At 37.2% G+C, this 72,089-nt stretch overlaps 1 long non-coding RNA gene across 1 annotated transcript; it reads right to left on the reverse strand.

The window, feature by feature from the left end:
* Positions 1-17,804: 17,804 nt before the first annotated feature.
* Positions 17,805-26,844, reverse strand: LOC142034029 (uncharacterized). The gene is made up of 3 exons (XR_012651434.1): positions 26,775-26,844; positions 22,623-22,661; positions 17,805-17,890 (listed from the first exon to the last, which is right to left on the reverse strand). It is a non-coding gene; the product is annotated as an uncharacterized LOC142034029 (long non-coding RNA).
* Between the last annotated feature and the right edge of the window lie 45,245 nt (positions 26,845-72,089).

A 72,089-nucleotide genomic window follows, 5' to 3' on the forward strand; every position in this document is an offset into this window, starting at 1 on the left:
CAGGACAAGGAGCAGGCAGGAGTAGCTTACCTACATTCAGAGGGCTTTGTAGGGATGGAGGGGTTGGGATGTGGCAACATGCATAAAAGGACAAACTTTTATCTCTATGTCCATGTAAATCAAATATGCAAGCGCGAGGGAAGACATGAAGATGTATGACTTTTCAGTTCTTATACCTACATTCTTTGAAGATATTGTCCAGGAGCTCTTTGGCTTAAATATCAAACATACAGATGACAATAGCTCCCCTTTAAAATATTTTGGAGAAGAGCTCAAGAGGAATAAGAAGTTAAAATAAATTCTCAAATGTCACAAAGCCGAATCTCCTGACAAAGAATGAAATTACTCAAGTTTATAAGCCAATCCGTTTCTTAACATCAGATAATTTGGAGACTGAGAGCACACTGCTACGTTACAGAAAAGTAGCAAGATAAGGCAAACACGTTCTTACTGACATCCAGCAGCATGCACCCAAATCATTACTGCATGCCCTTTGCACTGCCTGCAGACAGTATAAAACAGAAGAACAATGCAAAGCCATCTCAACAGAGCAAAACTTCACACACACACACAAAATAGATCTCTCGGATCTCTTTTTCTCCCTGTTCAGATTTTTGTCCTGTTACAAACCACTTTGCCAATAAAAGGCCATATAACTACTATCTTAACTTCAACAAACCATGTTGATTACAGTGAGTAAAGAGTTAATCACAGATGTTTTCAGGCAATCAATCTCATTTTAGACCACACGTTGGGGTTTTGGTTTTTTTTTTTGTCTCCAAGTATTTGTTGCTGATGATGCAAAGTGAGTTGTGTGGCTTGGTTTTGTTGGGGTTTTGTTTCTTTTCACCTTCCTCTGCAAATAAGTGTCTTGAATCCTTTCTGGATTGCTCCAGTGGCATTAGTCATCTAATTCAGCTGTAGCACTTGAACTTCTAGTATGATGAATCCTTAAAAAACCCAACTTCATGCGTATGCATGTATTTTGTATACAATATGTGGAAAAACAGCGGTATAATAATGCTGAAAAACAGGAATCAGTAGTTTATTCTTTGGACACAGAGTTCTAGCTTCTAGTGAAAAAAAAATCACCTCATCTTTAGTTTGGGGGGGTTTGTTTTGCTTTTTTGTTTTGTTTTTTTTAAAACCACCAAAAAAAAATGTCCTCAACTTGAGCAGAATCATGAAAGAGACATAGGGTCTTCTGAGAGGTAGTGTTACACAGGTACAAGTAGGAGCTGAACAAGAAAGAGCAAGCATTTTTGGAGATGTAAAGGTGTTTGATTCTTTCTTTCAAGTTAGTCTTGAAGGTTTAATTCTGATACTGCATGAAGTGTTTCAAAGGTCGCAACACTAAAAGCAAAAGCAACAATCCATACGCAGCTTTTTCCTAATGCAGCAAAAGTCTCACCTATGATTCACACAGGCTTGTGAACACTTATGGAAAACCCCATGCCTCGTATATGAACACCTCCTGAGGGAAAATTAGTCATTTCACACAGCACTAATGATAGCTTGGCAGTGTTAAATTAATGGCATCCTTGGGGAAAAAGGTAATAACATTTTTTCTGATTAACCTAACTGGCTGCAGGATTCTGCTGTAGTTCTGTTCAAATTCATCAGCAAGACCATTTTTTGTACAGTGCCTTGAGTTGGAAATCTTGATTCTCAGAGCCGAGAGGGCAAATGGCAGTTTCTGGTGTTGTGCTGGTTTCTGTAACTACCTGTGATCACAAACTACATTTATTCTCATAAGATTTAGCAAAGATGTAAAATCCAATGATATTACATAAATCCTCACAATAACTTTTTCCATCAACGAATCATTCACTTGGCCTTTTTAAGTCAATCATTCATCTCCAGTACGAAAGACACTGTAGAAACCAAAGCTGAATTACGAAACTGAAACATAAAGCAGTATGCACAGGTTAGAACAATGCATTTCTCCAGATAAAGACTTTATATGCTTATTCATTTAATATGCACTGCCTTAGTGGCTACAGAGCATAACTTTACTTTGCCTCAAAAGATTTTTTAAGTCCTATAAGAAGAAACTGAATAAAAAAGAAAATCAGAGTGTGAACATTTTCTTTCAGAAAACTTTCTTCATTATACAGTAATAAGCTATTTATTGTGCACACTCTTTGAAAGGAGTAGGAAAAATATTCCTAAGGAATTCTGTGCAATATGATGGCAAAATTCAGTGGAAATGAAAGGAGAATATGCTACCAAAAAAGCCTAGGTTTTCAGAATACGGTAAGGACACATTTGTTCATTCTTGCTCTAAAGCTTCTCTGTAGTACAGTTCTTTAACACTAGGAACTAAATTTTGCATTGACTTATCAAGTGTTGTAATCTCTTAACTATAACATTCTGAAATTGTTGCATCACATGTTATCAAGCAACAGCAATGCTACCTTGCAGAAAAGAGAAGTGAAGATGAATCTTATAGCAAGGGTTAAATCCTGCTCATTTTTTTCCTGAGGACAGAGCCTCTGGACCACATCCTGATTCTTTTAGTTTGTGTTTGAGACTTCTTTAAGACTTTGCATATGCAAAGGTGAAATTAGAAGCCTCAGCAGTCAGCCCACTATATTTCAGTAATTGCTGTGATGGAACTAAGATGAGCAATGCTTAGTCCTCACTTGAAAGTTGAGGGGAAGTTTACTTCCGTGAAATACAGCACCACTGCCCAGGTTGGAACTTGTTGATAAGAGTCTCGTGATGGTAAGACTATCAGCTTTGTAGAGCGACATCAACTGTGGGGACAGAAATTAAACTAGAATGCTAATGCAAACTAATTCTGGAGAGGTGTACAAATTTATTTTTTTTATTAAGCTAATTCTCTACTAAAGCACCTTGCATTTTTCTTGGTAAGCCAATACAAGTCACTTCACATCCTATTACCCATAAGAACTTCAGAGAACTCCATTTAAAATTCATGGGAGACTTCTATCTAATGATACATTTCATTAATAACTTGTCTCCCTGGTTTCTAGGCCACAAAAGCTCCAGACCCTGAAAGCTTATCCCTGTTGTTTGTAAGAGCATTTTAGTTGCCTCATTTTTGCAAACATGGAAGGCTGGATCAGTCAATGAAATTCATGACAATAGTGGCAGAGAAAACATTAAGTATATTCAAAGAGAATCCGCATGTACTGACAATATAGGATTGCTCCTGCTGTCATTGACAGGAAGGCAACCTCTATTTTAAACTATCATTTCACTTTTAAAATATATAGTGAGAAAGTTAGCAACAAAGATTTTACAGCTACTACTGTAAGAAAATGAGAACTGATAACTATTTAAAGCATGACAGAAAAAGAGGCTAGAGACAAAACCAACAAAACCTTAACCACGAATTCTCAAAAGAACTTTTGTTTCCTCTCCGTTATGTACTTCTAAAAGCAGAGCTTATAGATAGCATGGAGACTATCTTAATTAATACCCAGTTCCTGATATACTTAAGACTGTTCCGAGTCACGCCTTTCCATGTAAGAAGTTGATAGATCACAGTCACTGCACATACTTAATACCTTCAACAAGAAAGCCCCAAGTGCTTAACAGTGGGTCTTCCTGCCAATGGTCTCAGGAGGACCCCATGAAACACTGTGTTCTTCGGACCCCCTCTGCAGGGAGTTCTGTATGTGGCAGCAGGAGTGACTCCTAACTGCAGAACTGGTTGGGGTTTGCAAGTACTTCCCACATGGCTCAGGCCAAGGTAAGGACATCCTTTTACTGGTGAATGTTTCAATTAATAAGTCAGACTTAACTACATGTTTAAAACCTGAATTACCACTAAAACTGGGCTTAGTGGAACATCTCCCATGTACATAGTCATTTCTATATTGAAGGTAGTTCTCCTGCTTTCTCTACCAGGAGGGACAGTACACATTCAGTCTCAGTTTTTTAAAAAACAGAGGTACAGAAAGCAAAGTTCAGTCATATTACTTCTGAGACAAGCTCATATTTGAGCTTCCACTGGAAGGTGGACACAGAATTGCTTTCTTTCCCCACTTAGTGGGACCCAAATCTCACGAGCCCATCTAGAGACTGCACATTTAGTATTTGTTAAGTCACAGTTTGCCAAGCTGCCAGAAGAACAGACAGATCTACCCGTGGCACCCAATGGAAATTTGGACACTGGCAAGGAGCCGCTCAGAGGTGGTATACCAAACATCCCTTCTATCCTTGTATTCATCTTAAAGAGGTGACAAGATCCATTTGAGGATACGGATAGCTTTATTGTCTTAGAAATTGAGTGAATAAGCAATGCTGTAAACTTTTCAAGTGGATGTTGTCTCAGGACAATGACTCCCAGGTCAGGATTAAGGTGAAACTACACCAGGGATCCTTTAACTCACAAAACTCAACTTTTACTCGCTCACAACAAGAATTGGCATGCTCACCACCAAAACTTGTATGCTCACAACAAAAATTGGCATGAAACTTATGTCAGTAAACTGTGTAACGTGCGCTAACCATGCATCACCAAACATATACTACAGGCCTTGCTTATCTGGGAATCAGTTCAGGGCAGACAATAAGGAGAGCCCTCCTGTTGGGTCAGGAGGTCCAGAGCAGACCCCCTTGCTTTCCAGACTCCTTCTCAGCAAGGAGCCCGGGGGCGGCTGGGTCCGCTCCTAGTCCCAGACTTGGTCAATGGTTTATGTCTAAAAGGATGAGGTGTAGGGATTATGGAAAAGGAAAAGGGAAAGAAAGAGAGAGAGAGAAGAGAAAGATGTCGCGCGTCCTGGGTCCAGCATTGGTCCAGTCAGCCGAGGGGTCCGGTTCTGGTGGGCTTGCGCACCTGGGGCTTCAGTTTGTGTCCTTTTATCATCCTTGCCCATCCTTCGGGCGGGCATTAGGCTAATTAGGTGTCATGAGCGGTTTGTGAGCCTTTGGGCTTGGGGGTCGCTTGGGGAGTAACTTCCCCTTCCCTGCAGGGTAAGCTGCCCTGCTCAGCACATCAGACCAGGGAGCTGTGCACCCTCCTGCACACCCTCCCCCTCCTGGTGCTGATGGGCTTCTCTTCACCTGGGGTTCCTTGCTAGGCAGGGTTCCTTGTTACACAGAATTAGTCATTAAACAGAACTTGCCCCACCACAATGTTTGAGGCATTAACTCTTTCAGTCTCACTCAGATGTAATTTAGACTTTCATTGGTGCTGAACTGAGCTCCAGTACTTTGTATTTGGTCAGGAGTTAGATACATTCTGCAGACTCTTTTTTCTCTCTCATTTCACAGAAGTTTCTGCAGAAGATTATCTGAGCATGTAAATTGTTCTTCAAGGAAAAGAAGCTGTAACATGTTACAGTTACATTTATGTTGTGAAAATAACCTGAATAAAAAGCCTTCCGTAGTAAACATATTTGAATAACGTGGAAACAGCATGAGGAATATTCAGCTTCATCTTACGTATTTAATTGAAGCTTCTCATGATGCTTCAGTCCCCTATAGTAACTAAATGAGTTAAAACTGAAGCAATTACTATGTTTCTAAACAAATCATTTTTGAAATGGGCAGTCTCATAACCAGAGGAGAGTCATTAAGTTGAAAATCCATGCTGAGCCGTAAAGTGCACTATATATTCCTTGATGTATTACCTGCAAAGTACTTATTAAAGCAAAGTATGGTAGAATATTCAATAAACTTTACATCCATAAAAATTATATTTTTCCACTAGTATTGAATGTTTAGAGACTTTTTCAAATGCGTTTAAAGAGTTTAATCTTAAAAAAAAAAACAAACAAAAAACCAGAAACCCAACCCAACCAACCAAAAAAACCCAACCACAGAATGTAACTGTATTTTTTAAAGGCAATACAAGTTTTGTGTTTTTTCTTCCCCTCATGAAGAAAATAGAAAGTAGTGCTTTCCAGTACTACTTCACAGGAGCTGTTGCACTGTTTAACAGCAGGATCTTCATATTAATTGATTTTTCATTTAATTAAAAAAATATTGTTAAAGGACAATTGGTTTAGGTAAAATAAAGTAAGGTATAATATAAAGAGAATAAAGGAAAACAAAAAAAAATTAAACTTTATTCTGGTTTCCATAGTTTGCACATCAAATATATTCATCTAATTCATGAATCAAAAGAATCCCAAAACAATGTTACCTCACCTGGGATTGTTGAGCATATCAACAGAAACCTTTCCATTGTTATCTGCCACAAAGAAGAAAGTTTCTTTATTTTTCCCCCACCTTTGAGATGTGTCCACCTACTAATTGGAAAGTAACACTAATAAAGTTACAAGTCTCAGGTGTGCATTTCTCTTAAAACAAGTAGAAATAGCAAAATTAATACATAACTCTAATACTTTCCCTAAACAAAAGATGCATTGTTCACTAATGCCTTTCAGGTAGGAAGAAACCAGTGGCTGTTATAATTCCCCCAAGTCCCAATACCTATTTGAGACTTCAAAGATTCTAAGTGATAGCTTGGAAGCCACCTACTGTGCAAAGCATAAAACTATGTTTGTTTGTTTGTTGGGTTTTTTTTTTCCAAGTGTTAAAAACTTGTCTTAATCAAGAACTAAATATTTATTTTGTTAGAATCAATATTTTTTATTTAATATGCTGTTGAAACGTTCATCAGATCAGGCTAATAAATCCAAAGCTCAGTTTTGTGGAGGTTAAAAATTCAGTTACTGCATTGGATGGAAGTAACCTTCCATCAGGCTAACGAGCACCAGGAATCACTGCAAAATCTGATATCTGCAAAGGCTGAGTTCTGCAAGGAAGTTCTTCACGAAGAAAGCAAGGAGAAATGGTAAAAAGAAAAAAAAAAGTACAGTTTTTAATTTCTGTGTAACCTGTTCGATCACCAGAGACTATGATACCAACATGCTCTTCAAATCTTCAGAATACATGCAATACCTGGTAGTGATGCTTACTGCTTGACATAGTACTAGGAGTCCTAGGTGAATTTAGCCCTGCACTTTTTGAGTACTCCTACATGTAAATAAGACTATGAAGGTAACCTTTTAATTTTTAAAATTCTTTTTTCTATAAGCTTATATCATAATTTTGTAATTATAGTCTTAATTTTCTCAATAAGCAAGAGACATGCTTAAATACACCAGCTGATATAGCATTCATTACTTGTAATATTCTAAAAAGAAGAAAAACCCCACCCATCTCTGTACAAGGGTTAAGATAAAAACACATATATTTCCATATATATATATAGGGATACAATGAATTAAGAAAGTGAAGTGTTAGAAACCCAAACCCAAGAGTTTAAATCTTGATTTGTCTTTAAATAAAGTGGTTACATTTGAGTTATTTTACTTTTCTGCTTTAAGAAAACCCGTAAGACTGTCATCAAAGCTGGTGAGATAACTACATAAGATAATTTGAATGGTATCTTAGAAACATCCAATTATTTAATGAATTTAAATTTAATAAACAAAATTATTGTAGCCAATCTGTGCAGAACCTGAAACTGACCTTTTACCTGCAGCAGCAGACAGCACACAAAGAGCCACCTCTACACAAATAGCAGCAGCAAAAAGGCTGATGAGCCATTCCTCTTTATCCCCTTGTACCAGGGTCAGGAGCAGAGCATCAGTGCAGAAGCTCCTCCCTTTCACAGGTGTTCACTTTCACCTGAAATTTGCAGGGCACTTAATTTTGACTAACTTACAACCTTTTCCTTGACTCATTTTGTACTTTTGCCTGAGGTGAGGTGTCTAAACATGACTATAATTTAGAATCTTTTATCTCCCAGAATTTAAGATGTATCAAGAGATACTAAAAAACAGTCAAATACACCACACAAATAAAAGAAGTTGGGGGAGGAAGCAAAGAGACCAACTTGGCATTTCAGAGATTAGTTCTGATTTAGAGCATGGTGAAAAAACTAAGAACATTTTGTACCTTGTACATTTGTGTGCCTTTGTTTTGGAAAGGTGATATGCACTCGTAGAAGTGACTTTTGCAAGCAATCCCTGGCTCAATCCTTAGTCTCCACTGGTAGTCGCCTTTTCCAGGAACCATATCTCTAAGCACAGAGGCCTGGGACACCGTGCTAGTGAAGGCTGATGCAAAGAAGGCCTGAGTACCTCAGCTTTTTCTGTGATCTTAGCCTTATATGCATCCCTTGCTACTAAATTACTTCCCACCCCCTCTCATTCAGCAATGGCCACACTTTTTTCTTGTTCAGCCTGTTACTATTCACGTGGCAGTAAGAGGTCTTTTTGTTGCCTTTAAGGCCCTTGACAAGTCTTAAGGTTAGCTGAGCTCTGGCTTTCCTAACACCATTTCTACACCCCCAGGCAATATTTTTAAATTCCTCCTCTGTAACCCAACCCTGTATCCACTTCAGTGTCTATGATTTTATTTTATTTTTTTTTTTTTAACATCAGAGTTCTGTCACAAGCTTTAAAATGTGGATGTAGGAATATAGGGGTTTGCCTTCCAAAGAATCTTAGCCATGCTATTCACACAAATTAATATTTCAGTAAGCTTTTTGAAGTGTTATTCAGAAGTAACCAAATAATGCAAGCTCATGGAACTCAAAATAATTCTATCTTTAGAGGAGTCTGGCTCTTATTCTTTGACACTTCATTGTGGGAAATGCCAATACCATAAAAGAGAAGAACAGTCTTTTCTATCTGCCTTCTGGCTTTTGTTAGGAGGTCAAATCTATTTTAAGATGGCTTGAATATTCAACAAAAACAAATACACCTTAAAAATAACTAACTAAATAAAATGAGCAGAAACACTCAAAATTATGTTGAGCTCATCTATACACACTGAAATTCTTTTGCTGACAAAAGTTAATGCTAATTAGATAACAGTGAAGTAGCATTTATGAAGCCTAGAATATAAATTCCTTTGATTTGTACCAGCATCTTCAAATGATTACTACATCATAGCATTTTCAGAATAAATATCCACCTGTCTGTGGCTCCTGTGCAACTTTCTGTACAAATTCTTATTACGTACAGTATAACAGTAGAGCTTTCTGGAGAGATGGCTCTGACCTATAAAATCTCCATATAAGATTTCAGTGGCAAGATTCGCATTGCCATGACTTTTACACCTGTGGTGATCATATTCATCTCACATGGCAGTAGTTCAGCGTTTAAGAACTTTTGAGCAAACAAACATCTGAGTAAAAGACCATGTAGCTCAAATCTCTTGAGAACGTTGTCAAATAGAGCCAGATAAATTACGTAAAACCTTGTTGCAAGCCAAACACTCTTTTTTCAGTGAGCAGATCATGCACAAACCAGTAATGTAGCCAATACTTTTCAGACTGAAGGAGGTTGTTCAGAAATTTATTCTAATTATTCACTCTGTGCATTTTACATAAGATACTTGAAATATATGAATTTGCATATCTGACAAGATATTTGTTTAGTATTTTTTAAACAAGGTATTAGCAAATGATGAAGCAAATTAAATAACCCTCTAGTACACATTGTAATAAATATTTATTTCAGTTAAAATTATGAGGGGAACTACCATTTGTAAATGTTTTCAGAAATACCTGACTAGGTATTGTTATTCATAAACAAAAGTCATAAACAATAAATTCTCTGAACCACAAACAACAGCAATTAGTGAAAATATTTATAAAAGACACTAAATTTTTGGTTTTTTCTAAGAGCAGAAGGAGAAGTATTAATTTGTTTTGAATACAGGGTTATAAGCATGAGTGGTAAATAGACAAGCAGACTGTCTCACACAAAATTCACCAAGCAATTTCAAAAATCATCTAAGCTCTTCAGAATAAGTTTTACCTGGTGAAATTGTTGCTTGTTTAATAAAGTAAAACCTCCCTCATCATTTCAGCATGACCTAGTCATGTGTTAAGGTAGAATTTGTGCTGAGATGCTCTCTGGATATTATCTGAGGGAGGAAAAGTCAAGGTCTACTTTTCAAGTTTAAGCAGCCAACAGAACTGTAAAAGTTGCAAGTTTTACCTGTATCTCCCCTACCCTGGTTCACTTACTATATCACATTTCTTCAGTGCTCAGCTCTGAAGCTGATAAGGATTAAGCAATAAAGGAAAAATCTTTGGCCTCAGATAAAAAAACGTTTAGTAATACACTGAGCAGACCTCATCTGTTAAGTCTGTATAAGTCAAACAACATCTATCTTTCCATCCATGCTCACTTCTGTCTAATTAAAGAAAGTCTCACCTTGTTCAAGTGTAGTGAATAAGAACTCAGAGCCTTTTGCTTCTTTGAAATCCCAGGTTACCACAGGTGAGGGACAAATCACATGATTAAAGTGTGTTAGATTGCAAAAACTAATTAGAAGATTCTGCCTTCTTTTATTGTGAATGTTAACAAGGGCAGAAGGAGAAGCGAAATGGAGAAAAATAGGTAAGAAGAACAGAGAAAACATAATGGCTTGTGTACAACTCTTGTTTACTATTTGCAGTAACCTTGCCAATAACAGTGCTATCCAGGAGGAGACTTCAAAAATGCTAAGAATGAGACAGATGAAAAAGCAAAAAATCTTAACACACTGGAATTAAATATTGTATTTTTGGGTGCATGTGTTTATGTGTTGTAAAGAGCTCTTGCTTGGAGAATATCTTACAGAGTCTGCAGAAAGACTGGCTTCTATTGAGAAATAGGTACACCTGTTCCCCATCAAATGTAACACTTAAAAGTTATTCACATTGTTTGCCTGTAGAAGGTGTAGGTAAGAGTTTATAGGGTTAAGGGGGACAGAGTGATTCAGAACACCTAAGGGAATTAGCTTTCACATCTCTGAACTGAACTGGTTGTATAGAAAGTAAAATTTAATTCCATACAGATAGGTGGTACAGGTCTGTCTGTGTCCCACAGTTGCACAAAACACGCTAATGGTTCATTTGGACTGGAGAGTCTTCAAATTGCTAGATGCTTTAAAAGATACTTGTATCGGGTTCGCATGGCAAGGTTTTGGTAATGGGGGGGCTGCAGGGGTGACTTCTGAGAGAAGCTGCTGGAAGCTTCTCCTGTGTCCGATAGAGCCAATGCCAGCCAGCTCCAAGGTGGACCTGCCACTGGCCAAGGCCGAGCCTGTCAGTGACGGTGGTGATAACACCTCTGGGATAACATATTTAAGAAGGGGAAAAAGTTCTGGCAGCACAGAAACTGTAGCCAGAGAGAGGAGTGAGAACATGTGAGAGAACCAACCCTGCAGACCCCCAGGTCAGTGAAGAAGGAGGGGGAGGAGATGCTCCAGGTGCTGGAGCAGAGATTCCCCTGCAGCCCATGGGGAAGACCCTGGTGAGGCAGGCTGTCCCCCTGCAGCCCATGGAGGTCCATGGTGGAGCAGATATCCACCTGCAGCCCGTGGAGGACACCACACCAGAGCAGGTGTGTGCCCGAAGGAGGCTGTGACCCTGTGGGAAGCCTGTGCTGGAGGAAGCTCCTGGCAGGACCTGTGGCCCTGTGGAGAGAGAAGCCCATGCTGGAGTAGGTTTTCTGGCAGGACTTGTGACCCCGCGGGGGGACCCATGCTGGAGCAGTGTGCTACTGAAGGACTGCAGCCCATGGAAGGGACACACGCTGGAGCAGTTTGTGAAGAACTGCAGCCCGTGGGAGGGACTCATGTTGGAGAAGTTTGTGGAGGACTGTCTCCCATGGGAGGGACCCCATGCTGGAGCAGGGGAAGAGTGTGAGCAGTCCTGCCCCTGAGGAGGAAGGAGCAGCAGAGGCAATGTGTGGTCAACAGACTGCAACCCCCATTCCCCTGGAGGAGGTAGAGAAAATCAGGAGTAAAGATGAGCCCAGGAAGAAGGGAGGGGTCAGGTGAGCACCTGGTGTTGAGCCTGGGTCAACCCACCACAATGCTGTAACAGCTGCCTGTGAAAAAAACTTCTATCTTCAGTTTCTCAGGCTACAGAATAAGTAACAAGCAAAGGTTTCAACAGAAGAAAAAATAAACATGCTTTTCTTTTAATTGTGGGTTGTGAAAAGAATATAAAGAATATAATCATTGTAGGCATGCCACTAGCAAAAAAATAATTCCTGTGCTAGGAATGGCATAAGGGTGTTCGGTGTTGTCAGTACCTGTGCAAATGCACAGCAGATTCAGGAACAGACCCAGTGGGGGTACATGGGTCTCTAGTGAAGACAAATTCACTACACATGTAAGAGAGCTTGTGTTCAGCTTTTCAGCGTTTACATTTACAATTACAGTGGCGTGGACATCACAGATACTGCATCTCTTCCACAGTAACTTTGGGAATCCTTTCAGACTGGCAGTTCAGTTTCCATTACTGAGAAGCAGATGCCTTAAAAAATGTTATTTCTCAATAAGTAAGAGGGACATAAATAAACCTTTACTCTTTCCATAGGAAACAAACAGTAATGTTATAGGACACCATAGTTACAGAAAAGATAATAAACTGAAAGAAAATAAATTATTGTAAGATGTATCTGAATTCTAGCAAATTCATAATTAGCACTTTCTCTACCAAACCTAGAAAAAAATATGTATTTCTTTTCAGATTGTGGAGCTGATGTGGAAAATTTCAAAAGTACTTGTTTATTTATCAGTAATTTATAAGATCAAGGATCGGCAACTCCATCTGGGTTTGGAAAAAAGATCTGCCTTCATTATCAGAAGTTTCTTTTCTTAAATTATGGGTTAATTTTATAACATACTGTACATTAGAATGTATTATATGTTAAACAGAAATTTTTCTATCATCATGTATATTTATATTCATTGTGTTTGTATTGGTGTGTTTATTTGTAAGAGAGAGAAAGAATAATGGAATTATTTTAAATGCATTTTTGTCCCATATATTGAATGCAAAATATTTCATTGTTGTACTTCAAGAGAATAACTTATTGTACACATTAATTTCGGTAGAGGCTGTCTTCATGCAAAACCACTTAAATATATCATAAATTAAAAGAATAACAAAACTTATTTAAAGCTAAAAAGCTTAGAGCTGTTCTTGAAAGAGCAATGATTCTAAATTACTACTGTCAAACAAATATGATTTCCATCACAAGATTAAATCTATACAAAAGATCTGAAAACATACTTCAGCTGCCAGTAAATGACCAATCAAAAGACAATATAAATGAGTCATCGCATTGTAAGAAAAAAACCAACACACTGTGGGTGGCACTTTGTCTAACTCATAGATTTTTTTTTTTTTTTTAATTAATTTCTTAAATGGAAGAGCTGACCATTCATTTAATCTACTTTTGCTGTAATGGGAAAGGTTTGGCTATTAGAATCCTTTGTCAAATAACAACCTTGAGATGAGACAGAGAGCTTTAATACTCTCAATATATTTGCTTAAGAGAAATACCATAATAGGATATGGGATAATCAGTGTAAAAAAAAAAACCCAAACCATAATTTTAGGTAAACACAAACCTAACTGTCCAAGAATATATTTTATGAGGCTAAAAGGCCATGTCCACATTAAAATCTCCTAAAGAATGTGAAGGCGTATTATGATGTGTGAGGAAGAATTTATTTTCTTTTTGTAGTTGTATAACACAAAAGGCCAGTCAGATTATTCTCATTACCATAAAATCAATAAGTCCTAGTTTTGGTCCAAGGCTAGTGCTAGAGAATACACAAATAGCTGCAGAGGGATGAGAAAGCAGGGGACAATATTTCTGCTGAATAAGGTTAGCTTTAAATGAAATTGATATCTTAATTTTTCAAATTTATTTTTTGGATAAAGGTTCTTGGTGGTGGTAGTAGTACTAGTAGTAGTGTTATATGGTTCCATCAAGACCTTGCCATGCTGTATTATGATTTCCTGCAAAAAGAACAGGAACATTCATGGAAACTTGCTGATTAAGCACTTGATTATAAATTCCTGTTCCTACTAAAGTCATGAGATTTTTAGATCAACAGAGAACTGTTGAAGGTAGTACATGCAATCGCTGAACTGGAGAAGGAGGAGAGAGGAAGAGGTTAGTCCCCCATCTTAAGACTGTGGTGACTGAAAGGCAGAATTCCTGGGCAAAACTAGTCAAAATGAGAAAAGTAAACCGCAGAAATTTTGTGTATTTTTATTGTATTTAAAAAGCAAGAAGTAAAACAAAATTAGAGGGGGTTTATTTACATATTAATAAGACATCATTGTCAAAAGCATTAATGTAAAAAAAGTAATTTTTCAAAATTCCGTTTGTGGGTTACTTGTTTAAGTAAAACCTGAAATAATGTGCATCACTTATTAAATAATCAGCAATAGTCCATATTTTAAAATAGTCTCTTTGCAAATTTCTTGTAGATGGAACATTGAAAATTTGACCTCAGAAATTTCAGGTCAAGACACAATCTTGCTATTAATGCACTACACCCTGAAGACACCAGCACTGTCTAAACTGTCACTGTGTTGGAGCCTGTCACTGTATTCTTGAAACTATCTTCCTCATGCTGACTTTCATAGGTTTTTGAGAGCACTCCTTTCATATGTGAAGTCAAGAAAAGCTATATATTCTTTATGTTACTGAAAAATCACAGCTGGTGAACCTCCTGTTGGAGACCCAAATCGTAAGCAAGCAAAATCTGTTATAAGTTTTCAAAAAAATTTAATGAAATGTGTTTCACTTTACTCCTCTGTGAAAGACATACACTACCGAGCTCAAAGACATTACAAAACTTCATGTTATAAATATATACTACCATATATTTATAAATATATGTAAAATATATACTATAGATATATATTTTACATATAGGTGTGGGTTTTGTGTGTGCCTGTGTGTCTTCATGTGTATGCTTTGAAATACTCAACCCAAACCTCCCAACTGAATACAAAGTGCAGCTGGGCAACCAAACATTCCCTAACTATAAAAAAAAATTAAAATTAAGTAGAAAAAAATTTATTATGTGTTTAAGGCTTGAGCTTATCAATGTTATCAGTAAGTTAGAGCAAGATCATTCATGCTACAATCTAATGTGTCTAGTGGAAGTCTAGCCATATGAAGCTATTTTTTGCTTGGAGTAAAATACCACCTATAGTTATAAAATCCAGGTTTTGAACCCTCTGTTGATTTCTGTATCACGTGGCCCTACTGAAATTAACCAGTCTGATCAGAAAGAATGCTACTGAACATCAGTCAAGGCTCACATGGTCTCAAAATACCTTTTAAAGAAGAACAAAGTAAGCTTTATATTTTCATGCATGAGTTAATAATCAATGCTATTACATGTTGTTTTGCAATAGCATAATGATAACCTCAACCACTGAAAAAATATGAACAAAAAGAATATAATACAATTCTACTACAGAAAGGACAGGAGAAGATTATAATTGAAGAGTAAAATAAAAAAAAAAACAAACCCAACAACCAACAAACCCTGCTATAAACATTTGAAAAGCTGCTAAACTGATAGGGATAACCTTCTCAACAGTCTCCAAGGACGCAGAGATTGCAAAAGAGCTGCATTTTTTTTCAAAGAATGAAAAATCCCCAGACTTGCCCTAATGCCACAAACTATCTAATTAGTAAATCTCTTTTAAAACTGGGGGGGGGGAGCAGAACCAAGAGTGCTTTGTATTGTTTATACAATAGCTATGGAAAGACAAATGAAAAATCCAATATATAGCCTTGTGACAAAAAAATTTAATGATTAGCAACATTTACTATTGATGATACCTACTGCTTGCCTGGGCAACGGAAGTTGCAATTATATGACTAATTAGTTTTATAATACTGTCTTCACTTTCTCTTTCTCCTCATAGACCTTTTTCTCCAGAGTCAAAGAGCAGAAAATATTGTATATAATGTTTTAGCTATTGTATATAGTGATATCGGCTAAGAAAATACAGGTTGTGAGAGGTTTTTCATTGCTCCTCAGACAACAGAGATTAACTACAAGGTTCACAGGTCACACACAATGCCTTCCAAATGTGTTATGGCTTTAGTCCTCTCCCCCAGTATCCAAAGGAGGAGGGTAAGAGATGTGTAATGATACAGCTTGTTGCTCAGTTTTTGCTTGAAAGTGTCTCATTGAATTCATAGTGTCACAGACAAGGTCAGCAATAATTAGCAGTATTTTCATAGAGCTCAGTACCAAACATGAAGAAATGGTCCTTGGAGCATCTCTCTTACGGAGGCATAAAGGGCATATACTGTGGTTATGCTTTCAGTGACATGTCATATGTACTGCAGACAGCAGAGACATTTTTTGTTTTAGGGAAAACAAGGTAACAATTTACCAGGCAAGAAGACATTAACTACCATATAACAAGAATTATTTTTTTTTCCTCTGTTATATTTAATTAAGCTAATTTAAAACCTATGCTGTAAGGGCATTGCATATGTTGTTACAGTAAAAAAAAAAAGTAAAAAATCAAAACTGGATTTTGCTAGCTCTATAGTCTACAGAAACAAGATAAATTAAATCTACACAAATGACAAACAGCAAATCTAAATGAGACTTTTAGGTCTCTAAGAAGTTCCATAGAAATAGAAGGCAATTACAGGCATTGCAAACTACTTCAGAACAGCAGGAAATTAAATTTTACATTGCTATTGGATTTTTGTATAAAAGTGTCAGAATGTTCAAGCCTACCAGAAATGTTACACGGAAAGTAGATCTGGCAATGCAAAGTGAGATTCATGCAGCTTAACTGCACAGCATGGACCTGCTTACCTGCTATAATTCTGAGGTCTACTCTCATCATTCAAGATAAACAAGGGTTCATGTGTATATTTGATTGTCAGCTGTTGCAAAGTGGAATAGCTCTGCTAGCTTCTGTGACACTATGATGAAGTTTATAATCAAAGAATTATGACTCTATGCTTTTTACAACCTAGCATTTTTAAATACTAAATATGCTAGAAAACTCTTTAAAAAAGAAATGGCTTAGGTAAACCCACAGGCAATCAAAAAACAAGAGCAACAAATGTGATCTTGCAATAAGAATTTTCACAGATTTCCATATCAATAAAATACTCGTTCTGTAGTTGTTTCAGTTTTGTAATTGTTTTACATGAATACTCAAGCAAATTAATTTATTCACAGGAATTCCAAGGAAACTCTATTACATTCATCAAATACTAGGCAATTTTCACAGGCTGTTTTAAACATCTAAACATGAGTATCTTTATCAGAAAGCTGAGATATCTGCTTATATGATAAGAAAAAAAGAGTTCCTTGCACTAAATTCATTCAGCAGCACATCTCAGACTGATTTTCAAACAAGGAGCTTAAAAGGCAGACATTGTCATACCAATTACTCACATAGAAAATTAAGCATAAAAACATTGAAAAGCAAGAATTCTGCTTAACTTTCTCAGTTTTGAGTCACTGTCTTGACTTTGTCTCCACCTCATCAAAGTAACTCCTGCTACTCTCCTTGCTACTACATATCTCAGTCTCCCCCTGGGAGCTCTCTGGGGCAGGAGCCATTCGCCCCTTGCACAGCTACAGCACAGGGCTCTTTCCACTTCTGGCCTTTGCATTTGCACAGCAGGACCCTGAAGCCTTCTGGAGGCTAATGTAGTCAAGAAAAACAACAAAAACAAACACATAAAAAACACACAAACAAACAGAAATGTAAGGTCTACTCGGGAAATATTTAGTGTGATATTTTAGATTTAGCTCATCTTTCAAATTTGCACTAGGGAAAGCAAACTTTTCTTCCTGATTCCATGTGATTTGTCCAGCTAGCTTGAATAACTTTTTTTGTGAATCATTTCAGTAAAACTTGAATTTGCAGCAAACCACCTTATGGACAATCTGGATTTTCACTTTGTAGATTTGGAGATTTTCTCTTACCTGGGATGGTGTATTGTTGGCAAATTGAAACCGGGAATATAGTCTGTGTTCCTTCCAGACCTCCTCACCTTCTTTCTCCCAGCAAATCTCAGGTAACACTGTATCCCAGTGAAGAAAACCCACAGTCTGTGTGCGTGGTGGCTCAATATAGAAATTTTCAGGACATCTGAACAAAAGAAAATGGAAAGATCATGCTTTGGGCACTTTCAAAACATTCAAGTAAGCAAACATCACAATTTTCCCTTCCTCAAATATCAAAGTGAGCAAAATATGCACTGCTGTTTTCCCAGAACTTTTAAAACACATTTATTCCTATTTCATAATAGGAATAAAATTTTCCAAACAAAATTAAGGATTGAAACTCCGTGCTATGAATGACAGAAATGAATGACAGGCACCTTTCAACCACAATGACAGATAAACTGTGCTATAATTTAGAACAACAAATATGCCAAGAAAATCATGATCTGCTCAACTGACATTGATAATCAGGAAGAGAAGGAAAGATTGGAAAATGCATTATTTTCCATAAATTATTTGCTTAGGTCATGAGGAAAGAGACATAACCATCACAGTGACCCTCTTGCATTGTAGTTCATGGATGACAGTTGCCATCATGCAGTATGCCAGAATAGTAAAGAGTTTGCCTAAAGTTCATGTTACACTATTAAAAGAGTAAGACTAATAAATATTTATTATAATAAGTACTATAATAATACTATTATAATAAATGCAACACAATGACGTTGTCGGCTCGGCCACTTAAAAAAGTTCAGTTCACAATGGAAAATTATCCGTGCCACAAAGTTTCTCTCTCCCTTGCTTTTGTAGCAGAGTTTTTAATAGTATTCTCTCAAGGATATACAAAATTTTCAGTTCATATAGTTGCATGTACCTGAACTGATGAATATTAGTTGGATATAATAGAGCAATTTGGAGTCCTGCTGCCTTTTTACTTCCCAATATCTTCTGGTAAAAAGTCTTTATTCACTGGGCTTATTTACTCAGCATTTTTCAATTGCTTTGAAACAATGAAGTTTCTTTACGTTTTGGTTTCAATTCTAGCAACATGAAAAAACACTGAGATGATCATAAACTTTGAATTAAGTATTGATTACTATTGGCATAAGGGAAGAAAGGCTAAATTTCATTTGCTGTAGCAAAAATTATTGAGGAAAAAAAAGAAAAAAAAAGGAAAAAAAGATGATTTCCCAAAAGCCAAAAATTATGTAAGCTGCTGTTGATCTTATTGTCAAAGATTAATGAACAATGACGGTCTAAGAAAGCAAAAAAGCTAACATTAGCAAAAATCAGATTATTCTATGGACTCTCTTTCACCCTCAATTGCTAATGGATGTTGTGGGTGAGGAAGGTCGCTCTAATCTTATGTAAAAATGTTTTATTAACTTTAGCCTAGGACTATGGTATATTTTCTGCAGTCCTTTTTGTAACTGGATTATGTCTTGTTTTATATTTTTGAAAACAAGGCAAGGAACGGGTATTAGAGAATAGCTGTGACAAAGTGATCAGCTGTTGATAGGAGGAACAACAGATAAAAAAAGTACTATTAATACACACAAAAGACCATTGAGATCTTTCCATACAGGAACATTTCATATAACAACTGTGAATAAAGTATTCTGGATAAAGGACAGAATTTTTCTGCACTTGAATCTCTGTGGGATTTACAGCAGGTCTTGCATTTTAAAATAACAATAGTAGAAATGCCTTCTGTAAAGACAGAGTTTCCTTGATAACATGTTGCTGCTCATCTGCCTTTTTGCATTAATGATCAGCTACACCTACTTTCTTTAATAGTAATTTTAAATGGAAACTAGTGCCCTAATTTCTCCTGTGTTATTGTCTGCCTGAGAATGAAGGGTAAAGCGGCTGCAACTTTGATACTATATTTTTCTCCAATGACGTTTCCGTAACTCTTTACAAATTATAATTCAGGGATATCTGGTCTAATTTCTAATCTTTTCCTTTCTCCTCAAGGCTACCCTTGAATTATTTAAGTCCCAATGATAATTTCAAACTAGAGCATGATGCTATGTCATACCTCTAGTGCGAAGCAGGGACCTTTACAAGAGTGCTGCTTCTGACAGTGCTACATCGCACAGTTCACCCTCACTGCACCAGCTGTTACCCTTTCCTACTGCGTTTCCCGTTCTCCTTTCCTACTGCATCCCATGAGTTACTTCAAAGTAACTTAGAAGCTGTCATCAAAATGAGATACTGAATGGTATCTTGATGTGCCTCCATGGTGGAATGGGACGTTACCATGCCTTTTTTCCACTAAGCTTCTCCTCAAAAATTGAAACATCTCCTTTAGCTTCTTCTCAAAGCAGCTCTTACAAGGCATAAAGACTGTGTATACTTTGACAGCACTAGCAATGGGTGAACATACATTAAGGGAGAGAAACTCAGGTGAAGACTGTAAAATTTAGGCTGCAATTCTTTGTACTTCTGGACATCAGTGAAGTAAAAAAAAAAAAATAAATAAAATTTTTTTTTTGCATGCAGAATTTTCTGAATTCTACCCCAGAATATGATATGCAAAACTATTTTTCTATTTTAGTGTACCCTGTTTCACAAATTCTATATTCCAGTGTTTGGTCTTCCAGTATACTCTAAAGAAAAGTAAAATGGATATGGCTTACTTTTCTTTTTCCTTTTTGTAAAAACACAATTACCCATGCAAAATTCAACAAAATAATTAATATGAATTGAAGACAGGTAATGGAAGTTCTGTTTCATTATACTTGTGACAAATCATTACACTATAAAAATGAGGAAAAGTAAATTACATTTTAAAAAATCAGAAGAATGAAGACAGCAGTGATTTTAATCAATTTTTCAACTTTGCATGTCACTTTTAGACAATTCAAACTGTCAAGAATATCCCAATAAAGAAAACCTAAAATGGCAAATTACGTTCTAAGATGAAATATTATTACTAAGAAACCATCATCACAAAATATTACTATCTGTTGTATTAAAAATTAATTAAGAAATTATTCATTTGTCGCAAGAGTAACACATGGTCAAAATACACAATAAAATATAGCTTTAATTTATTACAGTTGAAATTAAAGATTTAGATTATATGATGGCATAAATAATGCTGGTGAATTAACTGTATGCAATTATCTGTTCAATTCTACATTGAAAGAGCTAAGAGGAATAAAAATCTTCAATATCAATCCAATTAAAAGCTTTTTATAAAATGATTAGCTGACCACAGATTTTAGCTTCAATTCCTCTGTCTTTTGAAAAAAAAATAAAAAATAAATGCACAGTTCAAACTTGTGTGTGAGTGTATATAAACACACAGATATTCATATATGTTTTCTTTTGCCTGTTTTGAGCTCTCCTTGGTGAAGTGAAGTTAGCTTCAGAGTAAGCTGATTTTGATTACTCTTTAATGTATTTCATACAGTAGTGATGCACAGTTCAAAACATCATTTGCTCTTCCAACGTTCTCTGTGCTGCACATATCCATGAGAAGTAGAAACTCCAATAATGCTCAATATCACAGCTCCATTTAATGACTGCCCTTTTTTGACATCTCACCAGTAAAGATTTATTTGACATGGGTCTAAAAACCTATGTTCATTAATTCCCAACACAATGGGAGGATTAACTTCTATTTGCTGATTTGTATGGATATATATAACAGAAGACTGTAGAGGTAATGTAGACGTTGACCTGATTATATCTTCAGCTATTACAGCTCAGACATGAATTGTTACAAAAAAAAACCCAAAACAACCCAAACAAACAAACAAAAAGTTCTGAAGCATTACTTAGACTGAGCTGCATAAAATGGAGTTGTATTTTATAAGCAAATACATAAATAAGTATTTAGTAAGAGTTTTCAGTCAACAAATAATTGTTAAAATGTTTAGCCCTTGAAATTGTCTAGGCTCTCCACAAATGATATGTCCTTCCTATTCTACACACAAGGGAAAAGAAAATTAAAGAAAAACATTTATAACTATATAAGCTAGTTTGCAGATTAAAGACTTTTTAAATAATGGATACCTAAAACAAGGCATGAGGAGGTCAGCAGCTCCGTAATTGATTCAGTAACTTGATTTGGTGAAATAGAAGTATTTTAAAAACATTTGGCTAAATTTAAATATTAAAACAGCCACAGGGTAAACCAAACTATTCAGAGTTGATATAAAGTACCAATTCTGAAAGGTACTTTTTCTTATTAACAGCACTCTATTAAGGCTAGTTTCCTGTACATTATACAAGAGGATTGAGATCAAGAGAAGCAGTCCCTGACACCTCTCAGTTGCTGCCGCTTGCTCTTATGACCTTTCTACCCCACCCTTCTTGTTTCAGCAGAAGTGTCTGGGTGGCCATGTGCTAACGTAAAGTGTATGCAAGTTAAAACTAGTCTGGGAATAAATAAATAGAAGAAATAAAAATCCAGATTGCTCTTTTCAGTAGCGACTAGTACTAGCTGAAAGTGCATGAAAGCATCCTGCATCCTTTACAGCTTCTTTTAAAAATTATTTTTATCTGTTTGTTTTGGTATGTTCTTCTCATTGTTCATTTAAATGCTTAAATCCCAATTTAAGCAGATATGTAGCTGACAATTTATGAAATCACTTGTTCGTAAAAGCCACATTGAAATCATACACTATGATTCCAAATTTAAGTACTGCTAAAAAACCAAACAAAACTTAACAAGGAAGTTTCTCACACAAATTTGATGTCTGCACAAAACAACTGGTAAATTTTTCCATTACCTAAGCAGGAATAAAGCAGAATACAAATTAGGACTTAACTACAAAGTTACAGCTGATCAGTACTTCTTCAAACCTAACCAAACAGTGCAAACTAAACAAACCACCTATTCCTTTTACTCAGCCTTTTCTTACCTTCTGAGTCAGAGAACAGTTGAAGATGTGTATTTCAATCTAAAAAAAATAAAAAGTAAAAAATTAAAAAAAATTCAACTAAATACAGAGTGGGACCTGCATGAAAATTAAAATGCAAGTTTCTGATTATTTATTTTAAAGCAGTAGTAGTTTTCAGACATACAGGTGAACAGGTGTGAGGGCTACACAGGTAGAAATATCTGGCATGTGGATGTGTATCTAAAGATCTTAAGAAAAACCTAGAAATCATTTATGATAAATGGAATAGTTGCAGTACCAATTTTGATTACATAATATTAAGCAGAATTACATGCATGAAAGGATGATTTTCTTTGTATACATTAAGATGAGATGTCTTCAGTGATCTTTTAAACTAATTGATGGGATAATTCTTTGTCTCTTGGGAAATAAGGTTTCATTTTTTAGTCATTTAATTGATCCTTCTCTTATTCTGTCTAGAATAAAATTACCTAAAACTTGAATCTATTGAAGATACACCAGTGTGAGAATGGTGGAAATGAGAACAGTTTCATTCCTTTTAGTAACTATGCAGCCAGGTGGAAGTTTATGAATAAACATGTCTGCAGAACACTGCTAACACTACAGATGTGAATTTTTTAAAACCCAGTGGCACAAAGTATAATAAAGGGGCACACCTGCCATTGATAGCATAATAGAGGGTCTTTTTTCTGTCTGTGCAGCAATTAAATCTCCAACTATTTAACACTTCTCCAGCAATAAGACCCCAAAGACGTCAACTTGTATAGCTGTTCTCTGCATATAATGGCAACTTGGTTTAAGTACCTCTTGTTCATCTTGTAAAGAAGGCAGTGCACTTCACTTTAGTCTTTCTATAACCTCTTCCTAAAACTGTGGGCTCTCAGGAAGGAAAGTGAGGATTTTGCAGAATAATCTTACCTTGAGAAAATGGTTTCTTTATGATTTAGATTAGAAATTCCTTCTCTTTTTGAACATGAAGGACATTAAATAAGCCTATAACATGTAATGTTTCAAAGCAAAACAATTAATAGTATATGGGTTTAATGCTTTCTTAATTATTTTAAATTATCTCAGAAACTTAGGGTATGATAACACTACTATAATCACTAGCTACTGAAAATTCAGTCAACATCAGGTTGTCCTCAAACAGACCAATGTTTTGTATCCAGAATAAATATTTCTACTTAATGTTTAAATTATCTTCTGCGACTAAGTAAAGTACAAAACTATATCTTTGGTAAAACATTACAATATAGTTCCTAGGAATTTAAGTCACAATTATATACTATATTAACTTAGAAAATATGTTCTAAAATAAAGTAATTAATATTCAACTTTTTGTTTGTATTTAACTGAATTCATAACTCCAGTGTTTAATGGTAAACATGCTCTGTGAAATAGCCATGAGATGAGACTCTGCTGATCCCATGCAATATTGCATTTATCTCTTTTTTGACCTTTTCAACTAAAGTCTTCTCCAATGGAGGTGCTGCTAGACTGGTGAAATGGCAGTTCATATAGAGTTTTCCTCCTTTAAAACTGAATTACTACAGAACTTTAATTATATTGTAATAATGGGAGGGGGGGGGGATTATTAGTCCTCAAAGATGATCTTCTTTATCTTTCAATACAAGTACAAATACGTATCTTCTTGGAGACAAGAGAGAATAGATGGATTTAAGAAACACTCCTCTGATCTGGCCATAGTGGATCAGAAATTGCATCCAAGCAGGAGCAAACAGTTTGAAACTAGAGTCCTCTGTGCACAGGTGTTCTGGAGAAAAGATGAAACAACGTGCTGTGAGAGACTGTCTGAATGAGGGTACTGAGAAGAGACTTACAGCTTTAGATTGGCAGTTCAAAATCATCCCCCACAAAACCTGTTACCTTGAATGACTTGATTCTGTAGCCTTGGTGGAACTCTTTTAGAGGACCTCACCATGGCAGAAAAAGCTGGTCTCTGTTCTTGTCCCTGTGGGAAGTAGGCTACAGAGGACAGGACTTGACTATTCAGGGAAAGAGAAGGAAAAGAGGTTGATGATACATGTAGCAGAACACAGATGCTCTGGGATAGTGCTACCATGGTCCTACTTTTGCTTCCTCTTATTTTGACCCCAGTCAGATATTTTTTTTCTTCCCCCTCTCCCCGCCCCAGTCAAGGGTTATACCTGAGAACGGGAAACAGGGTTGGTTCTGAGGGAAGATGGTGAACTGCACTGTCCGTGGCAAATGTGAGCATCACACAGATGTTGGCAGTTCAGTATTGGGTTCTGGCACCAAACGTCTGAACAGACAACTTTGAGCTCAGCAATGCGTGGATGGCCTAGCTCTGACACAAGAGCTGAAGGCTCTGAGGTGGGAAGAGATTTGGAGTGGATGGTTAGAAAGCAAATTACCCACAGGAAACGACTTGATTAGAACCAGACTGTAGTCAAGCCTTGGAGTGGGTGAGAGGAGGGCTGGGAGGGTCTCTGACTAGAACCTGGAAGGGTGAAAAGGAGATTTTGAAAAGGATGACAGGGGACTGTGAGGATTAAGTAATTCTGCAGAGCTGTTAAGAGGGGCTTGAGCCTTTTTGGAGTGGCTAGAAAGCTCAGGGAGCTGCTATCAGGAAGGACAGGGGCAGCTGTTAGGAGTTACTGACCCACCTGAGCACCTTTATCCAGAACCTTGCTTGGGCTACATGCTGTCCCCTTCCACATCCTCATTTGCTGTCAGAAATGCAGTAACTGCCACATAATGAAGCCCTCACTGCTATTCCTTTAAAATTTGGTTTCTTAAACATTTATGCAATGAGTAGGAAGTAGTTTCATTATACCACTTTAAAAACTTGTCTTCAAACAAATATAGACTTAGTATCACAAATCCAATGTTTTCTAAAATCACCATCCTCTTAATTGTCAAGGGCAGGAAGTAATTGTCACAATGATTCATCAAACTCATTTCATTTCAGGAATATTTTTAGGTGCTAGTGAGTTAAGTGATAAGGAATATATGTTGATATTATAGAAAGGTGAGATGCGAAGATTTGAGGCAGCTATTTAAAATCTGTGAGCTGGCCAGCACCTGTGTCATAGGCATATCTCCAAGCAAAAATAAGTGAAATAAGATTTACCAGATTTTGATGTCAGTGGTGTTAGGTTTAGGGTTTACGTATGTGTGTTTGTGTAAGACAGAAAGAGTCCTTGCCATTAACAGGCTGGGAACTGGCACTGGTCTGCCAGTACAGACTACAGCTAGCTTTCTAAGGGTATAGTAGCCTGCAAATCCAAGAGTGACATTTTAGCCTCAGAAGCAAAATTTCACACTTTCATATGTATATATGTAATCACACAAACGAGAATGTTTTGTCTACTTGCTAATGTCCTCCCATTGACTTAATTTCATTTACAGTTGAAAATTGAAAAATATGCCAAGAAAAAAAAACATACCTGCATTTTTAGTGTGTTTCTATCGTACTTAGCACAAGGCTCATAGAGACATATTCTGCTCAAAGAAAGATAAGACTGTGGACATTTAAGCTAACCCAACTATGTTTAATATTCTTCAGGATCTAGTATGTAGTGTATAAATATTGGCTATCCATTGGATATACATATTGAATGATCAAATTATCATAGAACTTGATTTTTTAAAAGGAATGGAAAAATATGAACACAAGAAAGAAGGAAAACAGACACTGAAACAAAAGAAGTGAAAGAAGAAAGTGAAAAAACTGATGGGAGAGATTAGGAGAACCTTAAGGTGTGAGGAAAAAAAATCTGCTTCCAATAAGGAAATCATGCTTCGTACTTCTGTGGTATATTGATTTTCAAACCTCATTCCCAACAGAAAATTATTCTGATGAAGATGCTCTGTTCTACTCTTTGCATATGCTCCTACTGCTCCTTCTTAAAATAAACAGAAAACATGAAATCATGTTACTGACCATGAAAATATACTCTTCAAAAGATTAACCAAGCTGGTGGTTTTAGCAATCTGGTTGTATCATTTCTCCCATCCATATTTCTAGTCTTTTCCCTTGAACTATTTCAATGAACTATTTCTCTTGTCTGCCTCCCTTTTCTCCCCCAAAAACCTGAAGCAATGGAAAACAAAAAATAAACAATTTTATCATTGTCTTCTTCCTTTCACTTCATAAACATGACTTACACAGTTCCTCTGGGTTTTTTTCCTCATTAATTAATTGCCCAAAGTTAGGGGGTTTTTTCACTTTCCTGTAAAGAGAAAAATAAGCGCACTCATGTTACTGCAAGACAACATCACTGCTGAAGTGTTTCTGGAAGCACAGCCTGCACTAAGTTAAACCTGCAGCAGAATTCCCCTAGGAACAGGCTGCTCTCTAGAATTAATAAAAGCTCAGCCCCTGTTCTGTGGTCTACTACAGCCTTATTCAGAAGTAACATTTTGAATTACTATTCACCATTTTGAAGCCTGAATCCAAGTCCACTTGAGCCAAATGGAATATTTCCTTTTATTCACTGGGCTGTAGCTCAGAAGCAAAAAGTTCCTTTTCAACACTGAATTTCAAGCTCTTTTAATACATTTTTCCAATACCAACAGCTTTTATACTTTCAGTAGAGATACAGCAGTTTCTTCTACTAATGCTGCTCCAGTAGAATTGCCTTTGACATGTCATCATAAGGTACATATTGTAAATAGAAGAATTGGTAAACAAAGCCACAGCAAAGCTGTTTGATAGCATAAAATCTGCGCTAAGCTGTACATTTTATACCAAGAAGCTTTACTATGGGAGTTGCAGTGCTCTAATTCAATTTGTGAGCATAGTATTGAATATTAACATGAAGCTAAAGCATTGTTCTGGTGCATACTGTAGCTTTACAGTTCAAAAAGCTTCAAAACATGCAAGTTAAACCAAATCAAACTGTCATTTTAGAACATATAGCTGACTAATATCTATGATGAAATGAACTATATTAAATAAAAAGCACCCTTATTTCTCTATTGTCAACATAGAAATTAACTTGAGGGAAGCGAGCAATAGTATTTATATGCAGCTGTAGTAGGAATTTTACTTTACATTTGCATATAAAAAACTTGCATTCCAGCAAAGCAAATGGCTGATAAATTGCCTTACATGTAAATATTGAATATTCTTATGCATCTTAAAAGAATTCAGACAACTTTTAACATAAATCTGAAATTTCACACAAGGATAATTTTTATACCCTTTAACTTTTTAAGCATTTTTCTCAGAGAAATTTGTTAATGAATCTTGTCAAATGTTTTTAAATTAAAAAGTGTATGAAATTAAAATTTGGTTGACTTTTTTTCAGTCTGTTGCTCTTTTTCATTTTTGACTGACTTCAAAAATTGTTTAATTTTATACATTTTCAAGAATAGTGATTCCTGAAAAGATCTGAAGTAGCAACATTTTTCCACCCAAGATTTCTAGTACTTTTCCTTGCCTTGTACACTGAAAGTTTGTGTTCTATACTATTTTTCAGCTTAGCCATGTACAGAGCTACGTTAGGACAGTATTTCTGGTATCACCAAGCAAACGTTACTACATATTATTTGCTATTTCTGAGAATTCAAACTGAAAACTTAATCTATCTGCTTGACTTCTCCTGCTAGATGAGAAAAAAGAAATACAGCAATGGCCATTTATAAGTTCAAACCAAAGATATACTTGGTGCTACAGCCTTGTCTCCACGTACTCACAACAGAGGCTCCCTTGCAGACATACTCCTCCAGACTGCATCTTCTTGCTTCAGAGCCCTCAGCTCTGAGCATTTTTGTTGCATTTTCCTTGATGGTCCCAAGGTCTTGTTTTGAAATTGACAGTGAATAATTTCCCTCCATTCACCTTCACCATCCCTCTCATGATTTTATAAACCAAGATGTCATATATCTGCCTTCATATGATTTATACGGACTTTTTATCACATTTTCTGCCATTTCCTTTTTTACAGCCAACAACATCCTAGTCAAAGTAGTCATGCCTCCTAGAGAAGCTGCTTCCTATCATTTGCCCTTACTAATGTAGCAGCTCAGAATGGGGAAATCAGAACTACACAGAATGGCCAAAAGGTGGATGCACCATGGATTTATGTAGTACCCTAATGATGTCCTCATTTGTCCTCTATTCCTTTAAATCCTAGAAACCTGTGATGGGTTGACCCTGGCTGGATGCCAGCTGCCCACCAAAGCCACTCTATCACTCCCCTCCTCAGCTGTACAGGGAAGAGCAAATATAAAAAAGGGCTTGTGGGTCAAGATAAGGATAGGGAGAGATCACTCACCTATTACCATCATGGGCAAAACAGACTCGACTTAGGGAAAATTAATTTAGTTTATTACCAATCAAATCAGATTAGAGTAAGGAGAAATAAAAGTAAATCTTAAAAACAACTCCCCCACCCACCTGCTTCTTCCTGGACTTAACTTTACTCCCAATTTTCTCTACCTTCTTCCAGGGAATGGGGGTTGGGGTTAGTTCATCACACGTTGTCTCTGCCGCTTCTTCCTCCTCAGGGGCAGGACTCCTCACACTCTTGCCCTGCTCCAGCGTGGGGTCCCTCCCACGGGAGACAGTCCTTCACGAACTTCTCCAACATGAGTCCTTCCCACGGGCTGCAGTTCTTCACGAACTACTCCAGTGTGGGTCCCCCACAGGGTCACAAGTGCTGCCAGGATCCTGCTGCACCGTGGGCTCCTCTCTCCACGGGGCCACAGGTCCTGCCAGGAGCCTCCTCCAGCATGGGCTTCCCACAGGGTCACAGCCTCCTTCGGGAACCCACCTGCTCCAGCGTGGGGTCCTGCCTGGGCTGCAGGTGGAGATCTGCTCTACTGTGGACCACCCTGGGCTCCAGGGGACAGCCTGCCTCACCATGGTCTTCCCCATGGGCTGCAGGGGAATCTCTGCTCCAGCGCCTGGAGCATCTCCTCCCCCTCCTTCTGCACTGACCTTGGGGTCTGCAGGGTTGGTTCTCTCACATGTTCTCACTCCTCTCTCTGGCTACAGTTTCTGTGCTGCCGCAACTTTTTTCCCCTTCTTAAATGTGTTATCCCAGAGGCGTTATCACCACCATCGCTGATGGGCTTGGCCTTGGCCAGCAGTGGGTCCACCTTGGAGCTGGCTGGCATTGGCTCTATTGGACATGGGGGAAGTTTCTAGCAGCTTCTCACAGAAGCCACCCCTGTAGCCCCCTCCTGCTACCAAAACCTTGCTACGCAAACCCAATACAAAACTCCTAGCACTTAAGTGTGCTTTCTTGATGCTTACTGAGGGTACACATTCATCCACTGGCTTACCTAAGCGTTACTAAAGCTGCTACACATCTTCTTCATTATCACCTTTCCTTGTCCCAATCTCATTTAGAAAGTGGGCAGCAGCAGAACAAACAGTAGCTAGGCCTAGTACACAAAAACTAGATGTTGTTCTGATATTGCTGAGTAATGACTTGCCTTGTGGGCAAAAATGTATACCAAAATGCACAATTCTTCATATAAAGAACAACCTTTGAAAAACTGCCTCTGCTGTACTTACACAAGGCACACTTCATCTACCTCCATGAAGCTCAGCCAAAAATTTCTCACCAGAAATGATTTGCTCTTTCATGTATCCTCTCTACATGATGGAAATGCATGAGCTGTGAAAATTTCGCAACAGTTGACAAGCCTGGATGTATCTTATCTTGATATTCATCCAACAGAGTAACAGTATCACAAAGCTGAGCCAATATCCTACACCTGGTATTAATCTCCATTGTAAAAAAATGAAACATTTATTCAGTTAGGAATTTAAGTAACTGGCCTATGTCATACTTAAGGAGACTGTACTGTCCTACATGTCTAAAATGGGGAAGGGAAAAAAGAACAATAATCAAATTTATCCCCTGAATGTTCTGAAATGGTGATTGAGGTTTTGCACGTACAGGCATTTCTTCTGATCAAAAGTTTTTAGGATGAAGTTCCTGTTGTATATCGTTGTGTTTTTTTTTTTTCAATCCCTCACACTTCTGTGTCTCAGCTGATATTTCTTTCTGTGGCCTAAGGATGTCAAGAACGAATTTTTTTCACTTTCAGCATGACTACAAATCCTGTGACTTAAATACACAAAGCATGAATGGATTCTATTGACAGGGTCTAAACACAATGAGACAAATATAGACAGGCATATAAATTAATAAATAAAGGGGAGGGACATTTTCAGGGACCTTATTAAATACTGAATAATGTTTTTAACTAGATGTCTCAGACAACAGAATTATTTTGCTCTGAATGCAAACTAATCTTCAGAGGTATTTGTTGGGGTTTTTTATTTTTTTTTTTATTATTAACTTGTTAACTTGATATTTATTTAAGCTTTGATTCTTTTAGTTTTTGATTACATAGTCAAAACTGCTCATGGTAGTAATTGCACATCCTTCCTTAGAGATCCCCAAGAAATCTCTTACCTCCTCTCTCTTTACTGAATGTTAAAAAGTTGTTGTCGGTATGGTAACTGATTTGCATTTCAGACATCTGTTTAAACCAGTGTCAAAATTACAAAATTTTATGATGTTGAAAACACACTCTTTTGGCTCCTTTGTCTGAGAGAAGCTGAAACTCAGCCACTTTAGGGTGGTAGCATTTTCCATTGGTCACACATAAATTCATCTTCTAAAGGATGACTTTTACATCTTGATTGTTGAAAAGGATTTTTTTTTTTTATTTAGGTTCTTTCATAGGCTTTGTCTAGCCCAATCTGGTAAATGTGTCCAATACTCTATGCAAAAACTAGTACATTCTCACACAAACAAATGCTTAGGTCATGGTTCATCTTGCAACCAAAAGCATAAAAGAAGTTTTTTTCCAATAGTAATTTTTTCCAAACAGTAATTCTAAGGCATATTTTTTCATTAATAGCTGCTCTCTGTAGAAGCATTTGTGCTTGCAGAATCATTTTTAAAGATAATAAAAGTGAACTAGATGGTGATTTGTTAACTTTGCTTATTTATTTCTTCTATTTTTCTGAGAAACTGGTTTTCATTCTTCTTGCAAACTGTCCCAAGAATGGCAATAAGCTATCTGGTATTGCTCATCAGATTTAGTAACTTTCCCAACAGATAATTGGGAAAGTCCCCTCCCTTTTTAGAAGGACCCTTCTACTCTCTAACAAAACCAGTCAACGCAACAACCATTCTTCTCTCCCCTAACATCAGAATATAGGGATGGCCATTCTGCTTCAGAACATCCTGCCCAGGACTCTTTTTTCAATAATGGCAATAAATGTATGCCTAGCAAAAAGCAAATTAGGCTATTCTTTACGTATTAATAATTATTATTGTTAATTATTATTATTATCATCATAATCAAGAAGCTGTATTAGTATTAGGGTTTTTTTTCTTGCCTCCAACTACTTTCAAGTCAGGAGCCCTATTAAAACTTTGTGAGAGATTGAAAGAGTTCCTGTCTCAAACATTGTCGCGGGGCAAGTTCTGCTTAAAGACAAACCCTGCACAGCAAGGAACCAAGGTGAAAAGCCCATCAGCTCAGACATCAGCACCAGGAGGGGGAGGGTGTGCTGGAGGGTGGCAGCTCCCTGTTCTGATAAGCTGTTCTGATACAAAGATCAAACAATGGCCACGTCTGCAGGGAAGGACAAGTTACTCCCAAATGACCCCCAAGCCCAAAGGCTCACAAACTGCTCATTAGCCTGACAAGTTTGGGTGCCCGCCCAAAGGAGGGGCAAGGATGATAAAAGGACACAAATTGAAGCCCGGGTGCGCAAGCCCACTGGGACTGGACCCCTCAGCTGACTGAACCAATGCTGGACCCAGGACCGGTGAAATCTTTCTCTCTTCCTTTTACTCTCTCTGTTGTCTTCTCTCTTTCCTTTTTCACAATCTCTACACCTCATCCGTTTCAAGTTATAAACCATTGACCAAGTCTGAGACTAAGAGTAGATCCAGCTGCCCCTGGGCCCTTCCCTGAGGAGGATTCTAGAAAGCAAGGGGGTCTGCTCTGAACCTCATGACTCAATGGGAGGGATGTTCTTATTCCCTGAATTGATGTATATGGTTACATGGTTTACAGAAGTAGTCTTATGCCAATTCCTGTTGTGAGAAACTCTGTCACTTACTACGACACCTCCCCAGTTCAGTTTGCTTTTGTCATGAATAAAATCTTTAACTGATCATTTGGTGTCGTTTCACTTTAGTTTAGCCCGAGGGAATTTCAAATTAAAACACAACTCCCAGATCTGTCCAGTCTGGGTTGTGACAAACTGGTAAAGTTTATCTGTTTAGTTACTTTGGTAATGCCAGGTATTCTTTTCCTTTAATTCTAGTGGAAATCTGCCATACCAGTATTGTGCAATATCATCAAGTCTATTAATACAGCATTTGCATAAACTAGGAAGTTGCAGAACATAAGAAAGGTGCATTGCAGAGGAACAGCATGGACAAGGCACTGGTAATACACTAAACTCGTCAAATATGTCTAACTATATTATTGTATATAGTCTAATAGCACATATTTCATCTTAATTTTGGCAAACAAATCAGTTCTGTGTAGAACAACCGTGACAAGAATAAAAAAAAAATGCAGTGGATGTTGACCTCTGGCTTATAATAGTTGTTTTGAATTAGTTAAGGTTCCTGTGGACAAAAACAGCACAGGCATGGATGTCATAACTCTTCCATGAAGCAATTTAGAGAAGTCTACAAATTATTTTAAGCAATATTAATTTTTTCCATAAAAGGTGGAAATATTTATTTTACCTCATAACAAATCATTGTGTTTTCTTCAGCTGCAGCATCATAGAAATTATAATTCAAGATTTAATGCTCTGGATAAACAGTGTATTCCTCACAAAGTCTGCCAAATGTTGGTGTTTCAATGATGTGAGAAGTGTTTAAATTTCTGAATATGAAAACCAGTCCTAACTTTTGACATAAGAATTTTCAATGTTTCTACATCTTGTTTCTTTAGAAATGAACAGTTATTAGTTTTTACATTCTGACTAGAGGTGACAAAAAGTAGCAACTGTATGCAGGACAGGTACAGCTTTGATTGGAAACCATGTCCAAATTAAACAGAACCAGTTTTTTAAGCTTCATTATAATCTTAATTAGGAACTGAATTTCTTTGTTTGTTTTGTGTCACCTAGAACTCATTCTAAGAGCTACAGCATTCTCAAAAAGCTGAAGACTATGCATTTCAAACATGATACTCAACAAAATAACAACCCTCAAAAATAACCCTCATTAAACTGTCCACTGTCACTGTTTTTCATAAAATTAGATTCTTACTGACCTTACCATTCTTTCAAACAAATTATAAAATGTTGGCAAATTAATATCACTGAAGCTGAGCACTCTTTATTGAGATAACAGATATTCACAAGCAGGTTTTCCCCACAGTGGCCTGCTTGTCATAGATGAACACTGTCTTTGGAGGGAAAATTCAAGCCTCACGTTGGTTCAGATCTTGTTCCCTCTACTGAACTTCCCAAGAACAGTGCTCATGGGACATGGTTGTCGTAGGAAATGTATCTGAATAGCTACCCACTGGGAAATACATTGTTGTCTTCTACTAATGCAGGGAATTTTCCTGTGCAAAGAACTTAATCACTAATTTATTGTAAATGCCCTAGAAATTATAGGCTTTCACACAAATGCTAATGAAAGTATGTGTCATAAGAATGAAAAGAAAACTGAGTCTCCTTATAAAAGAGTGACATCATGTGCCATCCTCATCTCAGACAGTCAAGCACTGCTTCTGCAAAATAACTCTATTAAAGACTTCTTGTATGAGCCGTGTCACCACAGGGCAAGGTTTACATGGGCTCGTAATTCTGTAGAAAGAGTTTTCTTAAACAGGATGAAAACATATTTGGAATCAACACCCACAAAACAGCAGCGTGTTGCAGGAAGTACAGCAGAGAGGTGGTTTGCTGTCATTGCTTTCACAATTTCTTGCGGAGGAAGGGCAGGGCTGCTAACAAGTCCCCGGGTTTCTGGGACAGGCATCAAACCCATTGGGAGGAGGGCATAGCGCTGGAGCAGGTGATTGCCCCCTCTCTACAGCTGAGGAAATACAATTACCTCAGAATAGGGAAGAAGAGACAATTACTGTATCAGCACTACCTCCAAAAAAGGGGCACATTTTTGCCTAATGTAATGACATTTCTCAACATCTTGGGTACCATTTCTCATGGTTATTTTCACAGGCAGCACTAACCCTACAAACTCAAACTGAAGTTTTTTAGCAAACATTTTAGAGAACCTTTCAGCAAACTTCCCCTTCAAGAGATATAATACACCTTACCAATTAATTTATTGCTTTGAATATGTATAATTACTTGGCTCCTTTATGCTGACTCCTCAGTGAATGTTATTTATACAATGTATTTGTTTATGCAAATGAGAAGAAAGTGAACTTAATGAAATGTAAATCAAAACCACAAAGATAAAGCACAGTTCAGGTCTTTCTACAGAAATATGGAAGGCAGAAGCGTAATGATGGCAGGGTTTATTGCTGTTTTTTTCTCTATGACTAATACCTTATTGCTATAACATGAGTACGGGCTAGGGCAGTGCAAAGAAGTCAACATCCAGTGTCTGCATTTAGAGTACAATATTAAAATGAGAAAAAAAAATCAAGTAGTTCATGATTAGGATGAAGATACAAGGTGTTTTTTCAGCTCTACTTTTGAATAAGAAAGATGTGACCAGAGGAAGAGGAAGGGGGCGGGAGGGGCTGGAGCAAAAAGCTTATATTTACAGACTATATGTGACAACCAGGTAATCATAGAATCATTTAGGTTGGAAAAAACCTTTCAGATCATCAAGTTCAACCATTAACCTTTCACTGCCAAGTCCACCACTAAACCATGTCCCTAAGCACCACATCTACACACCTTTTAAATACCTCCAGGGATGGTGACTCAACCGCTTCCACTGGGCAGCCTGTTCCAATGCTTGACAACCCTTTTGGTGAAGAAAGTTTTCCAAATATCCAATCTAAACCTTCCCTGGTGCAACTTGAGGCCATTTCCTCCCATCCTCAAGTCCTTCTTTTTTTTTTTTTTTTTCCTCTGGGAGAGATCCTTAAAATCCACTAATAGTCTGACCCATTTATGCCACAAGAATTACCTGTAAGCCATAATTTATGGAAACAAGGAAAAGAAGAGCACAGCCTAACTGGAAAAAAGCAGAATAAAACATTGTTGAGATCTCTATATTATTAACAAAGAATATTTTGTACAGCAGCTAGGCCACATAATAAAGTGGCCTGCCTTGCTTGCCTTCCACAAAGTCAAACATCTTATTGGAATGATTTTTCTCCAGTTGTTGTTGATCAGACATTTGAATGTGCATCCTGGAGAAAACTGATATTTTGACTTTCTTTTCATTTTAAAATCAGTAAGAAAAGTAGGTGGGGGTTTTTTTGTTTGTTTGTTTGTTTTTTTTAATGAAGCTAGTGATTCCATGGTTCTTTTCTAGGCTGTAGTATGACGGGACCCCAGCTCCCAAGATTAACCACAGAATAAATTTTTCAAGAAAATTATGATTTTGTGGAAATCGTAGTTCCATTCAAAAGCCAATGTGACAAAACCAGCTTTTGATGAGCTCTAAGAACCATTTCTTTTCAGCCTACTGTTTCTTTGTTCCTCCCTACTGTCTGTTCTGTGGAACCATGCCTGAAAGCTGTAATAAACTTACCAGTCATACAATTTTAAATAGAGTTGTGCTATCTAACAGCTTTGTGCACTTGGAGTGTGTCCATGACTCCTGAGATACGCAGTGCAAGAGACCTACTGTACCATTCTCCTTCTATGACTGTTATTTCTTATTAAGGTATATATTTGAAAAGAAAACTAATCTGATGTTATTTCTGATACCTATTTCTGATATTAGTAACTCATATACCCACTAGTAATTTACAATTTTTTTCTGTAGCATACAAACAAAAATTTATCTTCTTAAAAAGGATTCTTAACTTTTTTTTATCTTTTTTTGACTAAAAACGATAAGTAACCAAACCAGTCTTGTCAATCATAGTGCATGTTACCTGTCACAGAGGGTGAATTTAATTGCTTTAATTAAGCTGGAAATCAAACACAGATCTGACCATATAAAGGGAAACAACCCCATTGTTGTTAAAAATGACAAAGTGTGAAGGTCACAACTTACATATTAATATGTGACCTTCAGTTGTAAACAAAGAATATTAAATGCTCTTATTCATCCTCTGCTAATGAACATATATTACTCTGGAGTCTAATGAATAGATAAAACATCTCCATTCATCAAATATTTATAAAAGTAATATTTTCTATGCTTACCAATTAAAAGGGTATTTTATTATACATTTAGAGCATGCCAGCTTCAAAATCCTTGGAGGCTAGGTGCCTGAGAGTGCCAAGAAATGCAGACTAGTATTCAGCTCATTATCTTCACATGGCTATTTTCAATAAACAAATATGCAAATGTACTAAGAAAAATAATATTTGGCCAAGGGAATAACCAATGGGTTTACTTACTCCTTTTTCAATCACTGGTCTCGCAATAACTGATGATTTCAGTGTTCTCTGAACATGTGTAAATAGTAGCCCACATCAATGCTATATGCAAAGAATTTTTTCTTACTGTCATCCCATTAAAGCCATCATCCAAATAAACATCATACAATACAATAATTTTGTTTGGTAAGTACGTACAAATATGTATAAGTAGTATTTAATATCATAAAAGCATGCAATATAATGTCTACATGGTATGTTTAGAAATATTCATGTGTATACACAGCTTGTATAGCCCGTCCTACTCACCCTTTGCACCTGACAAAAGTTAAATGTCTTAGGGGCACAAAGGTTCACATCTCTACAGCAAGCTGAAATACTGATGGCAGGTGCTATCTATTCATACACACATACTAATACAAAAAAATGCAACAAATAGTCTGTGTAGTTCTTCTTAGCTTTTGCAACCATGTCAGCTTTGGGTTTTGGATATGCCAGTAACTTATGCATAGATTTCAGCAACCAAATATTTTCTCTTCTGTTTTTGTTAGTTTGTATGAAAATAACTGTCACATAAATCATAATTTACTGATTCTTTAAAACTTTTAGATTACTAATAAATAGAGCAGAGAATATTTTATATGTGGAGTAAGTACTTTTCTTGGGAGGGGAAAGGCGACAAGCCTTTACAATTAGATTACCTTTAGTGAATGTCCAAGCAATAAATTTTGATAAACAACAGTTTAGACATCTATCTCGCTTCTTTCTGGCATCAGATGGTGGAAACTGCGTTTCCATAACAAGCGCATATCTGAAACACCCAAAACAGTCAACCTTAAGAATCTGTTAAAACTGACATATTGCTTTGGCTTTCTTGCATTAAGCTAGTAAGAGCAAACAAAGATTTATTGTGCAATTTACATGGGAAAAAAAAGGGTCAGTTTTTTTCTCCAATGCAGGACACTGGTGCCCTCTGCTGTCAATTTCCTGAGTATCACGGGCTTGCTTTTTTTCTCTCCAGTACCAGTCAAATTGGTTTCAAACTGCTCTTAGTGTTTCATAATTACACTTGGAAGCTATGGCGCAAATGTAAAAATAAGTGGTTTGGTTTTCCTTTTCAGCTTGTACTGCCTCTGTCAAGAAATAAATGTTCCAAAGAGCTTCATAATTTATCTGCCCTCTGTAAATGGTTATCGAGCATTATATCCAAACAGAACGCACAGCAAATAGCTAAACACGCTCTTTGTAATTTTTCTGTGTGTCCTGAGGTTTGTTCATAGCCTTAAGAAAGTAGTTGGTGGGGTGCAGGTTTGGAGCCTCTGTAAGGCCCTGTTCAAAACGTTCTCAATCCAAAATCCTGAGAAGTCAATGAAAGCATTTCTAAGGATTTTAACATACTCTGGAGCTGCCTCAAAAGCCACTGCTATCACGTGCTGCAAACTGTAGTGTTTCTGTCTGCCCATCTGCTTACCTAGGTAAGGTTAAAATAAAAACCCTTCAAATTTCAGGGCAGCCCCAATGCTGGCTAACTCCTTGGGGGGACTGGTGTGAAGCAAAAGGAAGGATGTGTGTAGGAGTGAATGAACAGTTTCATCCAGAAGGCTTTAACTTAAGAGAAAATTTAAGTAAACTACCACCTCTGCATCAAAATGCAGGGGTCGCATACAGGCCGCAGCTGCTACCTCCATAACAGTTTCTCTCTGATAACAAGGCTGATTATACATAGTACTCTGACAGGATGATGATGAATGTGGCAAAGACTGCCTATTCAGGTCCTGTTATCAGTAAAGTATGAAGAGTTAAGAAACAGACACAAAGTTTTTGTTATTGCTGTGAAAGCAGCATGATACATCTGAGAGCTGCTTGTTTGTGGTACAATGTTTCAACGACCTGAAAGTGCAGCTAATTTCATTCTTGAAGTAAGTTATGCAAAGTGTGAGAATCAACAGGATGAGGCGAGTCCACAAGTGCAGGTTTAAATTCTAGCTCAGGTGCATAATGGATGGAGATTTTTGAAAAATGGAAGAGATTGGCAGAGGAGATTTCTCCTCTATGAAATGCAAAACTGTATTATTCAAAGTGGTTTTGTTAGTTACTGTTCACCAGGTGGAGTTGTCCTACTCTTTGTTTGACTAGAGGTAAAGACAGGTCCAGTAACCAAGAACAGCTTGTCAGGGGTACTGAGAGTTTTGGCTGTCAGAAGATATTAGCAGCCTACAGGCACAAAAAGGCAAAAAGGAATAACTTTCTTGAGTCATGAGTATGCACGCTTCTTTCTATTACACAGCTGGGGTTTTTTGGGTTTGTTTTTTTTTTATGTCTCAAAGAATAACAGTCTGGTTCTTTTGCTTAACTAGAGATAGGTGGAAGGAATAACAAATATAAAAATATTCTTCTTTAATTTTTTAACATTTTTTTTACACATTTTCTTTTGGAAGTAGCACTTAAAGGCATTTCTGGGTTCAGATTTATTCTGAGATGTTTGCACAAGAAGCTTTCTTTTGGGCTGAATGCTGAGTGTCTTGGAGCGCTTCATATTATTCCATTTTTATTTTAGTATATTTATGATGAAAAAGCATTAAGTCTATTCAAGGTAAGCATCTACCTTTTACCACCTCACCTCATCAGAATCCCCACTTTTTCTGCAGAGTGCAAACATTTGCAGTATGTCTCTCCATACGAAAAGGCAAGGATCTTGAAATCAAAATACATGATATAAGAGACAAACTAAATAAAATCATCCTTGTATCTCAGCAAAACTAATTTAAATTTCCTAACATAACAAAGCAGCTGCGAATTTACTGCCGGGAGGTACACTGTGGCACACTTAACACATTGCCAAACAGATGCCCCTTTTTGGATCCTCAGGAGGCAGGAGTTGTTTTTGTGCAACATATTGCTACCTTTGGTGCCCCAGAAAATTGTTGTTGAGATCACTCTGCATAATAGCCAAACTTGTCTAGGTATTCACACTAACAAGAGCTACGAAATTTTAGATATTCTAGCCTGGAATACAGCTGCTTGCTTTTCTTAGCATTCACCCTTTTTGTGAGGTCTTAATTCACACTAAAAATTGCTACTTACATCAGGATTTGCCATTCCTGAAACTTCAATCTGATTTCCTCCCAGTATCAGAACAGGGAGCCTCTTGAATAACGCTTGCTGGGGTGACTAAAAATCATGTCACAGGTGTGGTATTTCCTGCTCTTTTTAGGTATTTCAGATGGGCTGGTGCTAGTAACCTCCAGAGCTAAAAGCATCTTTATGATGGAGGGGTGCTGGGGGGAGTTCTCACAGGTAACTTCCCTGGTACCTTTTTAAGAAGACCTCTGTGATCTCTCTTCTAAGAAAAGTTGGTTCTTACTCACAGCATGAGAAAGTTACCATTTTTATTGCCAGGTCAATAAGAAAGGCAAGGTCCACTATCGCCTCTAACAGAAAGGTTCAGAGGAAACATAGTTCAATACAATGGACTTCCTCTGTAAACTCGGTAGGAGCATTTCATGTCCTATTCAGTGAATTTATGAACAGTGTGACCAAATAAACCTGCAAGACACAGTTATTACTCCCTCATTGGTGTACTGTTATTCTTTATCATATATATGCCCTACCCCCGTATACTAGCCCATATTCGAAAAGAAAAGTAAGACTGTTAAATTAATCACTGTCCACCTTTGCGTCATTTTTACATCCTTTTTCACAAAACAATTCTTACCTTAAATACACCTTCCAGGTCTGTATATACAGTTCACATTTATTATTCAGAATCCTGCTTAACCATTATTGAGTGTTGGCTCATGTGGACTGAAACGTTTTGCTTTTACAGAGCGAAATATGTTGCTTTGCACTATTCCTGTTTTCCAGAGCTACAGTTATTGGATATGGGCGTTTGAATGAATTATTGACTCCTTTATTACTGCAGCATAAAATCTGTAACTACACTTTCCTTAATGCTCTCATGTCTCTCTCACTGCCCAAACTGCTAGAATACATCAGGCAATCCATGATGACAGAAAAAGAGGTATGTGAAGGACCAGAATTACAAATCTTATTAGGTGTCATATAGCTCAGGGACACAGCACAGTTTATACTTTCTTTCAAAACATAAAAATCAAGATACAGTGTTTCAGCACTTCTGAATATAAAGTGGTCGAAAATGTTTTATAATTTTCTGGTGTGTTGTTTTTTTTGGGGGGGGCAACATAATATAGACAATTTCAGTCTGTTGAATCTTTAATAAGCAAGAAAGTCAGTCAATTTTGGATCATTACAGAGAACCATTATGCACTTATGCAAGCCCAGATTGCATTCTTGTCCCCTAGCTCATTAAACTGATGTAAAATTAACCTATCCAAGGGAAAAAAAGAAAAAAATACACCAAAAAAGCATTATTTTCTTCTGTACTAGCTTACATAGGGATCAGATAATAACTAGAATCAGTCTAAGACCAGAGGTGAGACCAGAGGGTGAAATGGTCTCTGTTAGTGTCAGCAAGCAGTTAGATCAGCTCATTTGAACTGTGAAACCTCATCTGGAAAAAAAAACCAACACAAACCAAACAAAGAAACACCCCAAAATGGAAAAAAAGCCCACCAAACCCTATTCTGCAAAGAAACAATGGGTTAGAAAGAAACTGAATTTCAAACTTTTCATTTCAAACTACCACACCCAGCAGTTTCAGATCTTCTATATTTTATTAAAACTTCCTTTAGAGATCAAAAGCCCTTTCATATGTCTTGTTGTTCTCATGTTAAAAAAAAAAAAAGTCTAAGTCTGATCAGCAAGAAATCCATCGCATCCTTCAATCTTTTCAAAGTTTTCCTCCAGTGATGAAATTTCAACAATCACTTTTAGTGCCAAAGATTTTTAGGAAATGGACACTGGAGTTCCGTGGATTCTTACTTAATCAACACTGAGTAACATGTATAGATAATTTACCCAGCCAAGTACAGCTATGGTGTGGATGTTCTAAGTATACATATTTACAATCAATCTATAGAGGGGAGAAGAACTGAAGAGTCATTTCAGAAACCTAATTTAAACAAATTTCCACAGTGTGAGTCACTGTGATACTTATTCTTCCTAGTGGTTGGCACTTATGTTTTGTTGTGTACATGTAGACATTTTTTAATTGTTGTTCACAACACTAAAACATCTCTCCAGTCACACACAGCTCACCTGAACCGCTCTTCTGAACAGAGGAAGGTTAATCTGGTGAATGCTGCAGATCTGTTACTTCTCAAACCACTGTTTGCATTAGCCAAATAAAGCTTTGAAAACACTGGAAGAATTATGATCTGGAAGAATTTTCATCATCATCTTCAGCATCCTCAAAGTGAAATCATTTTTTAGTTTAAAATAGTAAACATCTCTAAAAAGTAAGGTCCTGTGGAAGTGCTATAAACATTGCATAGCTGCAGCCCACTGCTAGATCATGGCTGAAAGTTTCTGAAATTGCACATTTAGCTTAGCAAGTGTTGAGCAAATGAGGTCAACATAGTATTCACTGATACAAAGGCACATTTCACTTTTTGAGAAACTGATTTACTTTGAGCAATGTTTGGTACAACCAGATTCATGTTGTATAATGCCAAACTTCATTCCTGAGGCAGAATGCCTCATGCTGATAAGAAGTCCTTTTCTTGAATCGTATCACTTTCTGGCTGCTTCAGATTTTATGGCAAACTCAAAATCTCCTACTGCAAGAAAATAAAATGGAGGTAGAAGATATATGAAACTGTAGGACTTAATCTAGTTCACGTCTGGAAGTTTAAATCAACTTCAGAACTTTAAAATTATTTCTTAAGAGAAACTATGTGGAATTTTCACCTATTATTCTTCTGGTTTGAGTTTAATGTAAAGAGCAATTTAACTTTTGTAGCAATGGGAAACTAAGCAATAACTAATGATAACTAAAGTTAGCACTAAACCAAAAAGTTTACATAGTAATATGAACACTGCAGGGGAATAAAAAAGATGTGAGGATATTCCTACAATTTACTGAATAGGCTTGGAGAATAAAAATGACAAAAACAATGATCAGAATAGCTGTAAGAATGTGAATTTTGAAATGGAAAGAATATAAAATATCAAGTTCAGAGACCTGACTTTATTTACAAATCAGGGTTTGTAAACCCAGCATTAAATCTATGGATACAAATCAGTTTGGAGGAATTTGATTTGACACCCTACAGCTGGGACGATGATGTAAGTGGTGAACACACACTGTATTGCATTGAAAACACAATTTGTCTTTTTTGAAACACACAGTCATGTTCAAATGTAATAAAGCCTACAGGGCCAGGTCTACTGAGATTTTAAAGAGCATGATACTTGCTATTACACTAATTTATACAAGCATCAAACTGAACTTCAGAGGAAGCTCTGGCTCAGAGGTAGCTCAGCAGACTGGTTTTCCTCGTCAAATGCTTTTAGTTAATAATGGTGATTTGAAAATATCTAACTCATGGTACGAAAGGAAAGCTAACCCTTCTTTCAGAAGGAGCACATAAGTAATTGTACTATGTGTGGTATACCTATCTAAGACTGTTTATTTTGAAAGAAATTAGCTTTTCTCTAATTTTCTGAGATCAAGTAAGCAAAACCTCTGGTTTATGTTCCTCCTTTTCCTCAAGACTTTAATTCTTATGAAAATGAAATTATAGATACATGACTTAGTGACTAGAAAGCTAAATATACTTTCTAGTATGATTGTTTTTAAGGTTTGTTGCAACTGCTGCTGACACTAGATGAAAGAAAATTGCCTGCATGCATCATAGCCTACCCCAGTTCATCTCATAATCACCTTCAAGCAAGCGACTGAACATTTAATCCTAATAAACCGCTAGAGAGTGTGGTGGTAAAATCTTTTGGCTTCATTGCTCACAAGTGTTCTCTTGGCAGTAAAGCTATTTCCAGTTATCCTGCTGTGAAATGCATTGCTATTAAATCTTTCACATGAAAATCAGAGAAAAACAAAAAGAATGGTGATTATTTTTCTTTGATATTATTAAAGTTTTGAGTTGGTTATGACTTGTCCTTCTTCCTAGTTATCACTTACTGGCGTTACAAAAACTTTCTAATTTACAAAACAAATTAAAGCACTTAGCTACTTTCTCTGTCACAGTCCTCCTGAATGACCACCAACCACTCAGATAGCATGCTTTTATCTCTCCTCTAGTGAAATGGTAATGATAATACTTCCTTCTCTCACAGAGCTGTTCCTTTACATTTATGCAGATAAAAACCCCCAAAACATAGATGCTTGCTTTTTCTGTTCTTTGTTGATTACCTTTTTTACTGATTAAAATCCAGTTCAGATGTTCAAATCTAGCCAGTAATATGACCATATGGGACACAGGAGAAGCAATATTTCCAGGAGGTGTAAAACCCAGGCCATTTAAAGCCTTGTAGATCATGATGGATGGGCTCCACTGGGAAACTCATGGCCAACACGTACTGCAGATTTGGAACGCTGATTTCAGGTACAAGGTATACTGAGTGAGTAGTTGTCATGGTTTAACCCCAGCCAGCAACTAAGCACCACGCAGCCGCTCACTCACTCCCCCCCCACCCAGTGGGATGGGGAAGAGAATCAGGAAAAGAAGTAAAACTCCTGGGCTGAGATAAGAACAGTTTAATAGAACAGAAAAGAAGAAACTAATAATGATAATGATAACACTAATAAAATGACAACAGTAGTAATAAAAGGATTGGAATTTACAAATGATGCGCAGGGCAATTGCTCACCACCCGCCGACCAACACCCAGCCAGTCCCTGAGCCGCAATTCCCCACCCCCCCCCTTCCCAGTTCCTAAACTAGATGAGACGTCACATGGTATGGAATACACTGTTGGCCAGTTTGGGTCAGGTGCCCTGGCTGGGCATGAGAAGCTGAAAAATCCTTGACTATAGTCTAAACACTACTGAGCAACAACTGAAAACATCAGTGTTATCAACATTCTTCACATACTGAACTCAAAACATAGCACTGTACCAGCTACTACTAGGACGACAGTTAACTCTATCCCAGCTGAAACCGGGACAGTAGTGTATCTTCTACCAACTTTCACTTTCAGAGGAACAACTTCATTTTGCATTGTTCTAGTCCAGAGGTAATGGAAAGACTTGGCCAGTGGCATAGCCTGCATCCAAAATAAAAGGTTTTGCATTCCTAGACAGATACTGTTACTAAAAGATCACAGGTCTCTGCTATGATAGCTTCATCATTAGTAGAAGTGGATTTAAAATTACTCTGGAACCACCTACAGCTGACAGATTTGCAGACGAAGAGCAGTACCCCACAAGTATTCATAATGCCCCTCTAAGAATCACAGAAACCTGCAGTGTGAAGGAACCTCTGGAGGTTACTACTTTTATCCCCTCCTCTATGGAGGATCATCTAAAGAAGGTTGTTCAGGGCTGTGTCCAATAGCATTTTTAATATCTCTGTGGATAGAGAACCCATAACTTCCCTAAGCAACCTGTTCCGGTATTGATCACCCCTCAGGTTAAAAAAAAAAATAAATTGCATTGAATTGTAATTTCCTATATTGCCACTTGTGTTTGTTTTATCCCTGTGCATCTCTCTCCAGCTCTGTCATCTCTGCACCCTCCCCACATTAGTTAGGTGGAGAGCATAATACGGCCTCCCTCAAGTCTTCTCTTCCACAGGCTGACCAAACCCAGCTCTCTTAGGCTCTCCTCATATGTCCTGTGCTCCAGCCCCCTGACTATGTTGGTGGCTCGCCTGTCATGGCCCCTCTGCTTTTTAACATATTGAATGCTTCCCCAAATTTGATGTGAGCCACAGGCTTGCTAAGAATGCAGTCTGTCCCATTATCCAGGTCATTAGGAATGAGTGGTACCTCCCTGTTAACCAGCCACTTAGTTGGACTTTGAGCCTCTGAGCCTGACAATCTAGCTAGTTTTCTACCCAGCTTGTCATTCACTCCTCCAGTCCACACCTCACTACTTTGGCTAGAAGGTGGGAGATGACAGAAGGAAAGATAGAAACCACTGAGAACGGAGGTGCCACTGTTCCTGCCAGGGCCTGTAAAATGGCTGTGGAATAACAAAAGCTGTTGTTTTAAACAAACATTCAGAGTTTCAGAAATTAATCTGAACTTTGGTCTAGTAGCAGAACAGAAAAGCAAAAAAATCTCTTGACAGTTCTGTTATTTTCTGGTTCATTTGGGAGGGAAATACAGAAAGTCTCTCATTTGTTTTTCCATTATTTCTAGATCTGCAATATGATGCAGAGTCTCAGAAATCCGTGCAAAGATGCGTGCTGATCCTGATGTTTTATTAATCAGGATAGCAAAAATCCATGGCACACAGAATCCCATGAAAAAGTTAACATTAAAACAGCACACCTTCAGAAAGAAAAACTTTGGGGTTTATTTTGATGTTCCAGATAAAGAGTTGTAAGTGGTCCATTTTTATCCAAACTGCTCCAAACATCACTGAAAAAAGCTGCTTGGACATAAGTATTTTATGACATGTCTACTTTAAGCTAGGAAGCGGAAAACCATTGAAATTTATCATTCTTTTTAAACTTTCAGTTTCAGTTATTTTACATCCCAGGCTTCCAGTGTTCTGAAGTCTGCATCAATTTAATCACTTGTCAAAACTCTCCTGAAAGTTTTGAAAAATGGTAAGATGCTGTAAGAGTTTGGCACTTCAGAAACTATGCAACTATCTTATACAATCTGACAATTTTCTAGCTCAAGCTTTCTGCTGAACACACAGCTATAACAGACACTTCAGGAGAATATCTCTTGCTAAAAAAAACCTGATTTGCCACAAACAGTAAATTTTGCTGAACAATTTCACTTTGATTCTCTTCTCAGCTACTGCACTGTAAGTCAGAAGCAACCCTCCTAAAATTCCTGTATTTCAGCAGTGAGAGGAGAATCAGGTCCAAACAGTAACTGGAGATTTTGCAAACACAAAATTAATTGCTGAAGTTAAAAAAAACCAAAAACCAACAACAAAAAATCCACAACACATACTGCAGACAATGGAAGTTCTGCCATTGTAAAATTTGGACTTGGCCTTGTAAGAAAAATATAATTTGAGCAGAATCTTGTAAAAAGTAACAGTGATGTTTTCTTACTTTTTGCATAATTTCTGAATATGTTCTTTTTCAAGAATGTTTGCGGAACAAAGTCCACTACCAATACTAGCAAAAAAATGCATCTTCTCACACAGATTTTCCTTCCAGAAATGTCCCTGTATATAATTAGAAGGGGAAAATGGGGGAAGACAGGTCTACAGTAGAAGAGTGGATGTGCATGTTTGGAAAAGGCACATTATCCCTACGGTCAGGGGAATCTAGGACATGTCAAAATCTAGAGCCTTTTGCTAAAATAAAGCAGTGTCCACTTGCAACGTGGAAGCAGAGCAAGGCAACCTAATCTACAGAGCTACTATTCAAAATGGCATATAAGTTACTGTCAGAGACTAAGTGTGAGAGCTGATCCAAATTTGGAAAAGTATTGTTAAATTAACTTTAGCAATACAGATACAGTGATGGATTAATTTCCCAAATTGTGATTTCTTTTTGGAGGATCCTTTAGTACGAAATGCATCTTAATAGCATGTGATGTAGAACAAATGACTGTGTTTGACAGGCGTACAAACATAGACCCCATCTATTTGAGACCCATAGTAGATGAGGTGTAAATTAAGCCAATTCCACAATATCTCTGCCTTATAAGACATTATGCTGTTATGTCAGTGCTATGTTAGCTTTATGTATTTCCTTCAGTACAGCTATATCAGCAGCAAAGCAGTGCAGCAGGATGCAGAGCCAGTCTCTCAGGGTGTAGTTAGGCACTACAGCTGAGCTGATCTAGTGTCTTTTCACAGCCAGAACAGCAGAGCCCACTTCACCTTAGTCATCTCTTCCATCCTTCTCTCTTTCCCCATCCCTGACCGAATGCTCTCACCACTTCCTTGCATCAGCTGTAGTGTATGTCTAACACTGCAATAAAGTGGCTAAGCTGGAAGATAAAAGCTAGTAGTATACTTCTAGGCAAACAAATCGAATCAGATCAGCTCTTGATGAAAAGCAGATGCATGCCACTGTGGGCACAAGGAGGAGAAGGGTGACTCAGGGGACAGGGATGAAATGAGACCATCGTTTTGAGCCACAGTGAGCTCAGGAATTGCAGCTGAAGTTGCACCTCTGAATCAGAAACACCTAGTGTGTTTTTCTGACTCCTACAGGCTGAGCTGAAGGTGGGTGGTACTAATAGCTTGCTATAAAGACCAGCTCTGTAAATCCTGCTATGGGCATACTCTCACTCATACATCTGAGCGCTTTAGATAATGATTTCTGTAACCAATTATCCATGACACTGTATATTTAATATGTACTTAAAAGATATTGTTAAAAATCCGCTATCATATAAAGTAAATACTCAGAGCTCAGAGATTTATTGGATTTTTAAGTAGAATGAGTGTTAAATAGAACTGCTTAAAAAGATCCCTCTGAAAGTGAATCTGTTGAAGAATTTTACTACCTCCAAGGGCCAAAGATCACAGGAACTGCATTTCCTAATGCCAGAATCCCTTTTTAAATATCTGCCGATATTCGGCTCCAGTCTCATCTGGTTTATAAAATATTTAAGAAAAATAAGGTCTAGGAATATTCTGCAATTATAAGTGTGCTTCAACAGGAAATACCTCTTCAAGATGACAACTTGCACATGAAAAGCATTTTAAAAAGCATTAGTAGCCATAGAAGGGCTTTCTTCCTCATGACTAATAAGAAAAATGACCACCATAAACTTGAAAACATCAAAAAATTGTGATATTCTGTGGAATTACAATGGCAATTTCCTCTTTCTTCCTTACAAAAATACAAATATTATCTTGGTATAATGGTACTCAGAGTAATCCATAAGACAATAAAAACAAAAACAATGTATCTTACCTTTGACATGCTCATTTTTCTTTCTTTCTTTCTTTCTTTTTTTTCTTTTTTTTACCTTAATTCCAGGGAAAGAACAATATCCAGTTATGTACAGAAATAAGGTAGGGATAATGGAGGTAGAAGGAAGAGAAAGCAAGAAAGAGAAACAAGAAAATACTGAAAACACTGTCTGCAATTAATAAGGTGAGGGATGTACTGGTTATGAAATTATCCATAAAAAGTTATAGCAATGAACTACCTGCATGAACTTGTATCTTGGGAGAACTCCAAGCAACTAGTTTCAGTTTCTCTTTAACAGTATTCTCTTTAACAGAAAATAACATGCCCAGCACTGCAGCCATTGCTAGACAAGACATTGCCAACTAGATAAACACACAGCAGGAAATATTTCAGCAATGGATGTTACTATAAATAAATTCCACAGATTGGTCTATCTGATAATTGTGACTGCTATTAATGACTTTTTCTGAGAACATTTATGCCAAGGATCTTTGTTAGCAATAATTATTATTACTCTTTATTAAATGTCCTAAGGAGTTCTCAAAAACTCAAGATAATGGACATTCCTATCCTAAAATATCTCCAGACTAAAAAGACCATTCTCAACAGACACAAAAAGACAATTCTGAGGGGTTGTTTGTTAGTCATGACATATATTTTATCCTCATTTTCCTTCAGTCCTTCCCAGTGAGCAAAATGAGAAACACGTAAGCAGAACTAAACAGGTAGTTCCTGGAGAACCAGATCTGATGCTTTTATACATCAAGAAGCAGCAACAGACAGAAAAATGGATCAATAGAAAATAAACAAATCAGGAAAATTTACTGACTCTGTTATCACAGACAACCTGGAGAAATGTACTTAATCCTTCTCTCCCCACTACCTTTTGTACATGGAAAGAACCAGGATAGAAAGTAAAGCGTATTACTGTGTTACTTTGATATACATTTTACTCTTAACCCTGAAACATACCTGAAGTCTACGAAAGTGTTCAGATATCGGTTTTCAACTTTTGGCAGTTATTGGGACCTCCCAATAATTCTATCTCAGCATCTCAGAGAATTTAACCCTGTTTGCCCCAGCCTGCATATGTTAGAGATTTTGTTTAATAAGGGTACTCTTGCTCACTAAAGCACCCACAGTCCTCCCTATCTACACAGGTCCACATGTTTGTAGGAAAAGACACAGGCTCTTACTGAGGAGTAGCAAAAGCATCAGCTGTTTAAACAGCTGTGTACCTTTCTTCTCAGACAGTGGAAAACAAGTTCTAGACAGCGGTCAAAAAGACAAACAAAATTAAGCCAGATGAGAATTTATCTTACTTTTCTAACAATTCCTTCTTATAAAAGCAGAACTTCCAGCTAGTTCCTTGAGGAGGAACTCCATGTGCAATACTGTTGTTAAGTATTCACTCTATGGAAAAAATAGATTTATTCCAATCCTATTAAGTGAATTTATTTTAAACCAACAGGCAGCTAGATGGGACTCTCTCATATGATCTTATTCATCTTTGGTTTGCATCCAAAATATATGCAGTGACTGTTTCCCCAAAAGGTTTTTTAATAGAAATGAGAATAATTAGAGCTTTGGCTTTGCATTCCTTAGTTTAAGCAAAAGGCTCCCATGTGTAGAAATAAGAAAATATTAAGAGCTCTATAAAAAATAAATGCTTGATTATTTGATATAATTTTTAAAATATATCAGCACTGGAAAAAATAACTTCAAAAACTTTATGGGGAACAATTTATTTTTTTGGAACTTGCAGAGAAAGGGGTTTTGGGGAGAAAAAGTTTGTGATAAGTAGGTAGTGCGTAAAGACCACAGAAGGGGAAAAAAGATCGACTTGTAACTAATCAAAAATTGATGGAGTAAGATTTCAACAGGTTTAGAATCTTAAAGCCGTGCACTTTGTGCCTAATTCAATTTTGGACATCAGTCCTGAAGTGTTCACTCATGCTGGGCACAAAGATGCCTAAACTTTAAAAGTGACTTACAAATGGATTAAATTAATTTTATATTACATGAAACATTAGAAACTGAACAGTCCTGGCAACAGGATATGGAATCAATGATTTTTCCCTTCTTGGTTGAATCCTTACCTAAGAAAGTTTGAGTTATTTTCCAAAGGTGGATGCTTCAACTTCAGAGGGAAAGTAAGCACTATCCAGTGGAGATGCAGGTTCCTGAAAGATGAAGTCTTTGCCCCTTCCAGCTGGAAGAACAATTGACTCTCTTTTGGCTGCTATATGGAACACAGACACAACTCGCCAATCCCTAGGAAAGGGCAATATTTCTAACACAGCCTGTTCCTCACCTTTTTATATGTGCTAGCTCTAGAAGGCTATACAGTGAGGGACCATGCAAACTAGTGAATACAGAAATAATGGTGTCAGCACAGCGGTGTGATACACATACATCTGAATGGCCTGAACCTCAGCCAGCTTGCAGTTTAACTATATTTAGACAGCAGCTACACCTCAGCCGTGCTCAGTACTGTAGTTCTCCTTTTAATATAGCAGGTGTCCTAATCCAGTTTTGCATCGTTGATCTCCCATTATGAACCTTATTAGTTCTCTCAGTGCTTAGCAGGGGAAAGATCCCCAACTCCATGCTGGGGCCAGTTAGCTGAGCCTTTGCTTGGGTCACCCTGCAGTCATTGGAACATGGCTCATGTCAGACCAAGCCAACCCATGTCTAGTCTGGCAAGTGCTTTGCAATAGCTGTCAGGTGGATGCTTTGTGAAGAGTTCAAGAGGAGCATTTCACAGTGCTATGATTCTACATAAAACTATCTGAGGCTCGAGAACTTTCCTAAAAGACCACAATTCAGGAGTGCTGGAGATCATTCTTATTTAGCACCTCACTGAAGAACAGGATTTCCCTGAACTTCCATCATTCAATGTTACTCTCATACATAAAATGCTTTTGCAAGTGAATGAAACAGGAGCAAGATAAGTTACCATACCAGCTGATTAAAGAACTTTACAGGAGTCAGTCTTAATTGTTATTAACATCTACATCAGCTTGTTTGAGACTAGTTCAAATACGTCTTCTTGAGGTGCAACCATATATTTGGATTATTGAACAAGGACTTGTTGAAATCTGATATTAAGGCCAAACAAATTTTTTCTACTTCTTCCAGACCTTTGATGCAACTAGATTTTCAGAGCTTTCAGATATGTGAGACTTTGGCAGGTGTAAATGGGACAGGTAGGTGTTCAACTTGTTGGAAAATTGGGTTACTACAGTTTAGTCAAAATCAGAAATGTGGATGACACTGCGGAGTCAGGATTCTCTCCATAGGACCTTCTCATTTCTGCATACAGAAAATTGGTCAAGTTAACTTAGACCCTTCAGTTGTCCTACAGTATGGTCAGAGCAGACATAAACTGTAGCAGTGGTATTTTAGCCACTGCCTGTCTTAATGACGGTTAGCTAAAGAAAAAAATTCTTGCGTCACCTCAGACTAGGTGTTTATCTGATACAGGCTAGAGAGAGAGGTCATTTGAGAGTAACTCATAGCAGAAACATTTTCATCCTTCCCTTCACTCTTCTGCAATGCATTTTTCCTTACACATACCTTGGAACAAATCACACATACAGGAGGGAAAAAGGAACAATAACAGTTGATATTGTCAGTAATGCAAAGTACAACTTAAGGTCATGGTAAGGAATATTAAGGTTTCTACTCAGTATCACACTTACCAATATGCTGAAATGCAGTTCTGGATGCTGACACTTTCATCAGTCTTGGCTCAGTTCCTAAAAGGTAAAGTCATCAGTTATGATGAAGCAGCTCTGTTACTAGTTGTTTAGCTTCTAACTCCTACAAACAAAATGGAATGAGTTACACTGACAAGGAAATGTCAGTATATCACTATTATGCAACATTTGCTGGCTATAAAACAAAACTGTACGCAATCATATGTTTTAGAAATCAATTTTCTTTATGTTGCATTTTATGTAATAAACAAGGAATATATCATAAGTACCACCTCACACGTTGGTAACTGTTTCTCTATGGGGGATTCAATTTTTCCATTTTATTTGTATATTAGTAGCAAACTGACAGTCCCTTGAGGGTATTCTACCCTGTCTCTCAGAGTGAAGAACATATTCCATATTTAAATAATACAGTAGAGTAGTGAAATGCTTAAATAATACACACATATATACACACACACACGTATATATGAGAAAACAAGAAATATTCATAATAAAGGATCTTTAGTACCTTTTAAGGAAGGGTCAGAAAGATAGCCCCAAAATAGAAGGTGCCACATTTCTCACCAAGTGTATTCCCTGGTTATGGACATACTATTGATTCTCAATTTTCTTAACAGCCTATATATTTGTAACTGGTACTGCTAAGAAATTTGTCTCTTTCTCAATGCTACAAAACTACAACCTGGGACAGTCACCAGGGCATTGGGGAAGATCTTGGATTTCTCCAAGAAGATTCCAGGGGGAAAGCAAAGACACAGAGATAAGATTTTATGACCTGCATTTTACTGATCACGGATAAGTTTTCACTGACACTTGGGATTTACAGTCCTTATGATGTGCCCATCTCTTCCTGTGCACTTTCAAAGAAAAGGCATTAGACCTATTTTACTATAGGTACAGTTGAAAGAGAACAGCTCTGAAACTATGAGTCATACCATGATGTAAAAGTCATTCCCAGCTGAGTGACTCTCTTCTTATGTGGACACAAACATTCATATACTGTGCACATGAGTATGCTTATTTATTTTAGTTAAAAATATTTATTGCAGTATATTCCCCCTTTTAAATTTTTCATTTTCAGGCTGTTCTTACCATATTGTGGTTTCCACTAATCGTATCTAATTACATGGATATTCTCAAATAAGAAGTGTTTATGCTTTATTAAAATAAAAATAATTTAGAAGTATACAAAGAATTCCTTTTTCTTTCAATACACATGCACTTAAGAAAAGGAAATTTTCCAGTTCCGAGATCTTAATTCTGAAAAGATATGAATGTTAGATTGTTTAATGAAAGAAAGCATTATCCTAAAATAGTAGGATAATTGCCATGTTAGAAAGTCTACTACTGAATTTAAAAGTCAGAATTTCATGCAGGTTCTATGCAACAGATGGCTGAAACCCAGGCTAACTCTAACATAATTAGGAAAGGTGAGGATTTCAAAATCTTGCTAAATTGACTCTCTTTGCTTATGGTTGGATATACACCAATTCTGATACTTTGGGAAACTGATGAGCACCTCCTACAGCTAAGGTCCTCAAAAGTGTTATTTTCTCTACTACTTCATAAGGAACTGAGTGCTTTAAAGGACTTCTAAGGTGCTAATCCATTGGTTCTAAACAAATAATACAGTTCTACAGCAATCCCTGCAACAAGGTGTGTGGGTCAAGTGAGGGAGATGTTTCTGTGTGGGAGATCTAGGTGGACTGAGGTGTTTAAGGGATGAGAAGAGCTGGTTTCTGTGCAGGTTGCTGAGTGCTCTTGGTAATACCACTGCTACTCCTTTTAGAGATGGCTCCATTTCTGCAGATAACAAGGAATGCTGCTGTGCTTGGGGCTGAGAGAATATAATTAAACACACTGATGTGCTCTAATGAGCTAATTCTTTGGGACCCTACTCCCACACAACGCTATTTTTTTATAGAACCACCCTTTTTAAGCAGAACTTGTTGGAAATATTGAATTACTTCTTCATGTTTAGAAAAATGAAAACGAGGTTCATCTATGTGGAACTGGCAGATAAATACAAATGAAGTCATCAAACTCAGTCTGTAAGCTTGGCCACGCTATAGTTTGACTATAAAGGTAAACTAAGGTTAGTATTAATTAGAATGGGAAGAAAGCACTAAAAGAAAAATATAGGAATGTATAATCTTATTTGGCTCACATATTACAGGTCATAAGATATGTTTTAGTCTGTGTGTATTTTTTACTCTAATGATGGGGAAGGAGGGAAGATTGCAGGAAGTAGATAACAAACTGCAAATTAAAAAGGAAAATACTTCTGAATATAGATGAAATATATCTGTAAAAACAAAGCAAGAGCATCCAAGCCTCATTTATTTTGGAAAAGACTCATATGTTTGCATCAAGAATATAATCAAACCGTTTATTAGAATATGTATCTCTTTTCTGCAGCTTACTTTATCAAACTGCTTTATATACTGTTTTCTGGAGCAATTTATGGTTAGATGGGTTTTGACTCGTTATTACTAGAAAAACGGAAAGAAAGTAATTGATTGTCAGAGTATTCAGGAAGTAATTTCTATTCTTATTAATACAAAAAGCTCAGGTTAAAAATAAAAGGACGAAGCAGACAATTTTTTAAGCTGATAAATGATCTAAGTGAATCTGTAGTTGTTTTTGTATCACACAGTGTTTTGACAAATTGTGATGTTTACAGACAAATAGAACATAATTAATGGAAACTTTGTTATCAGAAAGGTGCAAGTAATCAATATATCACTTTAAAGGATAGTATTTCTTAAGACAACTTGTAATGGAGGCTCAATTACTAATTTTCATATGTTCTTACTAATGAACATATAGATGTATGAACATAATGTTAGCTCTGCTACTGATATTTATACTAATACCTACTATTCCTAGAGCATATTTTAAAAAATATCACTTTGTATTTTGAAGCTTGTCAAAGACTGTGGTATTTGTTTTCCTCACCCCAGGCCACAAGCTTTTACTTCACTTTCATTCAAATATTGAGATATCCTTTTCACCATAAGTTTTATGAAGACAAATAACAAAGACTATAACCCCAGCCTTGACATTTTGCAGTTAAAGCTAAAATGATCTAATGGCTAGTTGCCATTGAAAAGGTCCATTTTTGGCCTGGTATTCTGTCATTTCCATTTCACCAGAGCTGGCCCCAGAACAATGTGAGGCAGAGAATCAGTGCAGAGTGCACTTTTCATTTCTTTCATATAAAATTGATTTTTGGCTTGTTTAACTCTCTGGCTCAGTTCATCATGGAGTCAGAGAAGTACCAGAGGTGGTTCAAAGTGTTGTGGGCTGTAATATGAAACCATACTCTAAATGAAACTTATGGGTTTAAAAAAAAATAAAAATAAAGAGATCAGTTTTAAACTAAGCCACATAAAGCAAAAGATATTACCAACATTTCTTCATGAAAGATACTTGAAATCAGATTCTTTAAGTCAAATATTTGTTCAACAACAATCAAAAGAGCAGAGGTGGTAAAAAAAAGTCTAACTTGCATAGAAAAAATTATCTTCTAAAACTGCATTATGGAATGGTTTCAAAAGCAATGTGCTTCTGGATTGTTCCATAAAAAGAGCTTTTTGTGACTGAATGACATATATGCTACTCTATTTCTTTCTGCCCTTTTTTTTCATCTTTACTGAAGTTTAAGTCCCACTGAGTTATGTGTAGTTTTGTCTGAGTGAGAAAAGTGTGGTAATACAACCAGAAACAATTTAAAACTGATCCATTCTATTTAAAATCCTGTGTCAAGCCTGAGTATACCTTTTGCCAGCTCCTTTCTGTTCCTGACACACACCATATGTGTTCCGTTATAATCATCATTTCAATCATGTTAGCATATGGAACAATTCAGTAGGGACAAAAGTTCATATGTGAAACATATAAAGAAGGAAATATGTAGTAGTTGTCAGATTAAGTGAATTCAGCTGTGTATGCCAGCAGTTTTCCAAGCCCCTCTTAATAACATTTTTAACTTTAAACTTAAACTTATTTATTACTTCAGAAATAACTTAAAATATCTTTTACTGTGAGGAATCTTTTAGAATATGTCCTCACTCAGCAGTCTGACGTGCACTATCATAAACTTACCAAAGAAAACCATGTAATGTGAAATTGGTTGAACAAATCAAAATCCAATAAATGAATACAATTAAGTGCAAATTTACGAATTTTCTGAGTTATTTTAATAAATCTTGCCATACTGCTGGCAAGAACTTTAAATCAGATTCAGCAGATTTAAACTGATGGAGTGGTTTTGACAGCAACAGCAGGGTTAAAATATAAACCTGTAGTCACACAGTAGATTTTTGCATATAGAAAAATCACAAAGGTGGAAGACTGGTGGGAGGTGTGCAAACGTTTCTTATTCAAGAGATTTTGTATGCACCATAAAAGTCACCTGTAAGAGAGAAAAGGTGAGGAACTTACTGAAGGAAAGAATGAGAAAAGACGTGGAGAGAGGCAAGGGAAAAATGATACTAGAACCTATATTGTATTAAAAATGTAAATGATACTTTATAAACAAACATCCATGTTTCTAATGAGGGTGGTTTTTTGTTTTATCATTCTAGGTTTATAATTATGTTGTTGTTAAACTGCCTTAACTTAGGTCCTTCATGCTCAGTGGTTGCACCATGCATGGACTGAAAACCACTGTGATGCATTTCTACATCTTTATTTTTAGGGTCTGCAGACCTGACTCCTCTCCACCGTAAGATGGGCCCACTCCCATTGGAATCAACAAAAGAGTTATATTGGATCAGAACCTTCCTCTCTTTCCAGCCTGAAAGATCATTACACATATAACTGTGTACTAGTACCTTCCATCCTTTACTCTCAATCAGTTTGAATATCCAAGCCAAATGTTTTAAGAAAGCCAAGAGCTGTTTTAGCAGCAACTCTTTTATGGTTACCAATGAAGGTTTTGAGTCTTTAATACAAAAATAGATTCCGAAAAGTCTTTTAGCCAAGCTGTACTGCATCTCAATGTATGTTGCTTCTTGCACCATGCGAGATAAGCTTTGGTTTTCTCGTTATGAATAAAAGCTTAGGACCAAGTTCGTCCCAAGAGTAAGTCTCAGAAGAAACATGTAGCAAATGGTCTTCCTGTGTTCCAAGTCACGTTTAGATGTTAAACCATGATGATGGTAAAAACTTCAGTTCTCAAAAGTGCTACTCAAACATAAACTATTTTATTCAAAAATGGGAAGTCTGATACAGATTAATAAGGTTGTAGAAATTTCCAGTGTGAGGTTTGATTTTGTGCTTGCCTTTTAAAAACAAAACCCACAAAGCCTTAAAGACTCAAGAGCATCAACAGTCTCCTAAAAGGGCTCTGTTTAATATGTAATAAAAAATGAACTCACAACCTATTTATCTCATTTCAAGACACACAGAGAAAAAGGTATCCAGCCATTTTACCTTCTCAAGTGTTTCTCATCTGTTTCTTTGTCTGCAGATAAAAAGCTTTCTAGAATATTGTTTCCCTGCTAAGAACATATGTTTATGACTTCAGAATTGGATCAGATCTGAAAATCACTATGAATGTAGAAGTGGATTTTAATAGATCATTGAATACAGATATAATGCTCTTTTCTAGGTTTCATTTCCATAGCAATAGTTCAATTCAGAAACAACATACCACACTCAGTCTCTCTGTGTGTCTGAGTCTATATTGTTCTTACTTAAATTAATTTTGAATTATTTCTTAGCCATTGCTTAGCCTGCCAGTGGGAAATAGAGTGTCCAGAAATTACCAGGGAAATTGTGACATCAGCTTTTGTATAAAATGCAGAGGCTGTCTAGTTCTCTTGCACTGTAAAGGAGATGTTGTTTTCTCTAATTCTTAGGAGGAACAAGAACTAAGAACTACACAAAAATTAGGTGAGAGTTACACAGACACCTGAGGAGCTGGGACAGTCAGCTTCACACCCCACTGCCAGCTGTCCAGATCCACTACAGTGTGACAGTCTTCAGGAGTGTGCTACGCATTTGTATGTGCCCTGCCCACCAGTTGTGTATGACCAAAACCAGCCAGGAACCAGACCGTGAAAACCTCCTTTGAAATACATTTTCAATTTGGGACTTTTAAGAAGAAACGCAGACCTCTCCTTCCTTTTTTTATCCTTTCTCCAATGCTGTATTTTGTGACAAGAGGAAGATTTCCAAATGCAGGAGTAAGCAGGAGATGTTGAACTCTTGATGGAAGTTAGGTAATGATGGTTTCCACTGCTGTTTTGAAGTGTTTTTGTCACACACCTTTGCCTTCGGGCTTTCTTGGATTAAGACTGTCACTTCCCCAAAGGTTTTTTTGGATACTGTAATGATCTGTAGCATCATTTCAGGTTTGAATGATGTATACAAAAAAAACCCCAAACTCTCTTAAAGACATGGCAGCAACAGTTCACATTTGTCAGAGCTTGATTTTTTGTTATAATATTCCCCGTGAATACATTGTAGGGTAAAGTCAGATTTAAGAAAGCCTGATTATACTCTCAGCTGGATAGATATGAATTAGGTTTGACCTGGAAGCCTTATAACTATACTAAGGCTACATTGCAGTTGAGCTGATATAACACAGAAAAGATGGGAAAGAATTGTATAGCAGAAGATGTACCATTACAGTATGCAGTTACACAGCTATCCAGCATGGTCCATTTTAGCTAATGTCTGGATGAGATTTCCAACTGCAGGACAGTAGTTTCTCTAATAATATTTTGGAAGATTAGAAAAATTTTCTCCATTACGGAACTGCTCAGAGAACAACAGAATATTATCTCTGACCTCAACTGTGCCTCAAAAATATACTTTTCTCCTTTTTACCTGGGCTTGCAAAGGAACGTATCTGGTACCACCTGTATTCGTTTCTCACAACTTTTCAGCACAGACTGATTTTCCACAATAAACAAAATGCTTCTTTAAGGCTATTTAATGCTTCTTCAAGGCTAGTTCCTCACCTGTTTAAGCAGCAAACAGCCAATTCTAGTCCTTAATTTATGGGGTGGGTTTGTTTGGGTTTTTTGCTAAACTAATGTTAAACAAAAGTAAGTATTGTCCTAAACTGTTAGTTTGTAATCCAATGTGCACGATGACACGTTCTGATTCAGTTTGTAGGAATCAAAGGATAGTAACATGTTAATGTACTGAATTAATCTTAATGTAGTAAACAGTTGCTGTTTTAATCCTTTCTTACAGACAAGTCTTCGATATTATGGAGCCTTCTTATATCATCACAGAACAGTAGACAGTATGTGAGATTTGAATGAAACTTTTGAACAGATAGAGTATTTTATTTTAAAGAAGGGCACTTTGAACACAGATCTACTTTGAACCATACCAGCTTCAAACAGATACAGTTTGTTGCGGTTTTTAATGAATACAGCAGTAATAGTCTCAGACGATGAGGCTATTCATCAACCTAGGAATACAAAAGCATTGCAGCTGTTTAGAAAGGCAGAAGCAAAGCTTTTGGTATTTAGTATCCCTGGAGACTATGGAAACTGCAAGCTATATGTTCTGTTCCTACTGAAATATGGCCTCTTTTATTCTCCTGCCCAAAACACAGTGTGATATAGGTATGCATGCTGGTGTCTTACCAGAATATGGCTACATTTCAAGATCTAAGGAAGAAATCACCACGATAATTTATTGATTTATTTCACATCCCTATATTGCATTAGCATGCCTGTAAACAAAACAGCTACAGAGACATATATTTCGACACGGACTTTAGTTCATTGTAAACTTCATAAATGATTGGGCTTGCCCATTGATGGTGCTCAATGGATGTTCACAGCCATGGGAGCAGAGATTTAACACTGCAGAGCAGCTTGGAATGCTAATACAGCAGTTGCTGATGCAGACGGGGTACACTACAAAAAAACTGGCACATCTGATCCTAATTTGGAAGCAAGCATAGGAACTTGAAAGTCAAAGAGCTACATCTACTGATGCATATTTCTAAACATGGCCAGTAGCCAATATTTTAGTGGAAAAATAGTCAGTACTTCTGCAACATAACAGGTTTCTTCCTAAACTTATGGTAAAAAGCTTGTTTATGGCCTGAAGCATGAATATTGTCTCACATAGAGTTCTGTGCACCAGATGTAAGATGGACTATTCCATTTATCTGTTACTATCAAACTCTTGATTGAGTCCTTTTCTTTAATTAGATTAATAATGAGGCAGGTTCAAATTTCAGAGCTTGCCCTTTACTTACCTCGTAGGCCAGTGAAAGCTGGGAAGCCCAAGACAGAGCTGTTGCCTGCTCCTCCTAAAGTCCACAAGTCACTTCAGAGACAAGAGGACAGTAGCAAGATGTTGGCAGAAAAAATAAAATGTCTTTTTTATCCCTATCTGAGAAACTATGTTTTTTTGGAATACATATACTGAGCTTGTAAGAATTGGAAGAAAAATAGAAGACAGATTTCAAAGGATGGTACGCACAGGCAAAGACCCAACATGCAAGCAAAGTCTGGCTTTAAACAGATAAAAAAATCTGTTTGTTTGTCTCTTGATATTCCCACAGCCTATTTTTATTTTTATTTCTTTTCTGGGATATAACAGCTGCTTTCATGGTAGTTCATTTTCTCTCCCTCCAGACTGCATTGCTGTCAGGTGAACAATTACATTGTTTACTGGGTTTCATGTATGCCCATTATTATCCCACTGACTCTGTCTCCTGGCCTGCAATTATCTACCAGCTACAGCAACGGAGAGGAACACCCAAAAAGAGAACTGTGAAATTACACTACTCCTCAGCTAATACACAATAAGAGGAAAAGAAAAAATCTTCTTGTGCCCAAGCAGGAGAAAACAAAACCAACAGGCAATCACACAACACCTATTCAAAACACACCAGGAAAATAAATTAATAAACAAATCCCAGTGCCAAGAGCTTGTGCCACTCTAATGGTAACAAAGGAGCTAATGTACATAATAATGAATGCTAAATCCCTTCCCCGTTGTATTTCAAAGAAGAGAACAAAAGTAACTTTACATACGTCAAGCACATCACTGGGAGAAACAACAGCAGCTTCAAATCATTCACTCCTCAAGAGACCGAATTTGTAAATTGGCCATCAGAAAGGCCAGAGTGGTGGAAAACACAGAAAAGAAGAAAAAGTTAAAACGTCAGGGCCGAAAGATAGAAAAGTGTTACCATTTAATGAGCAACATCAGGATTGCCACCATATAATGGTTAGAGTTATTGTACACATCCAAAAATATTTACCACTTCATATATTTTAAATCACAAACTGAAACACACTCAAATATGTACATAGCATTACTCTATTTATTAAAGTTGGTATCGTGCTATATTAACCTTATCAGTTTCAAGGAAGTTGTGTATTTCATTCTTAACAATGCCATTATAGGTATTTGTCTTTCCTCCTGCTATGCCCCTGATGAATTCTGATGTTTCCTCTAACCTGTGTCAAGCTACAAGCTTACTAGCTGGGATTACTACTCCTCCCAGAACTACAGATACCTAGCTCATCAGCCTGAGTTATATGCATAGTTTAAGTAGCATTTAATTGCCAATATTCCTTTTTAAGAACAGCTTTCTTAAAGTATTTATACAGTGGTTAAAATTTAGAAGTTTCTTCCATTAAAAAAACCTCAACCAACCAACCAATCCCCCCCAGTTTGGAAGATATTTCCAGCACTTTCTAAATATTTATTTCCAGTGTTTAGTGGGGAAAACTACTGAAACTCATTGTTTTGCAAGACAGGAAGAACTGTCAAGGAAACATCTCTGTAGTTAAAAAAGGAAATAGTGTACTCTTCTATTAGCAATAACAACCTCCAAACAAATAATGGAGTTGATGAATGAATAATGCAAAATGCTTTCTTTAAAATTAAAATTCATTCACAAAACCTAGGCTGAGTTAGGCATCTACCCTGAGTTTTCAGTGTCCTGTTTCACAAACACAGGATGTAACTGCCAGCACTTATACCCCAGAGAGCTTCTATCACTGGAGCACACGGAAAGGACATGAGGTTGCGTTACGAAACTGTCACAAGCAAGATAATGTATGTCACAGAAAACACGCTTTTCAGGTAAGCTGAATAGATGTAAAACCATTCTTCAAATTAATTCTTCAAACTCTAGTTTTGTATTTGTCTAGTTTTTGTATTGCCCCAGGCTGATGCATTGTTTTACCTTTGTAAAATCCTATCCCCAAAACAACATCAAATCTGACTTGTGAGAGCATGAAAATAAGAATCTAGACAACTAGTTTGGAGACTGCCACCCTTCGCAGCCTAATGCTCACTTAAACAACTATTTCTTAGTTATTGATACGTTCTCTCTGGAGCAAAACCAGTGATATTCAAGCTGCCCTTCCATTTTTATCAGTAAAAAACTAAAAGCAATTTACTTCTGAAAACTAATGTATTATATTATTCCACGCCCATGTCGCAAAACTTTGAAAGCTTGCATAAGAAAACTGAAGTTATTGGGTACTGAAAATCCAAACCTCATATCTCCAACCAGTTAACAAGCCATTATCAGACATCAGTGCAACATCAAACATATAAAACGTGCTATAATCTTCATGAAAGGTGCACAAACATCAGCACTTGATAGCTTTATTCCTTTTCACAGCTCATAATATCTCTTCAGCTCAACAAGCCTCATGACTATCTACTAAAAGAATACCTGGGCGAGTCCATATTGTGGCTTCTCACAGTGTGCATGGCAAGGCAAACCAAAGATTTCAGTATGCATGGGAAACAAACTGCTTACATAGATGGGAGAATATTCAGTTTAAGAACTAAACAAAAACCAACCAAACAAAAAAAACAAAAAGCAAAAGTGCTTATTCCCAAAATACCCACTAGCAGTATCATTACAGTCTAGAATGACAGTTAGCTTGATTTCACACTAGAAGAAATGAGGCTTTGAATATGTGGGCAGATTTGGGGAGAGGAAATATATCTTTAAGAGATGTTCTCCATCAATATATCTCCTTGAACTGCAGCTGAAGATAGATATTATAGATTTAATTCAACTTCTCAACAGCTAAAGAATAAATGGGGTTATAAAGAGTTAATATATATAATTAGGTCTTGCACAGACATTACAACATTTGTATTGGATTTGCATGGCAAGATTTTGGTAGCAGGAGGTCTTCAGGGGTGATTTCTGTGGGAAGCTGCTAGAAGCTTCCCCTATGTCTGATAGAGCCAATGCTAGCCAGCTCCAAGACAGACCCACTGCTGGCCAAGGCTGAGCCCATCAGCAATGGTGGTGATAACGCCTCTGGGATAACACATTTAAGAAGGGGAAAAAAAACCTGGGCAACTGCAGTCAGAGAGAGGAGTGAGAACATGTGAGAGAAGCAACCCTGCAGACCCCAATGTCAGTGAAGAAGGAGGGGGAGGAGATGCTCCAGGTGCCGGAGCAGAGATTCCCCTGCAGCCCATGGGGAAGACCATGGTGAGGCAGGCTGTCCCCCTGCAGCCCAGGGTGGTCCACAGTAGAGCAGATCTCCACCTGCAGCCCAGGGAGGACCCCACGCTGGAGCAGGTGGGTTCCCAAAGGAGGCTGTGACCCCGTGGGAACCCCACGCTGGAGCAGGCTCCTGGCAGGACCTGTGGCCCCGTGGAGAGAGGAGCCCACGGTGGAGTAGGTTTGCAGGCAGGACTTGTGACCCTGTGGGAGACCCACACTGGAGCAGTTCGTGAAGAACTGCAGCCTGCGGGAAGGACTCTCATTGGAGAATTTCATGGAGGACTGTCTCCCGTGGGAGGGACCCCACGCTGGAGCGGGGGAAGAGTGTGAGGAGTCCTGCCCCTGAGGAGGAATGAGTGGCAGAGACAACGTGTGATGAACTAACCCCAACCCCCATTACCTGGAGGGAAGTAAAGAAAATCTGTAGTAAAGTTAAGTAGGGGGTTGGGGGGAAGGGGTGTGGGGGGGAGTTGTTTTTAAGATTTGGGTTTATTTCTCCTTACCGTACTCTGATATGATTGGTAATAAATTAACTTAATTTTCCCCAAGTCGAGTCTGTTTTACCAGTGATGGTAATTGGTGAGTGATCTCTCCCTGTCCTTACCTTGAGCCACGAGCCCTTTGTTATATTTTCTCTCCTGTGTCCAGCTGAGGAGGGGAGTGATAGAGTGGCTTTGGTGGGCAGCTGGCATCCAGCCAGGGTCAACCCACCACAGGTTTCTTCCCTCTGCCTGCCCCTAATAATAATCCCTTCTCTTCCCCAAGGAAAACATAGACTTTTCTGAGGAGGGCGGTGCAAAAGGAAGGCGAAAAGAAGGTAAAAATCTGTTTATTTCTTTTTCATGCACACATACACATTTAAAACTCCTCACTTCTGAGTGTAGGAGGAGTGCTGGTCAGTAATAAAAAAATCACTTATTTTTCTTTCCCCCCAAAATGCAAAATGCTTTGGCTGTTGAGTTTTATTTTCTTTTAAATGAAAATCTGGAACAAATGTTGTTTAATACTTCATTCATAAGAACACTGAAGCACTTCTAGACTATATCAGTAACCACTATTGACATTTTTCCTGAACTGATCAACAGGGAAATAGTCAACAATGTTTAAATTTACAGAATTAATATCAAACTAACAGGTGGATAATGGCAAGTTCTTCCCTTCCAGGTATTCTTTCTAGTTGAAGATTTAGACTCAAATACCTGACGTTCATTTACATTAATTTAATAGTCAGAAAGAAGTCGTGCAAAAATAATAATAAAAAAATATAGTTGCTTTGTATTTGAAGACGGAAATCTCATCTCTGGAAGGACAATTATACAGTTCATAGAGCTCAATGATCACACCACACAAAAGGCATGTATTTTTCTCTGATATCTTTTTTCAGAGCAAAATCTACATTTGTTTCTGTGATCCCTCATGATTTTTGAGAGGGATGGAATCACATAGTGTGATGGTTTGCTACACACCAGGAAAAAAATCTTCTTGGACAGTGCAAACACTCACTGTCTTGAAAAGAACAGAGGTTCTGCCTGCACAGGAAATAAAACAACATTTATATTTGTCTCAATGCAAGATAGCTTTTTCCCCATAACTACAGTTTAAAACCCAAATAGTCTTCAATTCACTTATTGAGAAGGTGCAAAGGGAAGGATCTTATAGACTAACAAGCTGCTGCACCTCATCTGTGCCACACTAACTGCCTTGTATATGCTCTGTAAATGTGAGTTCTATAATCCCTACTCTGTATTGCAGTTTTATAAATTTACATTGTATTTCCAAAGCCAACAATGACCTGTCTGACACTGGTAAGTATTTATTTTCTGTCTTATTCTTAGCATAAGTGTGGTAATTAAATGGTGTTCAAATTGCTGCGAGATGAGAACAAGGATGGTTTTCTTCTTCGTTTTGGAAAATACCTGGTAGGGTGCTTTGATATCACCGCTTGAGGGTATTATTCATACTTGCAGCCTAAGACCTTTATGCATCATTGAGCAGACTTCATTTTAGCATCTGTTTCAAGCCCAGAAAATATAACAATAAACCATGAGTGTTTTAATATATATTTTTATTATTATTTGAGGTGATTTGTCATCATTCATGCTGAAGCTTTTCTAAAAAGGAAAAAAAGGACTTGAAACAGGTCATTTATTGTGGTACAAGAAAAGCTATACAGGGCTTATTTGGATTTGCTTAGGTTAGTTGGCTGATGGCAAAGCTCCTTAGAGATTAAAAAAAGTTGGCAGGGGACACTCATGAGAGAACAGCAGACAAATCTTGTTTAAAAGCCAAGGACAAAACATTTAGGTACTCTTCAGTTTGTATATATAAATTATATCATTAGCACACAGCCTGTTATCATGCCAACTAGAGCGTTAGAATACAAATTCTGAGCTCAGCTATTCAGAAAAGTAACTGAAGAAAATACAATCAGTGTCAAACTGAACATCTGAAATAATGAGACTAATTACTTCTTTCTGTAGGCCTAATTTATCAGTTCTGTCTGGTCATCTCAGGCTGCATCTGTTTACAGCTGGGATACACTGAAATGTTGTGAGGAGTTCAGGTCCCACACTCATACCATACAGGCACCTACTGAAACATGTTTGTCTGGAAGGAAAACACAGTTTCCACTCTACAGAAATCAAGCAATAGGATAAAAATTGAGGGTGATGATGGTGAGTAACAAAATCTCAATCCCAAAATGGGATTAGAAGAGAATCATATCTGCTAATACAGATACAAGCTTTATTTCCAGGCTAGATAACAATTGAATAGGGATGATTTAAGAATTTTCAGTCAACTTCTGAACAGCTTTCAGAGTACAAAGTGGCTACACTCCCAAGATTTTGTACTTTCCCTTAGTAATCAAATGTATTCAGAAGCATATTTAAAGAAATATTGTTTGTTTCACTTAATGGTGTACTGATAATAATAAATACTGTAAAGCTCAGTCTTCATAGGCTTCTAACTTGTGCTGTTAACATGTAGGTATATCCATATGTCTCTCTCTATATATGACTACATCCATATGCCAACTGTAGTACTAAATTAAGACTTTAATGTCATAGCCAATTTAAAAATCTCTTGGACACCTAGAATAAATCTACAGTGCTTAAAAAAAGTGTCAAGGAATAAGTCTGAGCACTGGACTCATGACTGTCCATCTTGTTTAATTGTTAGCTCAATTCCTGACTCATTTTTGGACTCCTCTAACTAACTCTAAGACAAATTTCCTACAGAGAAAACTAACCATAACTGTCTACAGTGAGCCAACCCATGCCATCTAGTTTCCAGCCTAGTAAGTGGTCCTTGGCCCTCTTTCCAAGACAGTGATTTAAAAAAACAAAACAAACAAAACCCCAAACAACTTTGCCCATGCGTGTGTTTACAAACACATATGATGTATATATATGCATTTTCCTGTCTTTCTATGTATACATATTTCAATTTTAAAATAAAAAAATAATGCCAGATTTACCTCTCTTATTTAGCAATAACCAGACCTGCCTACTGACTAATGCTGGATAAAGTAAAATTTCAATTGTTTTTTTAAGCCTCTGTCTTCTTTTATTTAAATTGAGATTAAATAAAATGAAAATCCAACACATCTGGGAAAGAAAAAACCCCACAACCAAATCCAACCTCACAGGATTTTTTTTCCTATCCTATTTATTTTTTCTTTCAAAGGACTTTTTCTTCTCTCCATTTCTAATCTGCAATAAATGCCATGCACCAAGATGTATAGTATTCATATATATGTGCCACTACTTCTAAGCACTTCAGGTGGGTGACATGTACCTCAAAATTAACACTGCAGGAAACACAACTTCTGCTCTTTTACTGGATCTGTTTGTGTGGCCACAAGCTGTCAGATATTTGCTTATAAAAATGATTGCTGTGTTCTGGAATTTTACTGTTTTCCCTCACAAAAAATCCACACCTTGGATGATAAGAAAAAACAAATTTCTTTACCTCATTCTTTTTTTTTTCCACCCCAGAAACACAAAAGCCAGGGACAAAAAGAGCAAGAGAAGGGAACTAAAAATGTGTTCTATGTATATTTTTCATGAGAAGACTAAATCAGTGCTGAAGGAATGGTATGTTTTTTAGTTTTGTTCCCCCCCGCCACCATTACATTTGTCTTTATCCATTTAGGGGAAAATTAAGAGGTGGAATATAAGATTATTTTTTTTTACACACACCGATGAGCAATCACAAGATTAGTAGAATGGCTGAAATATACCTCAGTTTAAGTGAAGTCTTTATTATAGAAAATCTAGTTAGTGGTGGTGTTTACTTCAGAATACACAGTCAGCTGAGGTCTCATTGTTAGATATGAATTAACACTATCAAAATTCTCTTTAATTGTGTGGTTCTGGTTGTATTGGAAAGGAGTAATGACCTTCAGCCCTGAGTTATGCCCACTGAGCATGGAGGTAGCACAACTCCATGAAGCCCTGGGCTGAAGTCTGTTCTATGCAATAAGCATCACTTCTCGCAGCCTTACGAGAGGAACTGAGAAATTTCAATTTTATTTGGCCTTTATGTTTGAGGAAAAAAACCCACCAAACAACAAACAAACATGGGATTAAGTTATGAGATTTCTGTATAGTTTCAGTGATAGAATAAAAGTGTCATTCTCCTTCCATATGAAAGTTTCTGTCCTGGTTACAGCTGGAATGGAGTTAACTGTCTTCTTAGTAGCTGGTACAGTGCTGTGTTTTGAGTTCAGTATGTGAAGAATGTTGATAACACTGATGTTTTCAGTTGTTGCTCAGTAGTGTTTAGACTATAGTCAAGGATTTTTCAGCTTCTCGTGCCCAGCCAGGGCACCTGACCCAAACTGGCCAACAGGGTATTCCATACCATGGGACGTCCCATCTAGTTTAGGAACTGGGAAGGGGGGGCAGGGAATCGCGGCTCTGGGACTGGCTGGGTGTCGGTCGGCGGGTGGTGAGCAATTGCCCTGTGCATCATTTGTACATTCCAATCCTTTTATTACTACTGTTGTCATTTTATTAGTGTTATCATTATCATTATTAGTTTCTTCTTTTCTGCTCTATTAAACCATTCTTATCTCAACCCAGGAGTTTTACTTCTTTTCCCTATTTTCTCCCCATCCCACTGGATGGGGGGGGAGTGAGTGAGCGGCTGCGTGGTGCTTAGTTGCTGGCTGGGGTTAAACCACGACAGTTTCCAGGTTGACCTGGTACTTTGAATTTCTCTAGGTATAATTCCTACAAGAGTATTAAATTTTGAAAGAGCAAACGTATGGTAGAGGTGTACTGGACAATAAAAGTTGTTCTTTAACCCAGTATTTTTTTCTGTGTAAGGTTATCTTGATTTGTAAGGCTTTAAAGATCCTATCAGGAAATGGAACCTACCCAGCATGGCATATCTGAACTGTTTTGAAAGCCATAGCTAATGACTGGAGAATTAGCCCATGTAAAGACCTACAAATATTTGTGCAAATAATTCACTAAACAATCAAACAGCTGTGCAAAAGCTGTGACCTCTCTGTGGCTTGTTTGCAAATGACAGAGATTTGTTTATTTAATCATGTAAGTTCAGTCAGCTGAAATACCATTCAAATATCACCAGTGTCCCTCTGAAAAAAACCATACTGGAAGTCCTTACTGTGCCGATTATTCATAACACAATGGAAGTTGATGTACATGAATATGCTTACTTTAGTCATGTTATTTGATTCCATTAATTTTTCAATAGGACTAGCCTAATGATTAAAGTGATAAATATGAGAGTAGCATTTGCAAGACTGATGCTTCAGTAAGCAAGCTTTGGAAAAACTGCAAACCCATGCAATACACCAGTAAGGCTCCACATGCCTGACTCCTGTGGGCCAGCTGTATGCTCCAGTGATTTTCCAAGGTGGATATGATGTTAACTATATGGCAGAGAGCATGCCAGGGCCATCAAACAGAGAGGAGAGCAGTGATCCATGTCTTTGTTGTAGCAGAAAGAAAACAAAATAAGAAAAATGAAGTATCATGTCTATGTGAGAGCCCATTCTGACCTGTGACACAGTGTGTGGTGCATTATTCTGTATGTTATTCTAGAGCTAATGGGGTTCTCTGAATCCTATTTGCAAATTAACTTTAAGAAAGAATTGCAGGAGCCTGGGTATAGTCAGGTGAGTGGGACAAACCAATACAGCATTCAGACAGCATTTTAGTGCTTGAATTTCATGATTTGAAGTTGTTAGACACCTGCTGCTGCATCAGCATTTTAAAATCCAAAGGGAAAGGAAATAACATTTTTTTCTTCTTCTGGCAAGTGGCTGCTAATGTTGCTCCCCTTAGTAGCAATTTCTCCATTTGCATCAGTAGGCAATTATTTGAGGAAACATCTTTCTCATCATTGTCTCCTTTTAAAGCCAAAGCAAGGCATTTACTTTTCAAACAGAAGACAAAATATTGTGTCATGCAGTTTAGCTGTAAAGTCTTACAGAGAAATTAATTTGTATTAGAAGCAGGCCACTCAAGGCAGTTTTTGTTGGAAATGAACTTTGGAAAATAGCTGTACTATAACTCAGTGGAGCTGTTTGTAAGAGATGGAAGAACTATGTTTTGATGTTTCTACTAACTGTGACGGAGGTAGTGGAAACATCCCAGATTCACATGTCTGCATGAGAACTGGTCCTAATGACAGCTACTGGGAGCATGCAGGAGGAATGTTTGTCCTCTCGAAGACTCTGGAGACTCTTCTCTGACTGCTCATCCTGGTTAATGTCCCAGCCATTATGCTTACTCCCTTATAATCTCTCCACAGATTTTCCCCCTAACAGCAGAAGGCAATAATGAAGAATAGTCCAGTAGCTGTGTTAGATCAGCAAGAGGTATGTTACATAAAAGGCTGACCAACTCTTCCTTCTAGGACGGTGCTTGCAGAGTGTCCTTATGCACTCCTTGCAGATGGGGGAACCTTTCTTCAGCTTGAAAATCTGGCCAGTACTTATTCACCTGGTAATCAGGTGACTATCTGAATGTGAAATGCCATTAGGATTATGGAAGTACAAGGATAAAATCAGCTATCTTTACAAGGAAAGGCTTACACAAGCAAAGCTGCTCTTTAACTTCTTCATTTACTAACAAACTGGAAAGTTATTTCATTCTTCCACTAAAGTAGAAGTATCCCAGTTCTCTCAGTTTTAAAATTTTTTAAATAATTAAAAACAATAGAAGCAAACACTGAACATCGCCTTTTCGCTTCTGCTGGTAGAATGTCATCATCTTTCTGTATGGCTCAACCTGCATTCCTACCAAGACTTCTTTTGTTCCTAATTTACTTAAAACCTACCTACTTCTCATAGTGTTTAAAGATCAAAGGACCTTTGGAACAGAAGTAGCAATAATTTTTCAATTAAATTTGGGTGCATTTAGAAAGACTACCCTAATTTAAGCACTCTGTACTATATTACAAGATAAATATAGTTCTCCATGAGAAGAGATGTAGGTCAATCAGCAACCTGCCCACATACAACATTTCATTCAAATAAAAAAAGAAAGAAAACACAAGACAGAACACTCGTCTGGGTTTTAATTTCTCTGTAAATCGAAGAGTAAACAGAGACACACTGCCCTCCACTGCCCCTTTTGGCCTGTACTTTATGTGCAGGACCAAGTATCTTTGCGAGATGTGCCTAGGGGTCTTGGTCAAGATTAGCTCCCCTTCCTGATAGAGCCTTCCCCCCTTTTACATAAGAAACAGTGTTTTCTCTTTGCAATTAAGACTGATAGATGTAGGGGGGGAAATTAAAATAATTCTCTCCTTTACAGAGACCGGAAACATAAGGAGAGTGATTTACTTCATATTCAGTATGACATTTGT

This window comes from Buteo buteo, chromosome 8 (assembly GCF_964188355.1).
Source record: "Buteo buteo chromosome 8, bButBut1.hap1.1, whole genome shotgun sequence".
In the NCBI taxonomy this organism is placed as follows: Eukaryota; Metazoa; Chordata; class Aves; order Accipitriformes; family Accipitridae; genus Buteo; species Buteo buteo.